Consider the following 72,089-nt stretch of genomic DNA (forward strand, 5'->3'; position numbering starts at 1 on the left):
GGTAGGCAATCCCCGGCTCCAAGCAATCTCCAGGTGTGTTTATTGGGTTATGTCCATCAGAACAATACTCATGCTAGAATGCTGCCTCGACCGGCTGTTACTAGCTATCAATGCATTCTGGTTGATCTCGAAGCCTTTTGCTTTGGACATGTTTCCAAATCTAATCCCATTTTGAGTATATTTTCCTTAAAAAGTAGGAATGTATAAGTTATATACTAATGTTCATCATGCATATTTTTTGAAGATCATAAAGGTTACTAGGTCTTGAAAATAACATCAACTCGTGAAGGACACTATCGTGTTCTCTTTGTCTGATGTTCAGTTTGATTTTGTTTTTATAAAATGCATTCGAATAGTACAACAATGTATTTAAATTCTTCTAATAAAACTACGTTACACAGTTTAAAAAAAAAAAAAATTGTGTTTCTGAACCCATCTTACGGAGTCTGTTCCACCTGCACTGCGAGTTGCCTTGGTATTTTCATTATTTAAAGCACGCAATATAAAAAAGACCTTATTATTATTTAATATTTCATTGAAGCTATGGCCCTTCGAAGTAGTCTGAAATGGTGCAGTACTAAAGCAATCCAAAGTCGAAGGGTTCAAACTTGTTAAGCTATAATAATGCCATCACTTTTAAAAAAAAAATGGCTGGTTTCTTAGCTCAAATGTTAAAAGAAATACAAAAAAAGAAACAGAGATCTAAAGACATCAGCCAGCTACACAGCCATTGTTATTCATACTACGCGAGTACTCTAAAAACACTTTGAAACCCGACATTCGGTATTTAAATAAAAAAAAAAAAAAGTTTCACCGTCTTGACTTTGTGTTTGTACCCTCATTACCAACACAGGCATTTACAGACGACTGCATTTGATCTTTTTCTAATTCTTCTAAGCGTGTTTGAAGGTACTGATCTCAAATAAAGCAAACGGGTTACACAGAATTTTCTTTACTGAATACCCTGCGTACATGAAGGAAAGTAGGTCTGTTGAATTCGGTTCACATGCTGAGTCATCGGGTTTTGTCGACTTTGCATTGATTAAAGAGGCCTCACTTGCTTAATTCCCAGTCTAGACAGCAAGTCTTGACGTAAACTGTCTGAACTTTTCTCCATGCTTAAATAGTTTGAAAATACGACGAATAAATTGGGATACTATGATAGTTAAGCTTATTTATATTATTCTGTTTTGTATTGTTGCGCTGAATTTTGTCAGTTGATCTAAGGCCATCGATATCCTGAGCTTATGACCATGAATGTCAGTGGTATAGCCTAAAGTTAATCTTAGTTTCGGTAGAAGAGCTTGAAAAATATAATATAAAAATAATGCAACTTATATTTTAGTTAGAATTTTTAATTTTTTAAAATTTAAATATTTCAAATACTTTCTAAAATTGAACAATTATTTTAAACACCTTTTAGTATAACTATTAGATAAAATACATCATCGATGAGAGATGCAAGTTTGGAAATCGAAGCTTGTAATCGTTTTTTTTTTCTCCTTTAGACTATCTCAAATCACGCGTAAGTTTTTTTCTTTTTTTTTTAAATCCTGATGAGTTAGCATGAAAATATAGGGTTTTCGGATCATAGAACTATTAATCACGTGCTAATAATTACTTTATGACAGGTTGGTGCGCCTGGAAATTTGCACACGTAAGTTACTTCGGCACTCTTTTCTCAAAAGAGATTTTGAGTGATTGATTAGCTCTTACAAAGCAACAATATTTGAATTATGAAGCCTGCGAATGAATAAACAAAATAATGACAGGGATAATAATTTTAAGATTTAAAAACATGCTCATTTCAATGTCAGGATAAAAGAAGTTGATAATTGTTAGCGAAATGTCGAGATCTTCTTGTAGTAATAATAATAATCGTATCGCGGGATGAAAAACATACGCGGCCGTGAGTCCCCTTTACTGGAAGGTACGGCACCATCTCAGTCCCCCCCCCCCCAAATTTTATCCGGGCTCCGGAACAGCTGACAAATCAATCAGACCTATGGCTGGGTCAGTATTCCTGACTGTAATCCGTATGTGTGTGTGTGTTCACCGGACCGGTTTGCCTGCTTGGGGGATGAAAAACCCCAGATAACTGCGGGAAAAAACCCTTATGTCCACGCCTAAGACCGACTGTGGCTGAGGAAGATCCTTAAACTCTTCGCGTCGTCGACGGGAATCGAACCTAGGACACTCCTTCCCCAGGCATATGATTGCGAAGAGCACAGCCACTAGACTAACCGCGCGGACCCTTCTTGTAGTATTCATTCGCAACACTAAGTACTACAAGAAAGTAGTACCGGTTTTACTGGCGCGACTATTTTTGAGCTGCTATTGATGCGAAAGTACCGAATAACAGTTAAAAATGCTGGTATAAGTGCTACTATTAAAATAAAAATCTAGTGCTGCTAGATTTTTATTTTAAATAACCGAACTACTAATTTAAAAATCTGTATGGAACAACAACAAAAATGAGCAACGACCATAGTTTTGTTTTGTTTTTATTATTATTTTATTTATTTATTTTTATTTTTATTATTTTTTTTTTTTCCGTAGACTGACACATAATTTCCTTATTCATTTACTAGTACCTCATGCGGACACTAGAGAGCGTCAATACCACCCATCATAGAAGAAATAGAATTGTGTGTGAAAGTGCCAGTGAAACGTAACTGTTTTAAACATTTCTAAGACCATTTAGTAAAGCAGGAATTCACTTAAGCAATATATTTAAATGACAGTGGGTCCCTATGAACTGGAATTCAAGGAGTGTATTTTCACCTTTTAATTAAGAAATATTTAAACGATATATATTTCTCAGAGAATGTATGTTCAGTCAGTTCTCCAATTCGAACTGTGTACAAAGTCTGACTGCGTTTAAACGTTCGTAGTAGCCAAATTATTGAACGCTGTTTGTTACGGTTGGTAGCCTAACAGCGCACACCCGCTGGGTGTACTTCATTACACTTATCCAAGGACTAACGCTTCGGTATCTTCCTGATTTCACGGTCTCCAGCTCCCCTTTTTTCCTTGCGGTGTGCCACGCAAGATGGAGAAAGCCTGGGAAATTAAAATCTTTTTTCTTTTTGGTTGCGTTCAAGCAAATGACGCTTGTTTTGTGAGTATTGCTCAGTCTACAGTGAGCAGAAAGACAGTTTTGTGCATTATAAACTCCGTAATTTAAACTTTTATATCATCACAACGGCGCTTCAATAAAGCGAATAAATACTGGTCGGATGGAGTGAATGAATGAGGTAAATAAACGTGAGGGGAAGCTAAACACAGTAATATTGATCTACATAAAGGTCGAGATTTTTTACTCGTTTCTTAACACATAATTTCCCTTATTCATTTACTAGTACCTCATATGGACACCAGAGGGCGCCAACACAACCTATCATGGAATCGTCCTCATGGCCTAACTTAACGTCCGTATCGTCTTAAACAGCCCATCATCTTCATACGTTCAGAAATATCTTGTGCGTTTACTGTACTACCAGCTTCCTGGCTTTCATCCCCTGCGGTCGATATCTTCCCCCCACCACCACCACTACCATCGGCAGGCCCGCTGCTTACAGATAGACGGAAGCTTATCGAGTAGCTCATTTTAGAAGTAAACTAGGGGCCTCGCGAGCTTCTTCGACTTAACGAATTTACTGCGGACCGACGATAAAATGCACGCGCTGTTTAACATTCCCATTATGATGGGTGGGTGGGTGCATGTCAGGAGGCGAACTTAGGGGCTGAATTACAAAATACTGCAGATAAACTAGCTGGAAACCAGACATGTGCATTACGCAGTGTTCAATTTATCATCGCCGAAGTTAAAGAATATTCTCTCATTTCAGTTTAAGTTTTCTCCACAATATAGTGTTATTCCCCCCCCTCCCCTATCATTCTAACTATTGTTCTCTGTACTATTTCGGTACCTTTTCTCTTATTACACCATCGTATGTTTGGGATTAAAAGTATTAATACCAAGATAAATAAGAAATCTTAATGTTTTAATGCAACCATATAATGCTATATTTACCGATATAACATATATGATTGCGTATGAAACGAAACGAATTCTATTTATTTTTAAAACTATCTTCTAATTATTAACTTTTTAAATAAAAAAAAATGGTATTAATTAGAAATATATCGAAATACTTTCGATTAATTAAATTACATTGAAATTTATTTTAATATTGGTGATTAGCTTCCGACATCTTTTTTTTTCTTCAAAATTATAAATATTTTATGCCATGAGGAAAAAATGAATAACTGTTTAGATCTATTTCTGACCGTTGAACATAATGTTCCAGCACGTTCGAGTACGACATGAAAAGTTACGTGATTATGAACTTTCTGCCGACATTTTTTCTCCCAAATTCTAAAGCACTTCTTACTGCATTAATCCACCTAGATCTTGTTTTTGCTATTCCTCTCCCCGTTTAAGTTGTCATACCAGCTGAGCTTTATTAGCACATTTCTGAATGCTAACAATATCAATTCTTTTCTAATATCCTAATTTTTAATACGATACCGCCATCAGAGCCTCCGATGGCGGTATCGTATTCTTCGTTAGTAGACGAAGCCCTTTGGTCGGAAAGAACTGGGTTCGATTCCTGTCAGTGACGTGAGCAACTTTTATCTGGTCTCTTTCGAGTTACCGGTCTCATACGAAATATTTTTTTTTTTTTTCCCACCCAGAAACTCGGGTTTTTCGTCCCCCAGCTCGTGAACACACGCTTCTGCAGACATAGGACACTTCCGGGAATAAGGAGTAACCAACCCATTCCGTAGAATTTCGGTTCTGAATGCCTACATGGTAAAATGTATATTTATTTACAGTAGCTATTCAATCTAGTCAGGAAATCCTGCATACCTCTACTGGATTTATTTAAGTGTTATCACATGATTTGCGTAAAAGTAAAGAGCCGAAATCAACTTCTCCAATTTTAATATCAGATTTAATGCCGCTTTCCTTCATATTATTATTAAGAGAGACCTCCAGGGAGGCCACATACTTGTTCTTGAATTCATTCACACTGCTTGCACACAGAACATCTAACTTGATTTAACATCAAACCATCTTCCTGCATCTCCTTCAATTCTAACTACTGACTTGCAGCTCAAATAAACTACGTACGTATTACTCGGTATAATGTCCAATTTACGACTTAAAGCTGTGGCGTTTATAAATGGCAATTCTCTTGACGCCTTGTCGTATGCCTTTTTTTTTCCAGATCTACAAAACTTAATTACAAATCTTAAGTGAAAATCTGATCCTGACAACCTCTATTTGGCCTGAATCCGGCTTGTTCTTCTCGAAGTTTCTCTACTACAATTTTTTAGTCGTTTCTCAAGTATACTTGCAAAAATCTTACCCCGACTCAGTAGGGAAATCCCTTTAATTCTCACATTCAGTTTTATTTCCCTTTTTATATATGGGTATTATGAGAGCTCTATTCCAATCATCTGGAATTCGTCCCTCTGTCCAGGCCTTCTGAACTATGCAGTGCAGCCACTGCAAAACTTTCTTACTTCTATATAAGAAGAGGTAAAAAAAAAAAAAGAGAATTCAAGAATGAGTAGATAAAACTATGATACTGTATAAGCGTCAACATGGCTTTGTGAAGGGTCGGTCATGCCTTAGAAATTTACTAACTTTTTATAATAATAGAGTAACAGCTAACTTGGATAAAGGAAATGGCTTCACAGTGATTTTGCAAAGGCATTTGACAGAATACCACATGGATCACTGTTACGCAAATTCGAACAAATGAGGATGGATACGACACTAGCTAAATGGACAAGAGGGTGGCTGCCGGACAAATATCAAAAAGTGGTATATGGAGGGGCTGAATCGATGTGAAAACAGTTGACTAGTGGTGTGCCGCAAGGTTCAGTGCAGGATCCATTGGTGTTTAATTTGTACATAAATGATATAGGAAATATTCAGTTGTTTGCTGATGATGCGAAATTAGGTAGAGTAATAGTTATAGAAATGAGTTTGCCGAATGATTTAAATAGGCTGTCAGTATGGGCAAAAGATAATGGGTTTCAGTTTAATGTGAGGTATGCATTTTGGGATAAACAGATTACAACTGTTTATCACATTGATGGCACTGTACTCCAAGAAATAGAAGAAGCCAGAGAATTAGGGGTGGTGGTAGACAGAGTTAAAGTGTAGAGGACATGTTGCTAAGATAGCCCATAAGATTACTTGGCTATTGAAGAATGCATTAACATATAGAGATGAAGAAGTTATTTGTTATTCCTGTTTACATCACCACCTGGATTACTGTGCTCAGATCTGGTCTCCTAAGTTTCATGGGGATGAGGATGCGGTGGATAAGATTCAGAGGCAAGCGACCTTATCCTTATAAGGACTGGCTTAAAGGGGCGAAGCAAGAATGCTTTTCATATTCCCCGTTATCTGTAGAGGACAGTGTAGGGGTGTTATTGAGCTATTAATTAAAGCTCTGATCATGGCAGGAGGGTAACAGCAATAGCCGAGCCTCAGTTAGAACTTCATTGGCTACAGCATTGCTCAGGCAAGCGACCAAGATAGTGAGTGGCCTGTAGAATGTGCCCTATGAGGATAGATTGAAGGTGTGTGGATTGCAGAAGTTGGTTGATAGGAGAAAAAGAGGGGATGTGATGGAAACATTTAAGTTGCTTTAAGGGTTTTTATAGGATTGATGCAGGGGAAATGTTTTAGCACCTGGTTAGAGGGACCAGAACAAGGGGTCATCTCTGGAAGTTGAATAAAGGTGTGATCAGTAGGGATGTGAGGACTAGATTTTTTGCTTATAGAGTGGTGAATGGGTTGCCAGAATCAGTTGAGTGTTTTTTCTGTTAATGGATTCAAAGAGAGGAATGATAGTTTGTGTGGATAGATTGGGTTCTCAGCGATGAGTCTTCGGACTCCATGGAGGTGCCCGTATAATAATAATAATATTTGAGCATTTCTGGTCGAATATCATCTAATTCAGTTCCCTTTTCACATTTAAGTTTTTTGATGGCCTTTTCTACTTCAAGTACTGATTCCTATTGAGTGTTTTTTTTTACCACTGTGCTATCACTGCTTGTTTCATTTAGCAATCTTTCAATGTAATCGTTCCAGACATCAAGAATATCTTTATCTTCACTTTTAAAGTCACCTTTATCATCCCTGATTCCTTTTACCGTATGATATTTCTTCCATTCCTGAGTTTTTGTTTTCAATAACCTCCAGAACATTTTGCCACCTTCTGATATTTGTTTTCTATGTTTTTACCAAAGTCTTTCCATGATTTTGTTTAGCTAGTTTTATAGAGTACTTTGCTTTCTTATATTATTTTTCTCTTTATTCTCTAAGAGCACAAACTATAGATTTAGGCCGTCCTTTCAAATTCTTTCATTTTTTTCTTGCATAATATTTGTGTGCTTGAGTCTGTAGCTCACCTCTCGATTCGTTTTTAAATCTTTCTTAGACATTTTTTTTTTCAATACGAAATTCAATTTTATCCTGCTCAAAACTAGTTAGTGATAATTTCCTATTTCAAATCTTCTGTACACTCCTGTGTCCTGCACCAGGGAGAAAACATCACTACCAACAATAACATAGTCAATAAGACTTTTCTTATTCCTTGCCTCCTCTCTCCATGTGAATTTGTGCACATTTTTATGTTAGAACATGGTGTTAGTAATAACTAATCCATGTCCCGAACAGAAATCCAGCAGGTACTTATCATTATTATTAACTTTGTAGTTTTCTCCAAATTTTGGCAACACGTTTCGATATGTCTAGTATCCATTTCCTACTCTGCTGTTTAGATCTCCAACAAGAACCAACTTTTCATTTTTGTTGTTGTTCTTGTGCCCGCTGCCTTCTTTAATTGCCTTGAAAAATTCCTCCACTTCTTCCTTCTATGGAACCATAGGCATAAATAAGTCTCATTGTCCAGTTCTCCATTCTGATATTTGCCCACATCACTGCCAATCGTGAGCTCTGCTGTTCAGTTGATATGCGTCTTCTGTTAAAAATGCTTTTATGCTTCTCATTCCTGTTTCATTGACTTCATTATAATTAGATACTCCTGGAGCATCAGTTGACAAAATTCTCAGAACCAAATTACATCAGCGAGAGTACATGATTGAAGTACAATAAATGTTAGAAGAAGACTACCATGCAGCTTAGCTTTCGGCTATTATTTTAATTATGAAGTAAAACATAACGCATTTGTTGAAAATTTATTGTTTAGTGATGAAACAGCTTACATTAGCAGCAAGATTAATCTTCATAATTGTCATCTATGGTGGAGAGAAAACTCTCAAAGTTTGGGAACATAAAACAGATTCCCCTAAAGAGAATGTCCGGTTTTCTCTACGAAAAATCTCACATAATGATCCATTCTTTTTTTTTTAATAGGCTTATTTGAATATACCGAAGAATTTAGGTCTTTCCAATTAATGAGTATCGCCATAATCGAATGCACTACGGAGGAACTGATTCGTGTGTGTGAAAAGGCAATAAAATATAATAAAATTTGTAATTTACAAGTTTATAACCTGTCGAAAATGAGAGCTAACATTGTGCGGATTGACAGGAACGAAAACCTCCAACTCAAACGAAGTACAACAGCTAAAAGGTGGAACTGTCATACTTCATCATTTTAGTGGTTCATTTCTAAAACAGACCCTTTCTTTTAAGCTTACACGGTGATCCGAATGCATTTTTGAAAATTATGGGGACAACTACCGTGTTTGAATAAAAACTTTAGTTTAATATAACTAAAATCTACATTCGACGTTTGGACCTTTATGTCAAGGTCATCTTCTGGAGCATAAACTATACACAGAAAACAAGCTACACTACAATCAAACTGGTTTGTTAAAGATACTGACCAACTGCTACAACAATTGTTGGCCTGACCTCTGGTGGGAAAAAAAAAACGGACCCTCCAGACATGACACACAAAAAAATTAAAATAACCTTCAAAAAAAAACCTCTAAATTTGTTTATATTTAACTGTTTTCATATTTGATTTATTGTATTACTCGATATTTTCTAGATTTTAAGATAGATGTTTAAATATATATATGTGTGTGTATTTTAATTCAAGTCTCTCCTCATTGGCCTTTTGAGCATAAAAGTGGCGTTTAGCTTCAGCAGAGAGAGAGAGAGGGAAAGATGGTGAAATAGTGATAGAGGAGAGGAAGAGACCTCAATTGACCAGTTTTAGCAACTGACCCACCGGGGTACTTCTAAAACGGTCGTTTGACTTTTTCTTTAATAAAGAAAAGTTCCAAAAGTTTTTATTAAAAATACTATTAAAACACCAGTATACAAAATATAAAAGCATGTAAAACCAAATAGACGGATAAAAACAAGTGAGCAAATTGGGAAGACCTGTTCTGGGAGATCCCGCACTAAAAGGGCACAGGACGCCTCGATGTTGGCCTTCGCAGCCCGGGTTTGTTCAGGCCAGCCCTCCTACATTGAAATAAAATTAGACTAAAATGACAGAGAATAAAATCTGAGTTTAAAAGATCATAAAAACAACGATGGTACAAATATATGCACACGTTGATTCTCCCCTGTATAATCTGACATGTGGTTGGTGGCCTATACCATCTCTCGAGGAACGTTCTTCGCCCAAGAGATATCTTTCTTTCTCCAAAAATAGAGGGAGATAAGCGGAGAAGCAGTTCGTTATTCGATGGTAGATTCTGTCTTCCTCAGGGAGGAGATTTTTTTTTACGTACTTTCCATATGTGATATTTTAGAACATTGATGAGAAAAGTTAAGTTTTATTTTTTTTTTTTTCTCACCAATGTGTGTGTGTGTTGGGGGTGGGGAGAACTGCAATAGTACCTCCTCCAGAGAAAGTGGGCAACGGGATCCTAATCACTTGAGCTAGCCTTTGCTAAATACGTTGCACTAGTAGAAGAGGTGCCCTAGTTTCAATTGCATGCATACTTCGCGAAAGGGGTCACAAGATTGGGGGCCATATTGGAATTTTTAGTAGTTTCACCACGAGTCGGCCGTAAGCGATTCTCCAAGACAAATCCAGGTTGTCCCCAGCTGTTTTTGATGTTCGTAAAGAGCACTTCTTCATTCATGGCCAAATCAGGCGTTTCAAAATCAAAGAAACTGAAACGTTTCCAGTACAGTTGCTTTGGGCTAAGCTGAAGCACCCGAATCCCATCTATAACAAACGTTTTTATTGTTTTACGTATTGTATAGTACTATTCTGGGACCATCTCCACGCGTGGCCAGTGGTCCCAAAATATGGTAGGAGATATCCAATAAAATACGTATTTAATTAGATTGCTAGATGGGTGATTTCATGCCAGTGATTCCGTATAGTTCGAACAGTGTTAGCGAAATTGGAATATTTCAAGACAAGCAGGACAAACCCTCCTTGCGTGGTGGGAGGATGGAGAAGAGGTACCCTGCGTACGTCGCGTTTCCTGTGGCTCCAGAAGAATATATATATATATTAGTCCATTTAAAATAGCTGTTTAAATATATTACACAATTGTGTATTTGTAAACCTAACAAATTCTAAAATTTTGCTTTTTCTACGTAATGTTTCAAATTAATTGCATTTATAAAATAAATTACTTTGATATTATATTAATAATTCTATATAACGTAAAAATTACTTTAAGATTATAATTCTAAAACAGATTATAGTGATGTTTTCTACTCTATTTTTTTAAGGGCTTAGCAACAGAGCTAAGATCTGTTGCTATGCCAACAGTATTATTTGTTCAATAAATGAAGTGTCCATATAATAAAGTTATGTAGTAAGAATAATAAGTAATCCTGGTAATTTTATATAATTAGGCAAACTATTTTTTCCTGTTAGATATAAAATAATGAGGTATATATATAATTCTTTCCATTAATATGTTCAATTTACAGCTCAATGTTTTTTAAATTCAATAATCTAGAGTTTTATAAATCAAGTTTTTTGTTAATAACATAATATATTAATAAGAGTTCTCGAGTGCTATAAATAAACGAAGAGGAAGGATTGATTCATTCAATCCAATACCCTTGGAGGGTAATGGATGGCAATGCTGTAGCTAATGAAGTTCTCACTGAGGCTCGGCTATTGCTGTTACCCTCCTGCCATGATCAGAGCTTTAATAGCTCAATAACCTTATCCCTACACTGTCCTCTACAGATAACGGGGAAGATGAAAAGCATTATTGCTTCGCCCCTTTAAGCCAGTCCTTATAAGGACTATAAATAAACGAAGAGAGAATATTCGAGAGAATACCCTTGGAGGGTAATGGATGGCAATGTTGTAGCCAATGAAGTTCTAACTGAGGCTTGGCTATTGCTGTTACCCTACTGCCATGATCAGAGCTTTAATAGCTCAATAACACCTTATCCCTACACTGTTCTCTACAGATAACGGGGAAGATGAAAAGCATTCTTGCTTCGCCCCTTTAAGCCAGTCCTTATAAGGACTGTAAGAAATAAATAAACGAAAGTTCCCTTATAGTTTGAGGAAAAAAAGATATTTGAGGATCCATATGTCTGTAGGAAATTGAAATCCTCTTAATTGACTACACTATTAACGCAGTGGGATGGATAATTAAGATGAACCTCATCCCACAAACTTCAATTCCTTGATTGAATTGTCGGCATAGCTCTAATGATACAACGCAGCTTTTGATCCGGTCATGTGGTACTCATCAATCAACCCTAAACTTTATATAACCTTTAAAACGACTTTTCTTTCCCTCCCCCCACCCCCGACGCACTGCAGCTCACATTCATCTCTGTAGATACACGCCAACTACACAGGCTTCACTGTCCGCTACCGTTGAATCGGACACGGATGTGACAGAGTTACGGCCCTCTGGTTATGTTCGACAGCTGTAGTGAAATTTGGTCTGGAACGTCCATCAATCTCTGTCAGTAATCCTTTCAGGTGTAGACAGCCGATGATCCATTAGAACTCACTCCTACAAGCTTTGGTGATAGATTTTAAAAGAACGAAGGGGCTATCGTCCTGCAGCAAATTATTCTCGATCTGTCTCCCACAAGTTATGAGACTATTAATTCCTTGACGGGAATGTACTGCTTTATTGACAGCAGGGAAAACGGGATCCATTTTTAGCGTGCACAGTAAACAATTTTTTTTTATTGTATGGTTTATTGAGGAAAAAATTTAGTATTAAGTTTTTAAGTATTAAATTTAGTATTAATTAGGTAATTTAAGTAACTTAAATAATTAAGTAAACTTAAGTAATTTTAAGTATTAAATTTAGTATTAAGAAAAAGATTTAATATTCGTATTCACCTATCGGTGAATACGAATACTAAATGCCTAATTTTTTTTTTGCTTAAAAGACTTTCTTTTTGGCCGCTTTGACGATAATTGCTACTTAAATGATTTTATCTTACTAGTTTCCATAGCTTTCGTTGCTAGCAGACGAAAAACAAAGTTCTTCTGCGTCATTTACTTGTTTTTCAGGCGTCATTAAACATTGTTGATTTCGTGGCTTTTTGAAGATAAGCGTGGTAAATAGAAGAAATAACTCTCGGATTCATTTTATATCGTTCACAATTTCCTTAAACTCATTTTTTTAAACACATTTTCTATTCTTGAACATAGTTGAAAGTTAAAATTCCTCACTAATTAATAAAATACAACAGATGGTTAATCATTATTAATAAATTGTCTTTCATCAAACGATGAATTAATAGGTTACAATTTCAGAATTGGAATCTTTTTTTTTTTTTTCGTGATTTTCAACTTTTGTCTTTCATATTAGTTATTTAGAATTCATAACTTCGTGATTAAAAAAAAAAATTTTCTTGTTAGGATTAATTTTATCTTTTCAGAGCTTGAAGACTGTCCGTATTCTCGTGATTAAAAAATAACATAAAATAAAAAATCCGCCCTCCAGAAGAACTAAATATAATAGCACCTAATTTCATACTTTTTACGCTTTCTTTTAGTGAATTTTCATTGTTAAGTTGAAGTAAATTTTTGCACTTTTCTCATATATTTATATGAATTTATATATATTATAATAAATAAAACATTTTATAAATGTTTTATTTATAAAAATGCATTAATCATAAAAAATAAAATGTTTATAAAATTAATAAAAGTTAAGTTAAATAAAGAATCTAGAGTAAATAATACATTATTTCGTACACCAATTAGTTTTAAATAACTAAAATTTTTATATAAAAAATGAACAGGTTAAGATTTTAACACCGTTGTATGATCCTGTTTTTTGAACATTTTAAAGAACAGATGGATGGTTGATGTAAACTCCGTTTGTTAAAGGAATCCTTACATACTTAATGATCACTATAAATTAACTATTTGTATTAATATTGAAAACTAAGTATAAGTTGTTATTCTCATTTGTCAAAATTACAATGTGTGAATTTATTCTGATTATCAGGATTATAATAAATATGAAGTTTTTGTCTAAAAGCCTATAAAGTAACGATCTCTATCAAGCCTTAATCGAAGTGCAATTCTGGGTTCCGAGGTTTCAATCCTCCTCAGCTTTCAGTAATAACGTGTTATGAGTTTAAAACTTTTCATGGCGTTTATCATAACAAAGTGGAAGTTTAGAACATCTTTAATTTCTATTATGATACGTTTTTATAATCTATCTTCGATTAATTCTTATTAAGCTTTCACTACCGTATCGCATTTGAAAGAAAAATTCATGCTCTTTAAGGGAAACATGATTTTTATCTCAGGATGTAATGCCACCACCTTTGTGTTTACTGGGAGACCTGAAGTGGCTTTAAAAAATTGCAGGCTCAACCGCGGTACCAATGTACAATAATTTCGCAATAATAGATGGGATTTATGTAATTCTACTTGTATATAATCGAATATTTTATTATATTTAAATATTTTTGGCTCAACTTTTAAACAAAGACCGGAAGGAAGAGCTGATGTCTTCTGTAAATGAATTGGAAGCAAGAGGTCGTCAGACATGCATTTAATTGGGGGGGGGGGAATTGTTAGAGGTGTTTTGAAACTGAGATGATGTACATTTCCCAACTCTTGCCTTCTATGGGTGTATCTTGGCGAAAAAAAACTCTAGTAGACTGTCCATCTGCTATCCAAGCCGTGTCAAATAACTATTTCTCATCGGAGATAAGAGGACACACAGCCACGACAATGTCTGTCTGGAGGCGAGACATTCAGCCACTCAGTCAAGCCAGTAACCTGTTTCCGAGGAGATTAAATTACTTTCAAGTCTCCAGGGAATCCACACAAGGACAAATCGGGTAATGAGCCAAACTTGGATGAGGTTAATCAAAAAAAAAAAAAAAAAAAAGAAAGAAATATTTTCAGATATGTTACACAGGATGCAAAAGGAATTAAATGTAAGCAACAGTTCGTTTCCCATGGTTAATGTAAATTTGTGTGTTCTACGGTAAGAAAAATCAATGCATTTTCATTTCAAAAATCTACAGTTCATTAATTGCAAAATTTGAGGCATGTAAAACAGGAAGTTTAGATTTTATATATCTGTGAAATGTCTTTTTAATTTTTTGTAGGACGTTTATTCTACACATATTTATGAATGAATTAAATACACGTACAAAAACAAGCATTTAAATATGTCTTTTAACTTTTAAATGTCAATACATTAAATGCAAAAATTTACGCAAGTACGGTGCATGCTATTAACCTTAATGACGCAGTAAATATTATTTATTACATCCCATAATAGTTATGACATTTGCCGCTAGGGTCAGAGATCGTAGAAAATTAATGTTAAGTCTATTTTGTATTTATCTCTTGAACAAAATTTATTAGAATATTTTCATGCAAGTAAAAATATTGTCGTTCTTTTTTTTCTGTTTGATTAAGTGGGATATTTTGAAGTGTAGTATTTATTATATTCATGAATATATTTTTCAAAGTCTAATTTGCTGAGATAGTATTGCAATTTATAATTCTTATCAAAAACTTGTATAATATTTTCACTTTTGAAATCTGAAAACGCAATAATGAACACAGATGCGCGCGCATACTGCTTCGTCTGTTGATAAATGGAAGTGTAGTATCTGGTTGAGTCGAAAATTTGGATTTCTTAGGGCAAAATTTCACTTGTAATTGATTTAAAAAAAAAAAAAAAAAGAGATGGATTTTTCTCCTCCGTTATTAAGATATTAATATTTCCCTAAATTTGTTCAGAATGGTCTTAAAAGTTTCATTCACCCGAAAGGCTTTTTAGTATCGAATGATATTAAAAGCGTTGAAAACCGTGGAAAGTTTTACTTGGAGTTTTAGCTTTGTCATTTAAATTGCAGCGGATGGATTACAGTGCAATTTAAACTGCACGAAGAGCTCTTTACTGACTTGCGCCCACCTGATCTTAGGGTTACTGTATTGGGAATCGACGCACAGAATTTCTAACGAAGAAGTGTCGTAAAGACGCCCCTTAAAATCTAAATGACGCAGGAAAGTGTGAATTAAAACCCATTAAGGTTGGAACTGAGTTGCCCTTTGATAACCTTCCTTAGACACGCAATGCAGACTCCACACTATCGCCGGTCACCCCCCCCCCTCCGCACTCCCTTATTAATTCTTCGTGTCGTTACGATGATAAATGATGCAAAGGGGAAGATTAGCCCTAACGACTACAAGATGAGCTTGTAACGCAACATATACACCCTAAACTCTTAGGGTGTGTAATTAACTCCTATCAGATAGCATTATTAGTCCATAAATTTAAGCAACAAACAGGAAAATTATTTTAAGTGGATTAATGCAGTCGAAAATAAAAACTGTCTTTAATTTAATGGAACCAGTTTTCAAAGAGGGACACTTGCAAGTAACAAAAAATATTTTTTTAAAAAATTATAAGCAAATAAATTAATTTTCAAAGAAATTTTATGAATTATAAGAATATTATTCCTGCACATTGGCTAATTACCATAAATAATTAAGTTCTTTCTTATAACTTAAAAAAAACCAGGAGAAATTCAGTAGAAAAATCAGTAGAAAACTGAATAATTCTTATAACTAATTAACAGTATTAATCCATAGAAGCATCCGTTTTTATAACAATACAACTGAATGTTTTAGAGAGCATATAATGAGTTACTAATATTAACAATATTTATTTGTACCTGCTACGATTGTGTAGCGTTCAAACAGAAACGCTATCTGCTGGGAGATTTTTGTTTAATGAGTCGTGTCGTTTGCCAGAGTAATAAATATTATCCAAGGCTTTAACGAATAAAGGGAATCTCTTTTGACTTATCACCAATTCATCTTCTGTACTGTGATAAAGTCTGACACAAACTACTGTGCTTTAAGACCGAAAACATAAAAAGAAACTGGCGATAAGAAGTGGTTTTATTAAGAATACCGAAATTCCTGTTTTCTCTGGTTATCCAAGATTGTTTCCACGCTCGTATATTTTGTGGTCCCATTACGAGATTAGACTTAACGTTAGAAGGCTTTTTAAGAGATGTTTGATAATACGAGATGATAGATGTAGCTTGCTTTACTCTTGCGTCTTTTCTTCCTAATCACCATGGCAATAACCGTCTTAGCTACTAGTTACTCGTTTCTTCGCTTGATTTATACGTGACCATAAATCACGGAAGGAAGGTCAATGGTCGGTTTGGACAACATTCATGAGATGTACTTATTAAATGTTTTGTGTCGTCTGCTTTTTTTTTTCTTGTTGATTACTAGCGGTTCATTTAGTAGTATAGGACGGAATCCAAATGTTCTTTCATGCGACAAAGACAATGGGGACTCTTGCTACCGATGGGTTTAATTTTTGGCGTCTACTAAATTTCCAGCTGAACAAAAGAATAGTTGGTGGAAGAAGAGAATATTTGGCTATTAATATAGCGTAACTTGGTCGCGGTTGATTCAATGATAATATCTACAAAAGATGTTATTTCAAATTACTATATTTAACTGTTCATTGACAAGGGCGCTATTGTCTTTGTCGCACAAAGATCATTTGGATTCCGTCCTATACTAATAAATTAACCTCTAGTAATCAACAACAAAAAAAATGTCAGTCATTTTTTTTTTTTTTTTTTTTTTTAATATCAGTGGAAACTTGATCTGCAACCGCAGCCTCCTCACTCATGTTGAGGTTGTGAAACGCATAGCAACTCTTACAGCGGTCGAACTATCCACAACGTCCAGCAAATGGTATCGGTGCTTTTCATCTTTCTTTAGATCTTCATACAAATCTTTCGTCTTTTCTAGTACGACTGCCCCCCACACAAAGGCTTATTCTGATGCTCCATCCATATAGCCATAATCCTTTCCATTTTGTTAATTTGTACGTCATCGAGATTTCGTTACTCTAGTCGCGCTGAGATTCGTGGGCGATTGAGCACTCTTGTCAGTAATATCACCGCAAAAATGTTGGTCTTTTGGAATGTCAGTGCTACGCTCACCTCTGTCTAACTGATTCAAAACTTCCGACTTCACCGCTGAAGGTCTTTCTGGACATTCTTCTTTTCACTTAGTTTCCTTTGCCATTTTCTCTTGTCAGACTCAAACGTGTAGAATTTTTTATTTTTTATTTATTTATTTATTTTTTTTTAAACAAGGCGCATGCGCAGAAGCTTCAACACTTGGATAGGAAACAGCGATAGTCCTATGTACCGTAATAATGAAATTGTGTATAATAGATTTACCTCTAATTATAATTAGAGGATATAATCATAACAGCAGTTAGAGCATTTCATTTGAATAACATTAAGACATACAAATGAAATTAAAAACAATACAACTAAAATAGTAATTGGATTAAATTTTTTTTTTTTTTCTCAGTTGGCCTCCTATATATGGTAGTCGATTTTGTCATCTAAGTTTTCATTTCGCATATAACAGCATCTTATTTTTAATAAATAAATACATGTTTATTTAACATGTATTTATTTAGCAATGTAACAGTACTGCACAAGACAAAGCATATTTTTGACATTTCCGTTTATCTTATTTCCTTACGCATATACTGGATTTAACACTCAAGAAATGAAAAAAAATCCTGCTTTATTTTCATTACATAGTCCTTATAAGGACTGGCTTACAGGGGCGAAGCAAGAATGCTTTTCATCTTCCCAGTTATCTGTAGAGGACAGTGTAGGGATAAGGTGTGTTATTGAGCTATTAAAGCTCTGACCATGGCAGGAGGGTAACAGCAATAGCCGAGCCTCAGTTAGAACTTCATTGGCTACAGCATTGCCAACCATTACCCTCCAAGGGTATTAATCATCGCATCTCACCACAACCTTTATACATTTATCTTTCTTTTTTTTTTAAAAAAAGAGTAAAAGTATGTAGTAAAATGGTGTATTTTTATAGTATAAAATTTTCTTCAAAATGAACAATATTTAAATAAATATTTTAATTAATTACAAATGTTATATAAGTTTATTTTATATTCTATATTAAAATGTTAAATATTTTGGAAACACTTTTATTTTGCAATATTTGCAAATCGATCATGAAGCCATTTTACTCCAGATTTGTGAATGTTCCCGTTTTCAAATTTCAGATTGTAACTACCCATGCAAAGATTTGCCACTGAAAAAAAAATAAAAATAAAATAATATCCATTAATGTTTTAAAGCAAATGAAAAAAAAATGCTCAGATGAGAAACAGCTGTCAAGCCAGTGAAATCCATTAAAAAAAAATAAGAAAATGCTTCTGGGAAGAATTAGCTGTTTTTTAAGTAATGACATACTTGCAGACGCTGTCTTCCGGTGAATTTCGTCGCATTCCACATATTTTAATTTTCAGAGAAATAATGTTTTGCTATGTGACTCTAAAACAATAATGAATATTTATTATCCTTTAAGTGGTTTAGATCACGTGTGTAGCAATTTAATTCGAAATATCGTAACCGTAAATATAATATGCGTTTTTCTGAAGCTGAAGATGTGCATCTCCCTCGAGTGTATTTAGAACTTCATGAAGATGCAAAATCGAAATAACCGAAGACGTCACGGATTCTTTGAATCTAAGTAAATTTATTTTACGCTAATATATTTAATGGAAAAGTCAGCTAGCAGTGGGTGTGCATTCAACTAATCCAGTCACTACTCTCAAATACTTAAATCCAGAATTTGTTTACGAAAAAAAAGTTACAAAACGAAAAAAAAAAGTGAGGGTGCTTGTAGATTATAAGGAGACTTCTTTAATCCGAATTTGCATTTCTGTAAAGATGCTAAATATTTAATTTCATTAAATCCATTCCTTGGGGGATATTAAAACTTGACATTCTATGGAAACTCTGTAAATGATTGATGGAAGGCAAAACTTATTCGTTTATGTAATGATATAAATATAATTTTATTTTTGGCTAGATAGGTGAAGCAAGAATGCTTTCATATTCCACGTTGTCTGTAGAAGAAAATATATGGATGGAGTAATATAGAGCTACATAAGCTCTGATCATGAAGGGAGGGTAACAGCAATAGCCTAGCCTCAGTTATAACTTCATTGGCTACAGCATTGCCTTCCATCACTCTTTCTTTATTTCCTCTCCTACTATCTGCTGACTCTCAGCCTATCTTACTCTACAGGCCGATGATGAAGATTTGTTGAACTCACAAATTAGTTTTATATATAGCTCAGTAACACATCCTTACACTGTCCTCTTCAGATAACGGGGAATATGAAAAGCATTCTTGCTTCGCCCATCTAGCCAGTCCTTTTAAGGACTAAGGATTTAACCCCGTGTGCTGGCCGAGATAAGAATAGCCCATGCATGCATGTAGTACGAGGCGACTAAAATGGGTACTCAGGAAGGCCAGCACACGGGGTTAAATCCTTAGTCCTTAAAAGGACTGGCTAGATGGGCGAAGCAAGAATACTTTTCATATTCCCCGTTATCTGAAGAGGACAGTGTAAGGATGTGTTACTGAGCTATATATATATATATATATATATATATAACTAATTTGTGAGTTCAACAAATCTTCATCATCGGCCTGTAGAGCAAGATAGGCTGAGAGTCAGCATATCAGTATGAGAGGAAATAAAGATAGAGTGCATAGTGGTAGAGTAGATAAAAGAGGCCTCAGTTGACCTGTTTTAGCTGTTTGCCCCCCCCCCCCCAGGGACGATTCTAAAACGGTCGTTCATTTTTCACTTTAGAAAAAAGGGAAAATCCTAAAAAGGAAACATATAACAAAAACATGAAGTACAGAGAAAACAAAACTATAGATAGGACTGGAAACCGAAATAGAAAGGTGGGGGAAAGGATCTGGCCTGAGTGATGCGGTTCTCAAGGAGCTGCACCGCCTCGCTGTAAGCCTTCGCTGCTCAGGCCCTCCCCCACCTGTGGGAACTAGAGAACAGTATAGCTATAGACGGGAAACCATGGGATGGGTATTGTAAATGTCGTTTGTTATGGGCAGTCATTATTCTTTTAGCCATGTCTAATTTGGAGAGAGCTATGAAGAACGCCGATGGCGCCGCCTCGTCTATGTCCAGGGCTACCTGTACTTACTCAGGGATGATTTTGCTGATGTCTTCAACAAATAGGTCACCCCATTTTGCACTAACTACGTTGGGACCATATTTCCCTGTGAGGAGCAGCTCAGGTTCCCCTATTCTCACCATTGCATTTTAAAATTTTTCTGCCACCCCAGGGATACCTTTAACTAGATGCTTTAGTCTCCCCTGCTTTTGCATGAGGAGTGGTCTCTAATTCTTCTGTTTCTGCTGGTTTTATTTTTTTCATCTCCTTTTCCTCTGGACTGAGTGGTCTTTTGAAGGGGGCGCTGTTTGCCTCCATACTTTGTTTCATTTTCTTTCTCTTCTGCAGTGATTTCATCATGTGTGGAAGCTTGTTTTTTGGCTGTTTCTTCTTCTTCATGGATTTCTCGCTTCTTCTCTTTCTTGGGTTTGGATGCTATGGTTTCTGTGGTGGCTGCCTTTTCTTCTACGGCCGTTATTTTGCCGTATGCCTCTTTTAGAGTTGGAAAATCCGGGGTTTCCGACTCTTGTTCTGTCGTAGCTGTTGGCTTTTCGTGCCTTCCATCCTTCTCCATGGGTTCTGGACGGGCAGGTGTCCACTTTGTGGTTCAGGGTACCACATTTGAGGCAAGCTGCCTTGCATTTATCTATTGTATAGGCAGTTTTCAGACAATTTTTGTATTTTATTCGAGGGCAGCCTGCCCCAAGATGACTGAAGGCACCACATCTAAAGCATTGTTTTTTTCACGCTAGGGCAATTGACCATTACCCAGGATAATTAGTTAATTATCCTGGCGAATCCAGTGAAATACAAGTAATTAAAAAACCAAGTTTTTTTTTTAATAATATAATATAATTATATGAAATTTATTATGGTGTATAAAATTTACAAAGAAATAAAACAAATATAATAAGCATACTCTTTTCTTGAATAAAATGATTTTCAATTATTTCTTCAGATTTTATTGTGAGCAGTCACTTTTCTTTATTTCCCCTAAATACAGTATCCTGTTATTCATGAAACGTGTTAATAATCTTTTCTTCAGCTACTTGCCCACAACATGGGGGTAAAAACCCGCTCACTTTTTCACATAATTTTATTGCTTTCTTGTGGGCATAAACTACAAATGCATTAAAGACACGTCTTAGGCAAGCAAAGCAGTTAAATCTAAGACACAAAAATAGTCTGCATAGAGAGTGTTGAAGCATAAAGATAACAGATAGCAAATGTCCGTGTTATCTTCACCGAGACTGCTAATGACGCTAGTTCTAATTAGTGTTAATTACGTGTCTGTACATTAATGTGGATAGTTTTTTTAATCCATTGAACTACTGATCGATGTGGGCGAAAAGCCTCATCATAAAAGTTACTTTCTAGATGCATCCTCGACTCGGGGTCTTTTTTTTTTGCAAGCTTTGCAAAAGAAAATAATGTTCATTTATATACAGAGATTATTAAATAGCATTTAATTATAAACTATAATATGAAACATTTACAAAGTATTGACATAGTTTTTCAAATTTTCTTAGATTACTTAAAGAAAAAAATTTTGATTTTTTTAGTTAAACACCATTTTCTTTTTTAGAGTTAAAATAACTATTCAAGTACAGATTGGAGGGTAATGGTTGGCAATGCTGTAGCCAATGAAGTTCTGAGGCTCGGCTATTGCTGTTACCCTCCAGCCATGATCAGAGCTTTAATAACTCAACAACACCTTATTCCTACACTGTCCTCTACAGATAACGGGGAAGATGAAAAGCATTCTTGCTTCGCCCCTTTAAGCCAGTCCTTATATAAATCATACCAACATCAACAGATGGCAATGCGCTAGCCAGTGAAGTTCTATTGCTATTATGAGGTGCGCTCTCTTAGGTTTCTTCTGAAGTTTTGCTCCTGCTGAGGGGGGTGGGGTTGCCCTGAGAGAGCAATTTGAGTCTCCGGGGAAGGTGTTCTCCGGCATGGTCTGGTGAGGGGCTGTCTCGATGGATGCTTTTCCCTGGAATATGAGCGGTTCTGCTCGGTGGTGGGAGAGCCTGTCACTGAGTGGAGCCAATGATGAGTTGGACGGTCTTTCGGCCAATATGGAGTGGCCTAGGGATCGTCCGAATGTTTAGAGACGGCTTTATTTAGATATAAGGCTTGGCTATTGCCGTTATCCTTCCTTCCGTGTGATGGTGAAAGTCCGTGAATCCCCCCCCCCTTTACTGGGAGGAACGGCACCATTAAGCCCCCCCAAATTTTATCCGGAACCGGCATAGCTGACGAATCAGACCTATGGCTAGGTCAGTATTCCTGACTGTAATCCGTGTGTTTGAGGGATGAAATACCCCAGATAAACTAGTGGAAAAACCTCGCTGTCCACGCCCAAGACCGTCCAACTTGGTGGCTGAGGAAGATCCTTAAGCTCCTCGCGTCGTCGACGAGAATCGAATCTAGGACACGCCTTCCCCAGGCATAGGGTTGCGAAGCGCACAGCCACTAGGCTAACCGTGCGGACGCCGTTAACAATGACTTTTAGCTCAATAACACCCTATCCACACAAATTTTCTTCAATCAGATGAAGGGATAGAGCCAAGGACTCGGTCCGTCTCCCAATAATAATAATAAAATTAAATCATATGAGATGTTATGGAGATTCATGATTGAATCGTTTTTGGAGATCGGACGTGTTATCTTAGACTGTGCCTGATTGAATTTTATACAAGATTTTTCTGGAAACTGACATTGTACTGGCGCTAACACAGTTTGATTCGTACTGTCTTCCCCCTGCATGAAAAATGCACGAGGCCTGAAGGCCGTGTAGGCCCCACCTGCTATGAAGACCAGTGGTGGATGTATGGTATTTTAGGGAGGGAGGTTTTCACTCTGTGACAAAGTGAATTCTTGACACTCCTTTTCCCATTTAGTAGGGAATTACAAATTTAAATATTGCTAGTAGACCACCTCAGTCTACAGGATTTTCTGCTGGCAGGTCCATAGCCTTGCGGGATTATATTTGTAGGCCAACAGGCTTACTTCACTGTAAAGACTCTCGCATACTTTACTGCTTTCAAACAGTTCCAGCTGGCAGGAGACGCCACCTCGATATGGAAAACATCAAGGAGCAGATCCCGATCCTTAATAAGGAGCAGTCACTAGAGGTCCTGCAGTTCGTAATGGACAAGCTTGAATCCGACTGGCCGTGTTTTATAAAGCAGTACACTCAAACTAATGATCAGGATGGCGAGGAGGAGGAGGAGGAGGTAACACAAAGAGAATTAATTACTGTTCTGCCATCAAAATCCCTCCGCCAAAACAACTCGCAGGTGGAGCATTCAAACAAAAGACGCAGAACTACAGATGACTAGATTGTTAGCCTGTTTATTTATAACAATAACGACATATCTTAAATTGATTTGATGGGTGAAGCATAAATGCTTTTCATATTCCCCTTCATCTGAAAAAGAAAGTTCTTTGGGTGGAGAATTATTGAGCTTTAAGCTCGCCCTGAAAGGGCAGCGAGATTAACTGTTTTCAGCCGAGCATAGAATTGACTTGGGTCTCTTGTATTTGTAGAAATCTGCTTCGTTGTAGTCTGATGCTTGTTTGATCAGTGGGTTCGGATGATTAATCGTCTTATTGAAGAACTTTTCAGCTAGGTCATAAAGAAGAGTTGTGATATAGGGAATGTTGACGTCTCTGTGAATTTGGGAGTTTCTGATAAACCATGGAGCATCTAAACTCATTCTCAGACATTTGTTTTGCAATCTCTGCAGCTTCTGAATATTTGCCTTCGAAGTGTGACTCCACGCAGGAGATGCATAAGTTATGACTGGGCGTATTACCATCTTGTATATGAGCAGTTTGTTATGAGTATCGAATTTACTTTTTCTGTTGATCATAGGGTAGAGCTGCGCTATTGCTTTAGACGTCTTTGAACTTGTGTTCTATATGGTTGGTGAATTGTAGTTTTTTATCCAGAATTACTCCAAGATATTTAACTGTATTCTGCCATGGGACTTTAACACCTAGTAAATGTATATCTTCCTTGATTTGAGGCTTTTTTCTGGTGAACAGTATGGCTGAGCGCTTCTGTGGATTGGCTTGAATTCTCCAGTCCATTAGCCATCTTTCCAGTGTGTGAATGCTGCTTTGGAGTCTCTTAATAGCCAGTTTTGGGCTGAGAGATCTGGCTAATAATGCAGTGTCATCAGCATATAATGCAGTGATTGTTGAGCCTGGGTTTTGAGGGATATCAGCAATATAGATAGAAAACAGCAAAGGGGCCAAGAGGGAGCCCTGCGGTACTCCTGCCAGAACCTTGCTTCTGGTTGATACAGTTTCATTTATTTTGACTTGCATGTATCTGTCTCTGAGGTAAGAGTGAATTATTTTAACTAGCTGAATAGGTATATTGAATGCGATAAGCTTGTAGAGAAGACCTTGGTGCCACACCTTATCAAAAGCCTTTGCAGCGTCTAAAAAGACTGCAGCTGTATGAAGATTCCGATTGAAGCCTTCGGAAATGTACTCGATTGAACGGTGGAATGGTTTTTTCTGAATCCAAATTGCTCATTTGAGATTATATGTAGTTGGTCCGTTTGTGATTGAAGTCTAGTAAGGACTACTTTTTCTGCTATCTTTCCAAGGTTAGACAAAAGACTGATGGGTCTGTAGTTTTCAGGGAGTTGAGTGTTTTTTCCACTCTTTTTAATTGGTGTGACATCTGCTATTTTCCATGTTAAAGGGAAATACTGGAGTCTGAGGATGGCATTAATGATGTTGACTAGATGTACAATGGCTTTTCTGGGGAGTAGTTTGATTATTCTGTTCGTAATTCCATCTGGCCCTGGAGCTTTATTGTTGTTCAGGTGGGTTATAATATTTATAACTTCTGTTGGAGAAGTGGGTGTGAGAGATTCTAGATCATCTTTTTGTTCTGTTATGGCCTGCCTGACTCGGCGGTGAATCTTGTAGATGAGATTGATGTTCAAATTTTCATATGAGGGGTTGCATTGACTTTCCAAGCTGTCGGCTAGAGCCTCTGCTTTTCCCCCATCATTGTGAGCTATTCCTTTCGAGGTTTGAATTGGGGGTAAAAGTTGCCTTTTGGTGCGGAAGGTTCTCATAAACTTCCATATGGAGTTGTCCTCAGGGTTTAAATTTGTTAGCTTAGATTCCCACTGTTGGTTTCGATGTGTCTGGAGGGCTTCCCGTACTTGTCTGTTTAATTTGTTCAAGTTTGCTTTATCTTGAGGGGTTCTTGTGTTATGATACCGCTTTCTGGCTTTGTTTTTCAGTCTAATTAAATCCATAATTTCTTCGGGGATCCGTCCACTAGGGTGAGAAACTGTGGTTTGGGTAACTGCCTTTATTGCATTTTTGATTTGGATGGTAAAGTTGTTTACAGCCATTTCTATCTCCTCTTTAGTGTGAATAGTAGGAACTGGGCCAATGTGATCAGGTAAGATTCTGGTGAGTTTGTCCCAAGATATGAAAGAGTGGGGAGGGGAGAATTGTTCTTGTGTGCCAAGTTTAAGCAGAATAGGGTTGTGATCTGATGAAAGTTCATTTATTGCTTCCAGCTGGTATTGGTATCTGATGTTTTTGAGGACAACTATGTCAAGTACATCTGAACTTCCAGTTGGGCTATTATGGGTGGGCTCTGTAGGTCCGGTTACAACAATAGAATTTTGTGTTGCATAATGGTTTAGAATTCGACCTTTATCATTAATTATGGAGCTATGACAGGCTGTATGTTTGGCATTAAAGTCACGAGCCATGATGATGGAATCGGAGAAGCCGAGAATGGGGTCCAAATCGGATACCAGCAATGGAATGCTGGGTGGATTATATACAGCGTAGATTTTGATATTTCCAGCGTTGTTGGTATTAACTTCTATGCCAGTTATCTCTAGGTTCTTGGTTTGGGGATTGGTCAGAACATTGTAGCTTAGATAGTTTTTAATGTATATAGCAGTTCCTCCTCCACTTCCAGTTAGTCTATCTGTTTTATACATGGTATAGTTCCGTAATTGGGGATTGTTAGCTGGCCTGAGATGTGTTTCGTTTACCAGTATTATGTCAGGATTATGCCTGTGAGAGAACTCTTGTAGTTCTAGGATTTTATTGCTGAGTCCGTTGGCATTCCATGCCGTGATCATGAGAGAGTTGGGATGGAATTTTCTTCTATTCATTGCTGAGGGCTGTCAGAATTGAATGGGTACCTTGTAGGAATCTTTTCGTGGAGGAAGGTGAAGGATTCGTCAAACTGAATTCTTGTAACATGGTAGCTAGTGAGGCAGTTAGTACTGAAGTAAGATTTGAGCCTACATGGTCATGAGTTGGAGTAGTCTTTGTTCGTGCTGCCTCTGCATAAGTTTTAGGCATTTGTTTCCTTTCTTGAGTTGTTGGGTTACTGATAGTTTGAGCTGGGGTATAACTAGCACGGCTGGCTTGAGCATCGCTGAATTGTGTTGAGGGGGTAGTTTTTTGTAACCCTCGGTTCCCCTGTCAAAACATCTCTCAAGGGGAGCACACTTACAAAAGAAGAAGAATCGCAGAAGACCAGATGGATGAAGACTCAAGTACATTAGAAGTCCCAAAGAACACCGAAAAGGTACCACCAGTAATACTTCGGGACAAGGACAAATGGACCACTGTCACCACAGCCCTTAGAGAACACAAAATTGCATATTCCTGGGCCAAAAATCAAGATGAAGGTGTCAAAATCCAACCAGCCTCAGTCACTGACTACAGACAGCTAACAAGACTAATGGATAACAAAAGTCTCCCATATCATTCTTTTGCTTTACCCAGCGAGAAAAATCTCAAGGTTGTGCTTTGCGGAGTGACCGAGGGGGGTCACCTGTGAAGAAGTCACCACTGATCTCATGAGTCGGAACCTAACACCAGTGAAAGTGAGCAGGATGCTCAGGGCAGATAAAAGACCAATGCCACTAATACTCGTAGAAATTGATAAGACACAGAAAGAGATATATGAATTAACAACGATATGTGGCCTCAGAATTTCTACTGAGCCACTGAGGAGGAAGTCGATGGCTGGGTAGTGCCATAGGTGTCAAAGATTTTGGCCATGCCCAAAAACTCTGCAAAGCAAATTACAGATGTTTAAAATGTGGCGAGGGCCACCAGACAGTCATGTGCACAAAACCAAGATGCGCTCCAGCTAAATGCGTAAATTGCGGAGGACCTCACCCTGCAAACTACAAGGGATGCATTACACATCCAAATTCACGCAGCAAATACTTAGAAATATAAGCGATAAAATATGTATTTATTATGTGGTGTGTATACAAAGAAATATAGAATAAAATTATTTCTTAAATTAGTGAGAATTATCACTCTTTTTTGTCTTTAGTTATTTATGTACAGAATTATTTTATTTAAAATAATTATTTTAATTGAAATTTATATTATTTTTATAGAAGCAAATACTGAATACATAACTATAAAATAATTGTTCTCGCAATGCTTACTATTTTCATGATAAATATTATTTTAGTAAACTGAGATATTAAGAAAGGGATAAGGGTTTTTACTGTTGTCAGGTATATTGGTACTGTACTTCCATTGAACAACACATATTCATTTTAAACTGACCTGACGTTTCTACATCATTTTGTGGCAGCTTCGCCATTTTTCGTCTTTTTCTATGACGTCACGCCTTGCGCAATCTCCAGAAAGCATAGTCACCAATAAAAATGCATCAAAGCACGTTCATTGTCTAATTCTATTCTAAGGCTCTAAATAGAAGGTACGCTTACACGCGTCATCTTGGATCCAGAGTCGCCCACAGCATTTGTTCGAACTCTTGATTTTTTTTTTTTAAGAATTATTTAATCGATTGGATAATTATTAAACTATTTCATTTTATCACTAGGTTTATAATTCTCGTTATATGCTCAATTCAATACTCACTTCAAAAAGTCTAGAACAATCTGTTGGCTTTTATTCATCCAGCACGACGACAATTCTGTAGCCATATTGCCCTGCTATCCTGATATCTTGGAAATCGATAGACACTGAATCCATTATAATGCATGTTTGTACAATTTGGAGCAGAACACCCCCCCCCCCCCATTTCGCTATAAATGAAGAGCTCGACTGTGGGCGACTCTCGATCCAATATGGCGGCAAGTTGGCGTACCTTCTATTTGGAGCCTTAATCTATTCTAATGAAATTAACCTGTCATATATAAAAACAGAGGACAATAATTTCATAAGAATTAAGACGTGCGAGCAGTTACGATCCAGGTGGCGCTTGTGTACTTTTATTCCATATTACAGAATAAATCAACAGTTCTCAACATGGGACATTTCAAGAAATTTGTCGGTACATTTTGATTTATTCCGATTACGGTACGATTCTTCGTTTACTCTTCTTTGTTTTTGGTACGTAAATTACCAAGTTGATTTCTTTTCACATTTCGGTAAATGATTAATAATATATACATTTATTCTCTTTTGTTCATTTAGAAATGCGATTAAAAAAAAATAAATACTGCAGTTGGTGATGATGGACGATGGATGGCGATAGTGATAGTTGTGTGTAGTGAGAGAATTAAATAGTAGCGCGTAGCGTGCCCTCTCGCGATTAATCCTTGGACTCATTATAGTAATAATAATTATCATATTTTAATATATAAAATTTAATTTAATGGCTATATTTGTATATTTTGATGGCGTGTGTTTTTGACACAATAAAATAATCCTTGGGAGGAAAAAAAAAAGATGGCTTAGGACCGAAAAAATTATTTATATTCTTTATTACACTGTTCTGATTTATTTTATTTTATTATTTTTTTTTAAAGGAAGGTACAATACACGCAATCTATCATCGAGTAACTCCGTGTTACGGAAACATTAGCCTTAACACAACACGAAATACAAAGATCGATTTTGCAGCCTGAAAGACCGTTCAGAAGTTTTCGCCTCGTTGGTTCGCACTGCTATTTACGAACTATTGGGTATTGTCCTTTCTTTCCACCTAAGATCACATGCTACGAAGAAAGAACTCAATTTCAACTGCAAACAGTTGCGTTTCTGTTGGCCAGACTTATACCGCTAGTAATTAAGGTTCTTGGATGGAAAACTCCTTAGGAGAAAGTTGTCTTTGTTATTCTTCCGCGGGGAATTGGTTGGTGACAGTGTTTTTGTACAAACCCCCATTGGCGGATTGTTTGCTAAAAGGAGGTGTAAATTGCCGCCATCATACTAGTCCGACTTCCCAAGGAGATCTTCATTTGTGTGATGACTGCACATATATTCGCATTATTCCCTCGAGATACTCTTTTATTGACAGAAGAATAGAAATCAGCTAAACAACACAACGAATCTACAAATCACATTTTTAGCATTGAAAAATAGTTTAATTTTATGTGACTGGTCATTAATCAATGAGATGAGTGAGAAAATGAAGTTTAAATCTTGGGAGAGATGAAATTATTCTTTTTTTATGGTAATACGTTACAACTATGCGGTGAGGGTCAGATAATTCAGAAACCTTGCTCTATAAACCATATAGTTTAATTGCATCCCTATCCACTATCCCAAAACACGGAAGTAATAATGAAATCATAATCATATAAAGAACCTGTTGTCGAATAACAATCATAATCATTTTCTGGTGTGTATCTCCAAGCGATACTGTGATAACTCAACACAGTTAATATTCCATGACAACCTTTCTATCAATAGTTTTCTTTCAAATTTCTTTACTAATTGCCAGGCCTCTTATTTGATAAATTCCCCACCCTCTTCACATTTCGATCTTCTGAAGCACTCCTAAAATGCATCAATCCATCTATTCCGGTTTTCCCCTGTAATTATTGCTTCAAACTCTTGTTTTGCTAATATTTTTTCTTTAAGTAGCCATACCATCTTAGATTAGCTTTCCTGGCATATTTCTGAATTACGAATGCCCTTTCTGATAACTTTTTTTTAAGATGGATTTGTCCTTAATGTCACCTATTCACTTATTAAATTTCCCCAGACTTTGCCATCGATCTACTACTGCCGATCTTTGATCAACGCGTTGATTTCTAACTCAACATAGATTAAAAGTGGCTGGAACATTGTGTACTATTAAGTGGGTGTTCCTTCACATTTCTGTCTTGTTTCGTATGAATTTATTCAGCTGGTTCCTTATACTAGCTTCGCTTACCCTATTATCCATTCCTATATCGAGTCTAAATGGCTAAAATAGGAAATCTATTTGTATGGTCATTACTGGGAATGCAATTGTCTTTTTTTTTGATGAAATTCATGCCAAATTTGTCACAATTTAATTTGGTTTAAAGACTTGTAGGTGATTTATTTAAGAAGATACTTGCTGCATAGAGTAAAGAAATAAGCTTAATATATCCTATTTGAATATAAGATTTAACATCATTGCCGTTAGCGATGTGATCCATATGGATTACAAATTACATTAAAAATAATACAGCATAAAACTGCTTTGCATCTAATTTATATCAAACCATCTTTTTGTGTATCCTTCTTTTGAATATGAAATGAATAAGGATATGAATAAATACCAATTTGAATTTTACATTTAATTTAGTTTAAAGTTGGTTTTATCCACACGTAGAATGCTGCTCCAAACAGGAGCAGTACAAACGCGAAAATGCGTGCATTGAGCATTAATACCCTATACTTAACCGCCTTAACTGCAATTTCAAACAACCAATCCATTTGAACGTGTTACGGAGCTGCATATGTGGAATGATAAAGAGCAGTGAAAATACTCGCTAATTAGTTAAGGAGAAAAACTCCATTTTTAAATGAAAAATTAATTTACAAAACATTTTTAAAGTATCGTAATTAATGAGGAGAAGGAACAAGAATATTTTGGAGTCTGTTCGGTGTTGAAAAATGTAATGGAAAACTATAAGGTTCCGAAGGGAATTAAAAACATCTTTAAATAGAATGGAGAAAAGAAAAGATGATGGCAAAAGAAAAGTCATTAATATTAAGTGAGTCTTAAGATTCTTAAAACAATTTAGTTTGGGAAGAGAAGAGAAAAATAAAAATAATGAAGAGAGAAGTTCAGTCTGTTTTATTTCCGTTTATAAAGCGAGATTGAATCTGGACTGCCTGTGATGCTTACCACTTAGCTACCGAAGCTTCTGTAGCTTAGTTGGTTTCCACAGAGCTCTTTGGTTGGTAAAGACCCGAGTTAGAATCGGGTCTATAAGGCTAAGAAACCTTTATCAGGCCTTTTCAAAGAAAAGTGAGTTAGCCAGTCCCATATGGAATTTATTATTTTTTTTTCACCCGGAAACTCGGGTTTTTCGTCCCTCAAACCAGCCTGTTCTATAATAACTCCTTAGTAAAAGTAGCATTGTTACCCTCGCCAATCACTAGGTTGAGAGAAAACACACACACATGCCCAGCCGTTTGATTATAAACATTTTTCAGGACAGTGGACACATCAGATTAGTGCAAAAATGATAAAGGGACATCTAAAGTAGCGGCACAAACTAAATGTGAACTTCCACTTTATCAGTAATCATTCTGACTGAATATGTGAACAATGTGGGATTTTTAAGGAAAATTGTAGTAATAGTGTTCTGTAGTAGAACGGATTTTTTTAAAAAAAGGCGAAAGTTTTTCTGGGAGAAAATTAGCTCCTGAATTGAAAACTGGGATTTTTCAATTTTTCAAAATCTTTGTTTTGAGAATATTAACAAAAATAAGATCTGGGGGAGGGTTTTTCACAGGAATATGGCGAAACTGAATTCATGGAAAAAAATTTTTTTTTTTTGGGGGGGGGTGGATTGATAATTAGAATAATTTCCTATTTTATTGTTATCTCTTTTTTTAACGTTTATCGTAAAATATGAATATGTATTATACTTTAAAACTAACATGGGATTTCTTGGGAAAGAGGGGGTAGGAGAATGATAGTACGATTTTGATGGGATTTCGAAATCGACTGCATTATCTTCTGCCGGAGTGGAAATAGGGATTCAAAGCGTAATAAATCAGGAAAACAAATTATAGACCAAATGGATTAATAACATTAAACGCATACAGTACAACTGAATACACTCTCGTGTATTTCTCTTAAGAAAAAAAAAATCTTTTACAGACGTGCATCTATCCACTTCCAGATATTTTATTTAATACAACCTTCCTCTTTCCGTAGCGATCATCCGTCACGGCTGACGATCGAGTTGAATGTGATGTGCATTAGCTTTCAAGCAAATTAATGTGGAGTTAATTTGAAGATGGGACTTGAAGAGGATGCAGTTTCGTCCATGGGGACGAAACTGCGTCTTCATGCTTTGAACTAGGTTCAAAGGAAGAACGGATAAATATCTTTCCTTAATAGTTTTTTTTTTCTTTCTAGAGTGGAAAATCAAGTTAATCGTAGCCTGTATAATATGAAAAGACTAACTTTTTACTTGTTTTTACTTAATAATTATGAGTTATTTTTTATACGACTGAAATCCTTTAAACTGGAGGAAAACCTGGCTTCATATAGTACAAACGAGTATTGGACCTCGCCAAGAAAGACCCCAAGAAGCTTTAAAAACGAATTCAGTTGCAAAGAATAAATACATAAGTCAATGCGATCGTCCGATTGTTCTTGAATTCTTTTTAATCAAGAATTATTGCAAAAAAAAACGCATAGATTCTGGTTATTTTTAAGCAGGCATTACATACAGTATTTACTGTCCAAACTACGCACCTGATTGAGTCATTCCTTAGCAAACTCTTTCAATTCAGTGTCACTCAACCCATTTATTTCTGACCGGGGATAAAGAAGAGTGATTTCTCTGCTGTAATTAGAGAACGGAAAAGGCGTTTGGGATGAGAGAAATATCTTCCTGACTAGGCTTCGTAATTTATCAGAGGAAGCCTCTGCAGGCAGTAGATGACGAAAGAGAAATGGCGAAAGGAAAGGCTGCGGCATCCACGTGGGTTAACAGAACCCTAAGTAAGATAGATTTGCCAAACACCTATACTTTGCTGACAAATAGGCAGCATTTATCCTGATAGCTTTACCCTTTTCGTTACACTTCTTTCGTCATTCTCTCTCTCGCTTCACGGAACTAAAACTGAACCAAATAGTTCAGTAAAATTTTATTAGAAATTGTAATAAAATTTGCGCAGCGTTTAAATTAAAAATAACGAAATAGGCGAAAAACAAATCACTTTAATTGTTAACGAACATTTCGAAATTTAGTCGCGAGTTTTACTATTCGGCTGCAGACGGGCATGTTTCATTCTTGGTTACGTAACCATAACTACTGTTACCATAGAAACGTCATATAAGTCTTGTAAAGCAATTGTCCATTTCTCTATAGCGGAAAAAACATATGAATATAGAGGCGCCTGCTTTGCAAACTTGTGGAGTTTGAGATTTAAAAACTATCAAATTTTATGCATTACTATTTAGGTAGAGAGCTCTTTCATAACAACATACGTCAGCGTTCTTTTTATACTTGGGTCTCTCTCTCTCTCTCTCTCCCGCACACATGTGGATAAATATAAAACCACAGCCTTCTCATTTTGAGAAGTTTGTCATCTCTTCCAACCAAAGTAATTCCAAGTTTTCTCCCTCAAACAACTGACTTTCTCACTTTCCTACACAAACACTGAACTTGGAAACCAGTGGAAAGGCGAACAAGATGTTATAGTCAGGTGCACTGAACATGACGGTTGTCATGGAGACGTAGTGGTTTCAACGTGCAAGGTGAAAGTTAAAGTAGTGTTTGTGTCCCGCTTTGCTATGACAAGCTCAAGACGTGAAATGTTGATTATTTGATTCAACGGAGAAGTTAGGAAGTCATTACTTTCTTCAAAATTACGTTTTTTTTTTTTTTTTCATTTTCGTTCTTTGTTTGCAGTTAGATTTTTTCAGTAAAAATCATTTTAACTTCATAACTTAAAAATAAAGAGAAATGTCGAACTGAATTTAATAACATATTGAGAGAATTAATCATATTTTGGCATTATTAGTAATATAACTAATAAAAAAACATAAAAACAATAAATGCCACTTGATAAAACATATATTTTTGCTTAAATGTCTTTCATTTTCTTAAAAGCAAAAAAATACACCTTTTTTTTTTTTCTTTCCAAAAAAAGTATATTTATACTCCAGGAAAAAACATTACTTATTTATGGGAATTTAGTATTGATATTCTTGTTTATGGGAATTTATTATTGATATTCTTGTTCAGGAAAACAATTGTTAGTTTTCATAAATGATTGCAGGGTATATTTAGGTTAATCTTTAGAAGCGACAAGTTTATTTAAGTGTCGAGTTAAATATAAATGAATATAATGTGGGATGTACGTTCTTTTTAGTTGAAACTCGTTTATTTGAATGAAAGAACCGATTTGGAAAAAGTTATAACTAAAAGAGTTTCGTCATTTTTTCAAAATATTAATTATATTTAGATTGAATATTGTTGTATTTTCAAAGTTTGGTTCAATCTTTACGCATTTTGCTTGTATCTATGATAAACTACAGTATTTCAGTTTGTTTTCAAATAACACCTTGTTTAACACTGCTTCTATCAATTAAAATAGTCGTGTAGACGAAAGAAAATACACAAAAGTTATTATAGATATAAATGAAAACATATTATAAATACCAAAATCCGAATAAGGCACTTATAAATGCAGTTACTCTTTTTTCATTGTGGCTCTCATCAGGTTGTTTTGCGAGCACTTGCATATTCGCAGCGAGTTTCCAAATGCTTCATAAAATTCAGTTTATTATGAGTTGAATCAGTTACGCTTCTCTATAGTTGCATGCCAAGTGAATTAAAAAAAAAAATCGTCTTTCCTAGTCGACTTAACGCTTTTTATTTTATTTTCAGTTCGTTAAGGTACTCCTGTTTTAGTAAAATAAAATAAACTGTATAGAGATATTTTTTTAATAAAAAAAACTCTGCTTTTATTTTCATCGAACGATTTAATATCGATAATGCTAGTTGGTTCAATAAAAATAATTGAGCGTGCACACACACACATTGTGTAGCTCTGTGTAAATGTCGTTCACGTCCATAGCGCCAGGACTTCTGAAGAAACTTGTAGGTTCAATTCCAGTCGCCAGTTAGGCGAACTATTATCTGTCTTCTTTCGGCCGGTTTCTTAGATAATCGATCTTTGCCACTTACCAGTAAAATACACTCGGATATTTTACTTGAATTTACTCTCACATCAGGCTTGAAGGAGAAGAAGATTGGCTTTCAATCGGGCTTCAAAACGTTATTGCTATAAAGGAGTTTATCTCCTTTGGGAAATAAAAGGCGCCACAGAATATACAGTTTTCGTATAATTAATCCATTCACAGTATGTTTAAAAGAAAATTATTTATTAAATTTCAAATAAAATTACATGATCTTTGTGTTTTTAAAACTGATAGATGCATCTGAGCTATTGATTCTTTTATTGCAAAAGGTCATGAGGGTTTTGAATGGAAAACGCAGTTAAAGAACGGTAAAATGACTAATATGGTAATATATACTTAAAGTATTGAAAGAGAGAGAGTAAATCAAACAGCTGTAATGAATCGAATTCATTTCTGCCATTTGATTTGCCATAACACAGTGGCGTCAGAACGCTCCCAATGGCGAGACAATCCACTTGTGCGGAGCCATTTACTTTTTCGTTCAGCAGTGACATGTAGAAATCTCGTGATGATTAAGGAAATTAAATGTGATTGTATTTTATCCGAAGAAATTTACTTCGGTACTTATTTGAATTGATTTTCTTTCCCTCTTTTGTAATATCCGAGAATGTAATTATGACATTTAAATCTTCGGGACCGTACTTTGAATTCTAAGTACTGAACAGTTAATGAAGGTTGTTGTCTGAAAGAAGCAACACGGGTCATGGGATCTGTATATTACGTCCATTAAATGCATGTGTTCCCTGGCTGGTTTGCCTATTTTGAATAAGGGAAAAGCCCTTATAAAGGTTATTCGCGTACGAGACGGTTCTCACTCAGCATTTAAAAACGAAAAGACAATTTTTTCCTCGCGATCTTGCTACTTGTTAGATTTGCGAATAACAAAGCTTTATTGATGAATTCAGGAAATTAATGATAATTTCTGTTAACCAGGTGAATTTATACCCGAAATAAGACTAAATAAATCAGACTTGAAAAAAAAGTTATCAAGTCTGATAAAAGTACAAGAAAAGACTTAACTAATAATTGACGTGTGTGTATATTTAAAATTAGATAGCACATTAAACTAAATGCATCATCTGACTGAATTATAACACAGGTATTGAAGCTGATCGTAATGTAATTCTCATAAAAAAAACAAAAATTTCAGAAAGGTGATCCACGTACTGAGAAAAAAAAAGTTGGATAATATTTAATAGTAGTTACCTGACTTATTTTATTTTATTCTACTAGTGCCGAAATTTCTGAATATTGAAGATTTTAAATTTAAAGATAGCATGGTACGAATTTTTACAATATTGCACGTAAAATGCAAAGAATGGAAATTAAACAAGTTCTTATAAGAAGAACTGGGCGATGGACTGAGTCCTTGACTCTTTATCCCGTCATCTGAATGAAGTAAATCTGTGTGGATGGAGTGTTGTTGAGCTAAAAAGCTCTAGTCATGGCTGGGTAACGGCAATAGCCTAGCCTCAGTTAAAACTTCATTGGCTACAGCATTGCCATTTGTTACTCTGGAACTGTTTAGGTAAAGGGTAAAATCTCAAAAAATCAGACGATCTCTAGGCCACTCATTCGTGGGCGAAAGACCGTCTAAATCTCCGCGTTGGTTCTACTCAGTGAAACTCGACCACCGAGCAGAACCGCTCATTCCGAAGAAAATAATTCACCGACAAGAACCCCTCAGCGGGCCGTGCCAGAGAACACTTTCCCCGGTGACTCAAATTGCTCCCTTAAGGAAAAAACCCTAAGAGAGCGAACTCTCGAAACTCGGCAGGATAACAGCAACAGCCGAACCTCAGTTTACTTCCTTGGTTCAGCATTGCCATTTGTTACCCTGGTTAGTAAGTAAAGGGTAAAATCTCAAAAAATCGGACGATCTCTAGGCCACTCCATAGTGGGCGAAAGACCGTCCATATCTCAGCGTTGGTTCCACTCAGTGACGGGCTCCCCGAGCAGAACCGCTCAAATTCCGAGGAAAATAATTCACCGGCAAGAACCCCTCAGCGGGTCGTGCCGGAGAACACCTTCCCCGGAGACTCAAAGTGCTCCCTTAAGGCAAAAACCTTAAGAGAGCGAACTCAAAAACTCATCACCCAGGATAACAGCAACAGCCGAACCTCAGTTAACTTCCTTGGTTCAGCATTGCCATTTGTTACCCTGGAAGTCCTAAAAAGGACCATAACCCTCTCACGAAATTAAACAATTGACATTTATTCTTTAAGGGTGAAGCAAAATGCTTTTCATATTCCCCGCTATCTGTCGTGGTTACAGTGAGGGTAAAATTTACGAGCAGTTTGCTCGCCCTGAATGGGCATGGAGATTATGTATCGCTATAGGAGGCTAATATAGTTTTTGGTCTTCTATATTTAAATATGTCCGTTGGCTCGTATGCTGCAGCTTGTTGAACCAAATCGTTGGGATGTGTGGACGTCTTTAGAAAAAATTCGGAAGCTAAGGATTGTAGATAAGAGAGAATATAGGGAATATTTGCGTCTCTGTGGAGTTGGCTGTTTCTAACATACCACGGGGCGTTCAAAATCATTCTCAAGCACTTGTTCTGCACTCGCTGTATCTTAATAATGTTAGTATTAGAGGTGTGGCTCCAGGCTGGAGAGGCATAGGTGATTATAGGACGAATCGTCATCTGGTATAGCTGCAATTTGATTCTGTTGCTGAGTTTGCTATTTCTATTAATTAGCGGGTAGATCTGAGCTATGGCTTTAGATGCTTTTGCACAAACGAATGTCGCTCATTTAATGAGATGATATTATTATGTTTAAGAGGTGTTGAAAGTTATTTTGTTTTTATTTTTTTAATTTTAGCTAGTTATTTTTGTTAAAATATTTGATATTAATTCGATAAGTGCATTGTTTTATTATAGAATAAAATAATGAATTTTTCTATTTGTTTACTGGATGAATGGTATCTCTGTCACACAAATTGTAAGAATTTTTACGGTTTGAAAATAATACAAATTTCTAATTTTAAAAAAGTAGTTTTTTTTTTGTTGTTGTTCATACAGTATCGTGTATCAATTTGTGAGAGGGCGCTCTGAGACTGAAATGCCATGGAACAATTCTAAAATGATCTAGGATTAAATGCCATGTTCTGTGCGTTTATGGGGCGAAATGCTTTTGACATTTATCTCTGGAAAATTGTTGTCATTCGATAGGTCCAGACGAATAAAACAAGAAAAGAAAATTACTTGCTAGCAATAAACACTGGTCATAGTTAAAGAATACCGGTCATAAAATACTCCAGTCGTCTGCAGACTGAATTATATTTTTTATCGTCACTGTCCGAAAGCAAGAATGTCTCTTGTTGTTCTTTAACATGGTAAAGATAGTTTTCCTGAATAAGACTTCTGAGAGAAAAGTTGATTGGAAATCCGTTTATCATTCGTCGAGTTTCAATCTGCTACCTTTCCACTTAAAGGTTGATTTAGAACCTGAGTAACAGATTATTCTGTTAATTGTTTTCAATTATATATCATTCCCTCTCTTTCTCTCTCATATAGTTTTTTTTTGTGTGTGTGTGTGGATGATTCACAGCATTTTTATTAACGTCTACCAAAACGTTTGTTTCTGTAATGTTTTATCTGGCACAAAAAAGATGCTTCATATGTCTTAAACATGAACTCCTCGCACATATTAGTGAAATGGATCAAACAAGAATCATCTACGAATGCTCTAATTTTTTGCATCAGAAAGAAAACATGAAACAGATTTTATTCGGTCATCTGCATAAAATTTTGCTTTTATTAGTCTTGAGATAATGAATTTGTGAGAGGGCGCTATAGTCAATACTGTTAGTATCCCAGGTATCAAAGCGGTCTCGTTAGTGTATAAATTGAATTTGTGTCTAAATTGAACTTATACACTAATTAAATAACTAATTAAGTGAATTAGTTATTTGGTAAAAAAAAAACTTCGCTAGTTTCATAATGCATATTCATAGTATCTCCGTGAAAGTTTATCGAATTGTTTCAGTCGAAAAATTTCCTAGTGAAATATATGACAGAAAAATTGTATCATTTGATTATGATTCACTTAATCATTGACATTGATTTGATTCACCTGTCAGATATTTATATAAGGTATTAATACTAACTTCAATATGGTGTAGCTACTCTAATAGATAATAATTTTCATTTTGAAACCAATCTTCCAATCAAAACTATATAACAAAAGTTTTTTTTAATACTTTTTATAGGCAAAATAATTTGCGTATAAAAATTATTTTTATTATTTTTTTATGTAACCAGATTATTTGAATAGCTTCATTATAATTGTAAAATAAAACTGTGTATACATTATGTAATGTGCTAAAAATGGCTGTTAGGTTTAACTGCTATTATGATTATACAAAAATACGATTATGAAATGCATTTTTTATGATGGTCTCGAATCATTTACTATTTACAATGAAAAAATATCGGAAGTATCAGTGAATTTACATTTATCGTTAAAATACTGGTAGTGTACGAAATTTTAATTCTCTTTCTAAAAAATAATTTTTCGCCTCACTTACGTTGCTACAGTCGTAGGATTGATTTAAATTCGTCACTCTTGATCATTACGAATTAATGATATTCATATTGTCCGACGGGCATATTCAAAACAGTCTTCCATGTCTATATATTTTATTTATACTAGTTTGTAATGCATTGCATTTGTAATTCAGAGTACTTGTCGAAAAACCGCATTAACAACATTTTTTTGGTTGGTTTGTTTTTTCGAGAAGTATTCTGAATTACAAATGTGATTTAATCAAGGCTGGGAGAAAAATTTAAGTTTCTGAAACATTTGGTTGATACGGAGAAAGAAGGGGAAGAGCTATTTGAGTTAAAAAAAGAGGGGAAGGGTTAGCTGGGTTATAACCTGAGTTTGTAGAAATAAATTATGTTAGTGCTTAACTCTATACATGTCCTACCACAAATGAGTGCTATATAACTACGAAGTGATTTCTTAGAATGTTAGAGAACAACAGCCCCCCCCCCCCTTCTTATTAACGAAATAGCGCCTTCAATGACTTCTTAGTTGAATTAGTAGTCTTGTTTCATTTTTGTTAGATAACAAATTAAAAATTATTGGGTTCCGTTTTTTTTTATTTATTTTTTATTTTATTTATTTATTTTTTTAAATCTCAGAAGCCTGGATGGCGCATTCAAACTTCTAAATTAATATAACTCGTTTTGTGGGTGCATGAAATGTCTGTTGTCAAAAAAAAAAAAAAAACACGTTCTACATTGATGAAGTACATACTTTTCTCGCCATTTTTTTCTCTCTAATTTCCGGAGATTATGTTCACAGTTTTTTGAAAACAAACACTTTTTTTTAGCAAGGGATATATTTATTCATTACACTTCCCTCTCCTACCTCTCTATATGATAAACAGCTAACTTTGTCTACTTGATATTCATTCCAGTTTTGCATTCACTTACTTTTTATATTCCTACCATGGGACAGTTTTCGTCATTTTTCTTTAGGCATAAAAAAAGGAAAAATAATAATAAATGAAATAAGAAACGTATAAATTGTATAATCCTTAAACTGCCGATAAATTCAACTACTGTTTTGCAAAAAGGACTATAGATGGCAGTATCATAAAACAGAAAATTTAATACAACGAATTTGAGAACAAATACATTTCAATTCTCAACAGAGATGTACATTTTAAACCCAATAACTACACAAATAAAATTTGCTTGCCTATTTTGTTGGCTTAACATTTACGCTTCGGGAATGCCGATGTTTTCAAGTGCTCTTTTCTCCAAAACCTTACTATAATCACCTAAGTATTTAACAATGTTTACAGGTAAATTTAGTAGTTTTATACGTGTGTAAAAAGAAAAATTTCTAGTATACAGTTAACAGACAATTACGCGATACTGTAAAGAAAGGAAACAGTTTGTTCTCTAGTTATATTGCCACCAAAAATTAACTGAGCAGAAAAAGATTTACGTTTAAAAAAGGACAGCCAACTGTAATTAACCCTATTCATACTGGCTAATTTAATTAACAAACCCATTAAGAGTGTCATTGATAAGTACTAAGAAAGGTAACACGCTGAAATATATATTTTTTTAACATCACTAACTTTTTATTTTTATAAGCGAGGGTTTCTTGTGTTACTCGCTTCTCCGTAACAATAGACGGCAATTTTGCGGTTCACTGAACTAGAGAAACTGCACTACTTGAGAAAACGTTAGAGTTAGTGAAGAGCAACGAATTGAGTTACTTCTATTTTCGGTTTTAAGAAACGTTTTGTCGGAGACATTTAGAGTCAGTAGAAACTAAAAAAATGTTTTCGTATTGATTCGAAGTGTGTTAGAGAAATACGCGCAACTAGTTCTTTATTTAAGAGTCGAATTTCATAATTACTCTGCTTTTAACTGTTGTATGAATTGTTTATCAGATTATTGCCGAATCCGTATTGTCTTGTAGATGGGATTTCTACTGCACTAAGCATCCTTGGTCATCTTGTACTAAGTTGTAGCACCCGGAGAAAGAACAGATAGGAGCAATTACTGTGATGTCTTTTTGGATTAACTTAATCCCTTAGACGGAAGGTCATGTTAGTATTACTTGTACTGATGTGAAGGGAGGAGCTCTGCGGACTGGTTGAGTGGTGACTTGTATTAGGTAGGCTATAGTAGGTCGTGATAAAAACCAATCTAGCCAAGACGGTTGAGCTAGAACCAGCCATATAAAATATACTCCTATTTTAAAACGTATAAAGTATTGTGATATATGTAAGGTAATCCCCCCCCCCAAAAAAAAAAACCCAATTGGTTAGTATTTTATGGTTACGTTACATGGCCTTCACGACAATACCTCATCTCATTTATGTTTTTTTTTTTTTTTTTTTTGGCTAGAAGCTTGAAAAATCCTGTACCCCACCCCACCCCGGTCAACTCACCATCAGCCGAAAATCTCTTATTAAAAATTCTTTGTTTCCTAAATGAGATTTGAAATTAGAGCTTTGTCGCAACTAAAGGACATGTCGCTATCGACTAAGTTACGAAGGCACACTGGCTCTTTCAAAGGATAAATATGCAAAACGTCGTCTGTCAACTAATATTAAATAAAATTTTTAACATCGAGGGAGGCCCTAAACATCTCATCAAGAACTATCCAGCATTTGTGCAATATTTATCATACTTTGCTTTGAACTCATTCACAGTCATGGCACTCACAACAGCTCTGGTGACCTATTCCACTCATTCACCACTCTCCAAGCAAAAAACCTACTTCTAATACCCTTGCTAACTACACTCTTATTCAGTTTCCAAGGATAACCCCTAGCTTTCCCACCACAAGACCAGTTCTGAAAAATTTACTCTGAATTAATCTTGTAAAAACCCTCAAAAATTTTTGTCTCAATCATATCACTCCTTTTCTGTAACCCACAAATCTTCAACCTGTCTTCATAACGTTCATTCCATAGACCTGCTGCCACCTCGATCACTTGCCTCTGGATTCTCTCCACCTCTTCCTCATTGTCAAGAAACCCTGGTGACCAGATATGCATGCAGTAGTCAAGATGGGGCCTTATCAAGGCTCGATAAAGAGGAAAAATAACCTGCTTGTCTCTGCTCGTCAAAGTATTCTTCAGTAACCAAGTGATCTGATGAGCTGATTTAGCCACCTTGCTATGTGCCCCTAAACTTCATCTCCCTATCCACAAACACTCCAAAGTCTCTGGCTTCATCAATTTCCTGGAGTACGGTTCCACCAATGTGACATACTGCTGATAATATTTTTACCCTATAGCCTTACACTTTGCCACATTAAACTGACATCCATTCTCCTTAGCCGAGACTGCCAGCCTATCCCAACCATCCTGCAAAAATATGACATCTGTATTAAATATTGCTCTGCCCCACTTTGCATCATCGGCAAATAACTGAACAGTTCCTCTCAGATCCTTTCCTATATTTCCACCACTAATCACAGGCCTTTGAAAAGTCCAACAGTATCACTGTAAACCCATTACCTTTATCCAACCCAGCTGTTACTGTATTATAAAACGTGAGTAAATTACTGAGGCACGACCTACTCTTCACAAAACCCATGTTTCCCTCATACAGTATCCCATTTCCGTCTACCTAGTCCTGTATTTTTCCTCTTGACCAACTACTCCAGCAACTTGACAACAATCCCTGATATGCTGATCGATCGGTAATTTGCTACATTATTCTTGGAGCCTTCTTTATGCAATGGAACTATATTCCCTTCTTTTCACCCACTTGGGACTAACCAAGAGCTGAGACTTAGATTAAACAATATGGTCAAGGGCACTGACAATTCCTTTGCTGCTTAACGTAGACTCGAGCTGGTATACCATCCAATCCCACAGATGTATTTACATTAAGGTTCTGTAATATAATATTCACCTCAATTCCCATATAAGCCATTGGTTCCCTCATTCCTGCAACATCTATAATTCTACTATTTCGACTGATTCAGTTACCTCACTACCATCGGCATTCCTTAAAATCATTCTACCATATACGTTCTTTCTTTTACTTGAAGCATATCAAAAGAACTATTTGGGATTCTCTTTAGCCTGCATTGCTAGCTTCCTTTCATAATCTGCTTTAGCCTTTCTTACCACGCTGTTTACCCTTCTGGTTTGTGCCTTGTACTGTTCGTGTGCCTGCAGGTCATCTTTCTCCTTAAATTTTATCCACAACTGTTTCTTTTTTTTTTTTTTGGCAGCTCAAGCTTAATGGTGTTATTCATCCATTTAACCCTCACTTGATTAACTCTCCGGACTCTGGGTATGCAGTCAGCCGACCTCCCTCAAACCCTCCTTTACCACTTTCCATGCACTATCAACATCCAGCCCTTGCCGTTTAACATGAGATGGCACTGATCCAAGCAATCTCCAAAGCTTGCATGTGCTTACCAGCCTGATAATTCCACATATACCTTCTTAATTGAAAATTCCACATATTTAGCCACCTCCGAGGTCAATAATTTATGATTACTCTCGCCAACTGGTGGCAATGTGCTCATTCTCGTTTTAGATAAGTGCTCAGATGCGGTTACCAGATCGAGCACTCTCGAACCCCTAGTATATTACATTACATAAAATCCATTTACTTCCATGTGTCCTCTCCTCCTCCTAATGTTCCCATACTTGAAATCCCCCATAATAATTACCTGTCCTCTATTCATCCATACTATTTCCATCATCTTTTCCATCTCCTGGTGTCTATAGCAGCATCCAACTGTATATTTTGTTCTGCTGACCACAATCTCACACCAGATGGCCTCAAATGTGCTATTTTCACTGGTCTGCAGTTGAACGTCTACTCTCCTTGGTTGCAGTTCATCGGCTATCATCAATAACACTCCTCCCTGAACACATTTACCCTTCACATTCTGTTCCACTAACTATATCATCTTCTGTTAGCTATGTTTCACTAATGCCAATAACCTTTGGCCAGGATGAGCCAACCAATGCTAAAGATTCCTCCTGCTTGTTCCTGGCATTAGTGTAAATAAAGCGCAAAAGCCCCTTTAGGCCCACCGCTAACCTGACGCTTTATACTAACTGTTCCATTCTGGTTTGTTATGAGTGGTACTAACTCAGGCAAATTTAAACACATTATTACACTCAACTGCCTCACTGATGTCTGCAGATGCACTCAACAGCTTATCCCCCCCCTCCAAAAAAAAGCTCTAGGTTCCCTGATTTTGCACTTCCACTTTTGCTTCATTCAACAACAATTTTTCCATTTTCCGAACCTCAAATCCATTCAGATGCAAACCATCCATCTTATATAAATCCTTTCTCCCATCAAACTCACCCCACACATCCACAAACTCCACTTTATTCCTCCTGCATAACCTACGCATCGAGTCATTCGACTGTTTTAATCCTCCTTCTCAGCTCTATTCTGTCATACTGCGGCAACAAACTCACTATCTTAACTCTCTTACCCTTTTCGTTTGCTACTGTCTGTAATTCTTTCATGTCCTCTCTCTCATGCCTACTTTTCTCCTTTTAAATCATTCGTTCCAGCCACTGCGATCATTTTTTTTTTTATCCTCCTACCCTTTTGCGCTCTACTCTTATAGTCTTACCGTGGGCATGGATTGTTTTGTGTGTTTTTAGCTGGTTAGATGAGGAATGTTTGGATGTTTTAAATTTGTTTATAATCACCTCATACGTGTTTTAAATGGCCGTTAACAAATGTTTTAAAAATGCGCATTCCCAGTTAAAAAATAACTGCTTCTCCCCCCCCCCCCTTTCCAGTTATGTTCACTTTTACCTCCATTTACAGGCAGACTTGATTGAAGCGCCCTCATTCTTTTCTTCTCTATTAGGAAGAACGACTATTGTTTATTTGGAAATAAATTACTACATTATTATCCGAACTCATTTTACGAAGGAATTTTCAATAGGAATGTTCCGACTCCTTTCCGAGCAAGATTTTTTTTTTGTTGACAGTCTGTGATCTCGAAAGCCTAACAAGAAACAATTTACTGAGCTGTTCTAATAATTTACTTCTAAATTTTCTCTCTGAAAAGTTCAAATTTCTCCTTACTTGAAGCAGAACACGCGATCTGAAACATCTCCTGAATCTCCTTTTTATTTCAAAGAAGATTTAAATTGACAGACATAACAATCTTGTAAAAGTGCAATTTTTTTTTTATACTCTGGTAACAACGACCAACGTCAATCACTAAAATTAAAAAAAAAAAATACATCTTGGGGCAGGAGAGCAGCTCTTAGTGGAAAGTGAAATGAGTGGTGTATAATTAAAATTTATATTGCACGATTATTTTAAAAATTATTGAATTATAAATTCCATCTGCAAGCTTTATATTATTTTTGAAATTAACAGATTATTTTAAATATTTTGAAAATAAAGGAAAATAGAGCGCTTTGGCTAAATACACCTTTTATGTAATTACATTGATCATGAAGAAGAGAACAAATGGCTTTGTTGTTAGGAAGGGGGGGATCAATCGACCGTGAGATGCGGTGATTGATTCATTCAATCCAATACCCTTGGAGGGTAATGGATGGCAATGCTGTAGCTAATGAAGTTCTAACTGAGGCTCGGCTATTGCTGTTACCCTCCTGCCATGATCAGAGCTTTAATAATTTAATAAGGATAAGGCATTTGTTCTCTTCTTCATGAGTTCATATAGTTCTTTCTCTTTTTTTCTCTCATCTTTCTCTTAAAGTTCATATAGTCCTTATAAGGACTATAAGAACTTATTTCCACAATATTCGTCAATATTGAATATTTATGATATTGAATATTTATGATTTATTATGTGAATAGTTAGTGATTCGATATTTTCAATAGTTGAGTCAGTAACAGGAGATGTTAAAGTGATTTAAATGGGGTATTAAAATTAAAATCAGATCATACTTCTGTTACTGTTAGGGATGCTGAGGATCAACGTAAAAATAGAGAGGGAAGTAAGAAGATAATGGTAAATATAATATAATAATCTGAATTTATCAATTACGCTAATTAATATTATCACTGAATTGAAAGAGATGACAATACACGCAGAAATGTATCAGGCAAACAGGTTCTGCTTTCTGATTATTCCAAACCAACTCGATTCTATCAGGGTATATTCACCCAAACATGGTGTTGTGTTATAGGCTTTGCAACCTCTCGCGCGTGGGTTTGATATGCACTTTTCTCTCTTTCCAAGAACTCAACAGTTGTCATTGAGAGTGATCTTCTTTTTGTTCTTTTCTCTAAGATTTGACCAACTCCCGACCAAAGAAAACAATTCTTGACTTCTTATTATCATTGACATTTTTAATAAATTATTTTTATCATTCAAATTTATTCTTAAGCTTCAGTTTGCTATTTTTCATTATTCTTTTTATATTTATATTGTTTAAACATATATTTTGAACTCGTTGACATAAATAAATCATTATTTCTTTCTCTTAAAATATTCAAAATAAAAAAATAAGAAGAAAGAGGAAAAGTCTAGGGGAAAAAAAATCTACGAAAGGGAGAAGGGTATGTAGGAAAATTGATTTGCTCTTGGACAGTCAGCGAGTTTAGGTTTGCAAAATACCCCCCCCCCCCGCCCCACCCATTTAAAATGCGTCTTAAAGGAGGAGAACTCCGAAAATCGGCCCTGTAGTCCATCCAAGAAATAGTTGGAGTTTATATGCGCGTGCATAATGTCAGTGGTTTTCATCTTAAGATGTTCTCCATTTCCTTAAAAAAGTGAATAGGAAAGCACAAAATCCTTTGAGAACAAAATACCCACATTGAAATATAATTCAAGCAATTCCAAGATGGAGAAGAATATTTGTTCATCTTTCTACATATACCCATCTTTGTAAAGATAATGAGAAGAAGAAGAAGAACGGGTGCTAGCAGAGAAAGTGATTTTGATATAAATACAGCTGTTTCGACATACCCTGTGAACTTCGATGTGGTTGCTTTTCCTAATTGTAGATAATATAATAAACTTTAAAAAAAAAAACTATATTACTCTGCTAAGTGATATAAAAAAATTTTTTTTCTTAAAGTTTTCTAAAAAAATATTTAAGTAATTGTTAATTGCTTCGTTTAATATCAATTTTTATAAATACTTTTACAGAATTAATCATTGCAGGAGTAGACTTCTGTAGCTAATTGGTTCAAAAGATATATTTCGGTGATTACACCACATTTTTTATTATTCAGTTATACAAAATACTGAAATAATAGTTCCCGACAAGTTTCGTAAATCGTAGGATTTACATCTTCAGGGGGTAAATAGTATAACTTAAAGTTTAAACAAGAGAATTAATAAATACAAATCATAACCGTCTGGCTATTCATAAAACTCAAATAACAGAATGCAGATATATAACGTTACTGACGTTGAACAATACTGGACGATGTCACGTGTTCTTGTTCTCGTTCATACAGTCCGAGCTCAGATTGAGGTAGATTTTTTATTAGAGCTGATCACATTTGATGGAGAATTAAACCTTGATTTTTATTGCATTGGGTTGGTTTTTAGCATATTAGCAGCTTCTTTAAATTTTCTTATACTGTTGTTTCCTATGTATGACATCGTCGTTTTTTGCCAGAGTACATCGTGTCCAGTGGAAGTGGTATGGAAAGCAAGACCCGTTTTTTGTTCTCTACGTCTTTTTGGTGTTCAGCCATACGTATTTCTCCAGATCTTCCTGTCTGTCCTACGTAGCAAATCCCGCAAGAGCAATGGATTTTGTCGACTCCTGGTTTTTTAAGAGGACGATGAGGTGGTTTTTGTGGATGTAGGAATCTTGAGATTTTTTCCATAGGAAGGAAGGCTACTTTTATGTTGTGTTTGTTCATTAATTTGGCTAGCTTATCTGTAACATTTTTGATATAAGGAAGCGAGATTGCGTTTTTGTAATCCTGTTTTATTGTGTTGTTAGTTGGAGGCATTTTAAGGATTCTCTTGATGGTTTTTGTTTCATATCCATTCTGTTGGAGGATTTGTGTTAAGTATTTTAGTTCTTCATTACATCTTTCTTGTGTGCTGGAGATATTGTATGCTCTGTCTCGAAGAGTTTTAATTAAGCTTATTTTTTGTGAAGGATAGTGGTGTGAGGTTGCATTTAGAAATCTTCCAGTGTTTGTCGGCTTCCTATATACTGAGAAGGAGAGTTTACTTTCTTCATTAACTTCTAATAGAATATCCAGAAAAGGAAGTTTTTTTATTTTCTTCTTGTTCTAAAGTGAATTTTATGGTGTTGTGCAAATTGTTGAGATAATCTTTGAAATTGATAAGTTCATCTGTTGTTACATTGAATATGATGAAAATATCGTCCACATAGCGTAGCCATATTTTTGGTTTTTAGGAAGCCGACAAACACTGGAAGATTTCTAAATGCAACCTCACACCACCATCCTTCACAGAAAATAAGCTTAATTAAAACTCTTCGAGACAGAGCATACAATATCTCCAGCACACAAGAAAGATGTAACGAAGAACTAAAATACTTAACACAAATCCTCCAACAGAATGGATATGAAACAAAAACCATCAAGAGAATCCTTAAAATGCCTCCAACTAACAACACAATAAAACAGGATTACAAAAACGCAATCTCGCTTCCTTATATCAAAAATGTTACGGATATGCTAGCCAAATTAATGAACAAACACAACATAAAAGTAGCCTTCCTTCCTATGGAAAAAATCTCAAGATTCCTACATCCACAAAAACCACCTCATCGTCCTCTTAAAAAAACCAGGAGTCGACAAAATCCATTGCTCTTGCGGGATTTGCTACGTAGGACAGACAGGAAGATCTGGAGAAATACGTATGGCTGAACACCAAAAAGACGTAGAGAACAAAAAACGGGTCTTGCTTTCCATACCACTTCCACTGGACACGATGTACTCTGGCAAAAAACGACGATGTCATACATAGGAAACAACAGTATAAGAAAATTTAAAGAAGCTGCTAATATGCTAAAAACCAACCCAATGCAATAAAAATCAAGGTTTAATTCTCCATCAAATGTGATCAGCTCTAATAAAAAATCTACCTCAATCTGAGCTCGGACTGTATGAACGAGAACAAGAACACGTGACATCGTCCAGTATTGTTCAACGTCAATAACGTTATATATCTGCATTCTGTTATTTGCGTTTATGAATAGCCAGACGGTTATGATTTGTATTTATTAATTCTCTTGTTTAAACTTTAAGTTATACTATTTACCCTCTGAAGATGTAAATCCTACGATTTCAAAACTTGTCGGGAACTATTATTTCAGTATTTTGTATAACTGAATAATAAAAAATGTGGTGTAATCACCGAAATATATCTTGTTAGAATTAATCATATTATAAATGAATTTTAAAAGTTAGAAACGTATTATCAGTCTTTATTTCAAATTCAGCATTTAGTTGAACTTCTCCAGGTTAATCAAAGCTAGTAAATGTGCCAGCTCTACATAAAAAAAGAAAGTCACTGTAGCTCCGATGGCAAACAAGTCCATAAGTAACGTTAGCTTCCTCTTATTGGACTGTAACCACAGCGCCGTACCTCGCTAGTCGTTGCAGGAAGTTCCTAGCAGGCGGAACTCATAACTTATCTATAAAGTGGTAGCAACGGCAAAGAAGTAAGCGCTTTATTTGACACTGTGTGAAGTAAAGCTGAAATATGTCTCCATTCCTTAAGGTACCAAAAAACAAGATAAAATATTTAATTAATAAAGTTCAAACAAAATATGACTCTCAATTTTTGACTTCTTTTCCAGGTTTTCAGAAATTTAGTAAATTTATTTTGAAAAATGTTCCCCCACCCTTTCCAGATGCTAATCTTCTTTATTTATTATAAATAATGTATTTTAACACTAGGGGACAGTCGGCGAATAACAAGATTCGCTCGTTAGGTGTACAAAGTTTGTTATCTTTCACTGGTACCGGCAAATTCCGTGGAGAAAAGTGTTGTTTCGTGAAACATAAGTTAACTCATCTTGTCGCTAGAGGGCATTAAGGAATCTCTTTTGTTTGTTCGTTGGGTTTCCCGAGGGAGCGAGCAGGCAGCAAGAACATAGCCTGCTGTCTTCTTTTATCAGGTAACTGATACAACATCTTTCACAGGAACACCAATCCGCACTAAGTCTTCATCAATACCTTGTGTCAATCCGTGTTGTTTTTTTTTTGCCGTCTGCGACTTCTGTCATAGTGACATTCACGCCAGAGACTTCAGCCGACCATGTGTTCAGTAATATCCGTCGGTGGGAATCCTCTTTTCCTTCTTTCTTGTTGATCCTCTGATGGAAGTTGAATTCTCATAGGAATATCCAGGTAATATTTGATGTTTCTATCAACATTTTGCTAAAAATGCAATAAGAGGAAACACTACTTTTGTACCATTTAACTGCAAGATAATGACGAGCTTTATTGCTTATTAAATCTCCACTGACAAATCGGATTTTGTGATTTCTCCTTCGAATATATGATTTCTATTTAGTCAGATATTTGGAAAGAGTTACTTAAACCAAGTGGCGACAAATAGGTTTTGTTGTGTTGGGAATTATGATTTTGTTGCGGCAGTGTTAAACCGATTGATACGAATTTTGAATTTTAATTGCTACCTTTTGTAAGTATTATTTTTAACGCATTCACAATCAGTAAAACAACAACGATCTTTACATTGAAAGGACACGGCTTTACAACGCTGACACTTGCAAACCATATCCAGTAGCGCAAATAATGATTTAGTTTACTTACAGTTAGAAAACATTAAATGTGATTCACTTTTCCAGTGAAAAACAAAATATTAAATCAGTTATTAAAAAAATTTTTTTTTCGAGGAGCACATCCACACACAAAAAAAAATTCCATCTTTAATTACCTATTATGTGGTAATGGATAAGGATACTAATAGAATGCACACAGTTGCTAAAATATCCACGATTTTCACAATCAGATTGAAACCCATCAGTAACACGTGACTAATGGCGCATGACAGGCTTCGTCTATTAAATAAGCTGCACATCGGGAGATGCCATCTGCATTTTGCCGATAATGGATAAAAAAAAGTTTTGATACGATTGACTTGGAATGGGGATGATAGTAGGAAGAGTATCTCGTAAACTGCTGTTCTGGTAGGATGATCATCTGCAACAGTGTCTGGTATACTGAAAACGGTGTGAGATGTGGGTACCATGCCTGTCCAAGCAACTTCGTCTGAGGTGGATAAAAGATCCTCCCATTGGACATCATTAGGACTAGAGAAAAGTCGCATGTGGAATGATGAATCTAGGTTCCTGTTATTTCGCGCAGACAATATGGCGATAAGAATATTAAGTGAACCCTTAACCCTATTATACTTGACCATAGTAGTGTAGGATGGTAGCGATGAAATGATGATGGTATTAGTCATTTTCCTAGCATCCCTCAATACCAGTAGAATAAGGACTGAATGGTGCAGACTACTTGCGTCAACTTTTCTACATTTCATTAGAAATATATACACGTTAGCACAAGAATAATGTTTAATTTGGCAAATATTTCGGTCTGAATATTACAGACCATCTTCAGTGGCTACATAGGAATAGTTTTAAAAAACAAAGTGGAATACGAACAATTGATCATTCACACATAGAACGAGCCGCGTGACGTCATATCGCTAAGTATTAGAAGAGTAAACATTTTGTAAAAAACATAAAGATATTAATTCAGAAATTCATATAATGATCTTAAATAGCATTATACTGATAAAGATTTAAGATTATTATCTTAAATCTTTAATTGTTAAATGTCTTCAATTATGTTTTTTATAAAATGTTTTACTCTTCTAATACTTAGAACGCGCCGCGTGATGTCATATCGCTATGTGTGAATGATCAATTGTTCGTATTCCACTTTGTTTTTTAAAACTATTCCTATGTAGCCACTGAAGATGGTCTGTAATATTCAGACCGAAATATTTGCCAAATTAAACATTATTCTTGTGCTAACGTGTATATATTTGTAATCATTACGTCACAAGTATCGTTAAAAAAAATCAAATTTTCTACATTTCATTGTACTTAAAACATGATGCTACATGCTTGGATGGAATATTGACCTTTTTTTTTTTTCATGCGACTTCTATTTATTTAAAAATGGAAAAAGAAGTCTCGTATCTTCATAATAGAAGTCAAGATGGTGCGATAGTACTATTCGAGAGATTGCAAGGAGTGATACAAAATATTTTCAGTTAGAGAGAATGAAAAAAAAAACTTGAAAGCTAAGCAAATACCAAAAAAAAAAAAAAAACGATAGGAAATAGGGGGAAAAAAAGGGAGGAGAGAAAGAAGAGTAGAGCGATTAATGAGAGGAAAATTCGCCCTCAAGTTTTACATTACTGAAAGAAAGAGAACGAAAGAGGAAAATCACAGGAAAAAGATTTCTGCTTCTGACAGACGTTCTGATCACTGCAAAGGCGCTTTGTTTAGCGTCCTGCTACGGGGTGTAAAGTATCATTGGTTGATTCTCCGCAGGAGGTGACGGATGACATTGCTGCTTCCTACGGCAACTGTAGAGGAAACGCCGAGCAGGTTAAACTATGATGGATATTCGGAGTCGGATTATCCCGGGGGTAACCTGACCTTCCGGTAACGACCTGATACTTAAAACAAACGCGTGTATGTTTCCGCCTTTTGACATGCGTATTAATACGAGTTAGAATGCGCAGAATTCACTTTGACGATGCTAGTATGGCGGCTGACCTTCTTTGGGGGGTTTTAACAGAAAGGCATTGCTTGAGAGAAGGGAAAAAGAAAATTAAGAACTCTTCACTTGGCCATCGTTTCTTAGTTTCGCCATAGTGGTAATTAAGCTGTGTGTGTGAGAGAAAGAAAGAGAGAAGGAGAGTGCTTTTGCGATGAACCTTTCTTGCCTGAGTGCACGATTCACTTGACATTGATTTATGACTGCTGAGTCTGTCTGTGAGATGCAAACCAGACAGATTGCAGGAAAAAGCAAAAAGAATCCCTTTAGTTTCCTTGAAATGCAGATGCACGGCATGAAAGAGAGTAGTAGATAGCGTCTGTTTATGGTTACTCTTGAGAGATGATCGCATGAGCTTCGCTTTTTTTTTTTTTCTCTTTCGCACAATCGTACTTTTCTTTTTTGGAAGCTGACACACGTACAGAGCTCTTAAAGCAAGACTTTAACACTCTTCCCACCCATATTGACATATGTGTTATTTATTACACGAACTTGAGTGTTATCAATCTTTATCTACGAATTTTTTCGGTGTAAATTATGAAATCTGGATTATTTTTATATTATTTATAAAGAAATATTTTATTTGCTTTAAAAGTTTAACTCATATTTCATAGTAATTTAAGTCTTATTTGAATAATTTAAAATTACTTCAAAATTTCTTAAAATATAGCATACACCTTTTTATTACTTCTATATCTAAAAAATAAACATTATGACAAACAAAATCTAACAATGATTTTGGAATTCTGCCTTGCGTATGTTATACGTTTAGTGTTAAATAAAACTATTAGAAGTTGTTTTTATTTATTTATTCATATGGAGTTTCCTCCCTTTTCTCATTACACTTTAAGTTTAGCTTGCATTCATTATTATTGGAGTTTGTAATTTTTATTTTACTTGATATGGGGGTAGGAAATCTAAAAAGAAAACGGAGGCAGTCAATCCTCGTTACTTTACAGGCTTTTAAGGCCCACGTCTATCTCCGATTGGCTTTCTTAGTTAAACTGCTTCTGTTCTAATTACTGATTTGCCTAGTTGCTGGATGAAACACTCTTCAACTTCCGTAGAAGATTAGCATACTCTCCCTTTAATTGAAAAAGTCCTAATAAAGGTCGCATTCTAGACGGGGTTCAAATCCAGCGTTTGTCCATCCAAAGACTTTCTTCGAAACTGCGACTGAGTTATGAAGCCGTTGCTAATAGATATTCTTATAAGCCGAATCCCTTTACTACACTTTAAGTGGAGACATTAAAATCCACGGTAATTCTATAGAAACGGAGGTAAGAAATATCATTGTAACTGTGAGATACTCGAGTATGTTTATCTGTAGCCAGAGTACTTGATATTAAGCAAATGTGTAAGAAAAAGGACAGAAATTCAAGGGTGTTTGCTAGTCTAAACGAATGATTTAAAATGTTTTAAGAGTGCAAAAGAACTCTATGAGACATATTATTTGCTAAATATATATTAATTAATAAAATGCGCAGATTTGAAACGATGAATATGTTCCAAAGAATGGCAGTTTGAAGCATGAGATCAGTTGGGTAAAAAGAGACGATTTAATGCTAATAACTGGGGGATCTGTTGATTTGAGTAAAGCTTTAAAATCCGTAACATTTTTAAAAGGAGACTTATATAAAGAAAATGTATGACATTTGATTGTAAGAGTAGGAGATGGAGAGTATTCCAATAGTTATATGGTAGGTGGAGAGAGAGAGAGGGGGGGGGGGGTAGTCTGATTAGCGGAAAAGGAATCTCGACATTAATGTATTCTTAAAGGCATCTCATTAATCTTATGTACTAACGAACGAAGCTTAAAGAATACAATCACTTGGATTAAATTATTAAGTAGAGAAATTCAATTGCCATATTGTAAGGATTTCTTAGTTGTAAATTAATGATAGCGAAGTGGCCATGTTCTTAGAAGAGAACCGAAAAGGGGTTGAGGGGGTTATTGTTTATCAGGAAAAGTTTAGATTATTAAATTGATAATATATTGAATTTCTATTGGGGACAGGTTCAAGAAGCAACGCATACGTTAACCTACTAGAGGTTAACGTATGTGTTAGCCGAACCTCTAGTAGGTTCGCAACATCAGAATTACCAATGGTAAAAGAATTAAGATGTATTAACTGAAAGATATTATTTAATAGAAACGATATCATCAATGCGAAATGGATAAAACTGAGGAAGTGTTCAAGCTCAGCAGATTATAGGTTCAGTTAAAATAAGCCTAATTTGTAAGAGTGAGCTCGGTCTCACTATTAAAGCACACTAGAGATTATATGTTGAAAAGAAGTTGTTGCTGCACAGGGCTCGAACTCTGCAGCCCTTGTTACATCTAAGTATAAATACTGAAACGATAATTCGTTTCATTATACCTTGCCACCGTAGATAAATCTGTCTCCTAACGAGAGACGATTTTTTTCCCTTCCTTCATAAATAATCGATGCATTTCATTTGCGGCGATACTCGCATAGCTCGAATGTCTCAATTCGCAAGAATTCCAAATATCTCATTTTTTTAAACGTATTTATGTTTATTTCTAAATTTAAAAGGAACAGAAAGGCATTTACAAAAGAAATTACATAACGATATATGTTACAATAAGACATTACTGGAAAAACAAACAACAGTGTAAGAAGGCGACACGATTAACAGCTGTCTTTTATCTCGCTAACAACGTTCTTATTTGTATGCATGTTCACCTCTTCGGGTTAGATCGTAAGTCAGGCCTAACGCGATACGTACCGTAACCCAAACGTGGTAAAGTCTGAAGTATGGAATCAATAGAAATGAACGACTTCACAACTCAGAGGATAATATGGCCTTTACTGACACTATCTTTAATCTAGAAAAGTTTTTTTTTTTTTTTTTTTACACTTACCCAACAACTAAGTTGTAGTACGGGTAGCGAGATTCATCAATTTAAAATATCCTGCGCTCTGTGTCCTCTGCAAACTGCCCAGAGTCATTTTGGATAGCAGTAAAGAGAAACATTTTAAAAGATAATTTTCCGATGTGTCAACGTAGATTACTGTTTCGCTATAATCATCAAACTAATGCGATCTTTACCAGATTAATGAAAACAGCAGGCTGGCATTGTTGTTACATTTTAGCCTGTTTTATGTTTAGCATTTTCGCTTACTTTTTTACCATACCGGAAACACGTAATAGAAACCGGAAGGCGCCATGTGTTTCCTCTTTTATTTCTCGACTATACAAAAAATAAGTTACTGGCTTTGTCTTTATGTACTTTTTCCCCTTCAATTCTATTTTGTATCATTTCTTTTAATCCATTATCCTCTTTTCTTTTTACTTTGCTAATTTTTTTTAATTGTTTTTCTTTTACTTCAAGCACTTAACAAAATTCGCTGAAGACAAACTTGTGTCATTAATAAAAAATCGACTGTCCATTTGTAGCGTCGTTAATCCAGTCTTTGCGACTTCCTACTGTCTATGTGGGTGCTTCTATTTGCACTGTTTGATGCTACAGTGTGATAAAACAAAAGAATCTGGCGAGCCGTATTATCTCTCTTTTGTCATTAGGGACAAGTCCTGCGTTTAATCATGTCTGCCAGTGATCAATAGTATGCCAACTAAAACATCAGAGTCTGGCAGAATTAGGCTTATTGCATTAATCTCGTCATCCTATCCTTCGTGGCATAATGTGTGGACACTGCCGTCCCTTCAATGCTTAGTAAGCCGACGTTACTTCCGATCTCTAAACTGCTTTTTAAGACCACCGCGTTGTTAGGAAGGAAGAATACAAACTCGCTCGCAACGTCGAGAATTTGTTGCTGCTAATAGCTGATCGCGAGAATAACGAAAAGGCAGATTATCCTCCAATTACTTCACGCTGCCAAGCATTATTCACATGCCATGTTGGCTTTGTAAATATTCCAAGCTTCGGAGCTCATTAGCGGTAGTCGCAGACTTTAATGGTTTTGTCACAAGTTTCTGGTTTGGTTAACTTCTGGGCTAGACTATACCATTGGCACAACTATCGTAATGAATTAATAAATGCAAAATACTTTAAAACGATATTGTAATTTTTCTTATATTTAGCCGCGTGTTACATATGTATTATTGTATGCACAGTTGTTAAAAAAAAATTAAACGATTGTGAGATGCCCAACATTTAAAAACTAAAAAAAAATCTTTAGTCCACCCACGGTGCAAAATGTACTATAGATTTATAATAATATAAGTGAAAACCACACATTAAAAAACAAACAAAAATCTAACTCAAATAAGCATGCGCAGTCGACTAACCAATAAGCAAGCACCTGTTAGATCATGTTATTTTAGTTCATTCTTATGTAAGATTAAAAATATATATACTGTATATAATTTCAAACATTTATGTAATTTAGATTTGCCCGTCAGTGCATTAAATAAATACTGTATTTATTTTTTAGTAACACATTATTTTAGAATGCTTTGGAATACTGCCTAGACTACGAATTTATTGTTTGACGATTTTTGGTCGACATTTTATGAAGATTTAAAACTGCCTATGCTATTTCCGAGAGAGTTTCTAACGATCTTAGTATGGAGGATGAAACTAAACGGAAGAAAATTTCTTAAAATTGAGAGGGGGTGGGGGAATAGATGAATGCCTAGTAAGAACATGACAATTACATATTAGTAGCGTAGTTGGAGTAAGGTTTCGATAGATTGGAAATCCTGCTTGAGAGGGGCCCATTGCAAAATGTTATGTTTTTAAAGGCCAGAGAAAAGTGATATTACTTTCACACTTGGCAGCGTACTCTTCAGTAGAGATATGCTGTTTTTACCGGTCTCATACGGAGGTGGCAAGATCTTTCTTCAGGGATCTCCTTTTTTCATTCCGTAAAACAGGCAAATTGGCTAAAAGGATACATGCAGTCCAAAGACATAATTTCTTCATCGCTTTAGTTGCCTTAGACGTAATTTCAAAACAATCCCTTAATATTTCTGTTTTTAATTACAACTCTGAAAGTCACATGATGTTAAAGTTGCATTTTATTTATGGATTTGACAATTTCGATTTTCAGTTTTAACTCGTGACATTGTAATAATAATTTGTGAGTTCAACAAATCTTCATCATCGGCCTGTAGAGTAAGATAGGCTGAGAGTCAGCAGATAGTAGGAGAGGAAATAAAGATAGAGTGCATAGTGGTAGAGTAGGTTAAAGAGGCCTCAGTTGATCTGTTTTGCCCCCCAGTGGCGTTTCTAAAACAGTCGTTGATTTTTCACTTTACAAAAAAGGAAAAATCCTAAAAAGGAAACATGTAACAAAACAAACAAAAAAAAAAGTACACAGAAAAGCAAAAATTGAAAGTTAAACTTAGAGGTGGAGGAAGGATCTGGCCCGAGTGATGCAGCTCACAAGGAACTGCACCGCCTCGCTGTAAGCCTTCGCCGCTCGGGTTCTCAGGTCCTCCCCCACCTGTGATAGCTGAAACCGGTGAAGCTGTGTACAGAAACCCCACAAGGTGGTTACTGTGTCTTTCTTTTGTTGTGGGCAGTTATTATTCTTTTGGCCACCTCACTTCCCTTGGCCATGTCTAGTTTGCAGAGAGCTATGAAGAACGCCGAAGCTGCCTCCTCGTCTAAATCCTGGGCTACCTCTACCTGCTCAGGGGTGACTTTGCTGATGTCATCAACGAAAATGTCACCCCATTTTGCGCTGACGATGTCAGATCCATGTTCCCCTCTGAGGAGGAGTTCAGGTTCTCCTATTTTTTTCATCGCTTCTTTGAATTTTTCCGCCACCTCTGATGAGATGGCTGAGAGTCTCCCCTGTTTTCGCGTGAGGGACTTCTGGGTGGGCGGTCTCAGATACTTTTGCTGTTGTGGGCGTTACCAACTCTTCTTCCTGTGGGCTTAATGGCCGTTTGGAGGTGTTGGTGTTCACCTCCATCTTTCCTTCTTCCCTTTAGTATCTATATTGGTATTGACGGTTTCAATAACGACTGTTTCTTCTTGTCGGATTTTACTGCTTGTGGAAGTTTTTTTCCCCTTACGGTTTTTCTTAGACGTGGAGGTATGGATTTCTGTTATATCAGGAGGCGCCTCGAAAGGAGGAGAAGCTTTCTGTGCTGTGTCATTTCCATTGCTTGGTGGAGTTGCTGGCGTGATTGCACCACCCATCCTCCCAGCAAGGGTTCTGGATGGGCATGTGTCCAATGACCCCACATTTCAGGCAAGCTGGCTCACAGTTTTCTTGGTTGTGGCCTGCTTTGAGGCAGTTTTTACATTTCACTCTAGGACAGTCCGCCCCAAGGTGAGTGAAGGCACCAAAACTAAAGCATTGTTTTTTTACACCAGGGTAGTTTATCATTACTCTGTCGGATCCAATAATAATGAAGTTGGGAACGGGCGTTTTCATCTCGAGGGAAATGTGGACTTCACCCGACTTCCATTTGGGGTTTTCTGCGTCATTTAGGACTTCCACCTTGTGTACAACGCCCCATTTCCCGAATATTTCGTGGATGATCTTTACATCGGTTTCAATATATTCTAAAGGGAATCTGGGGATTCTAAGTAGTTTGGTAATGCTCCCTACCAAAAATGGAACTATTGTTTTTCCATTACACTCGAATCCTGCAAGTAGTTTGTCTCGTGTTTGTTCACTCCTTACTACTACTTGGAAGCGGCCACCACCACCAAAGGGAGTAAAACCAAAAATCTGCTCAGCGCCGACGCTTTCGATGAGGGCTTTGGCCAAACATCGAGGTCGTAGGTCGGCTTCAACTTCGATTCCAAGGGTCCGCGTGGGAATAGCTTAACCCCCCCTCCCACCAGCCATGGCTGGTGGGGCTAAGCTATTCCCACCACCGAGTGTGTTATTCTTGCCCCAGTCCGGGGTTTATTCTGTATCTGTAGTTTATTATCAAGTGCCTCTATGAGACGCTTTGTCGATAATAACTGAGCTAACATATACTATACTACAATTTGCGCTTAGCTAAACAATTTGCTAATCACCTATGAGAAAAGTTCACAAAAATGAACGCTTTGGGGATTCAACTTACAGAAATCATACTTTCAAAGAAAAATACAAAATTTTCTTGACTGCTAAAATTATGTATGAATAGTTTTGAAAACTAAATAAGGTATACCTATAAAAAGTTTTATTTTTTAGATAATTTAAATTATTTTTAATTATTTTAAATAATTTTGAGGATTTTATTTTATTTACGATTTTTAATCATAATAAAACTACTAATTCCCCAGAAAATAGTTAAATTTCACTAGACATTGAATAGTTTTAATGAACTGGATTGCTTTACACTATTTGCTAGTTTTATGAATTTATTCACGAAACAGTTAAATGTTAATATATTTTACAAATTCAGTACATATATCAAAACATTAGTTGTTAGCACAAGAGTTATCTGAATAAAATGTTGGTCGTTGGGCACTTACGTGGCTCTGAGTTATGGTTCCATAATTTCCCCATCCGAATTAAATATAGCGATAAGCTACAACAAATCAAGTCATATGAAATGCCGATAGCAATCTCCATGAGACACATTCCTAATCTGAAATTGTTGATAATCTGTTCAAAAATCCTAATTTCTGCTAAGACTGAGAATAGATTATTCCATTGAGGAAAAATCTCATCAACAAAGGAATCAGATAAGCAAATAGATATGATCGTTATTTTCAAACCAATTATTTTTCTCAACACAGAACATTTCCGAACAACAATTACTCAAGTTTTCGCTGTTTGCATTCGTTGCGCCACCTATTGTTTCATTATTTGTTACGTTTTATAAGAAATAATATTTTATCAGAATAGAAGGGATGTTTTTCTGACGAAATTTTATCAGTAGCATTACCAAATAAAATATGGTTATCTTTAATGAGGTGTAATAATATAGATACATTTGCAAAATATTGCACAGAACATGCAGAGATGTCTACTTACGCAGAAGACTTTCAACAACACCATTTCGATTAATGTATACTTTTTTATAAAATGAATAATACCTTATTCTTTTTCTATATGTTGCAAATATTGCAAAAATAAATTCCTTTATGGTCAAATAGCTATTTTCTCCATCATGACTAAAAGCCATTACACTTACAATCTTACGTATGATGGGACAATTATTGATATTGATAGAAAAGAATGCACTATTCTAGCCAACCTATTCGATGTTAGTGGTAACATATACAAGCGGTATAACACGTGATTAATTTTACCGACACCATAAGTGCTCATTCTGTGGAAAAGAGACGATGATAACTTCGAAAGGGTACATCGATTTTATGTATCCAGTCATGTGTCAGTATGGTTACTGCTGACTGCTATTGTATCCCAAATTAATCCATCGATAAATCTTAATCCGTAGCTTTTGTTAGCCGGAACAATGGCTGACAGTGTGACGGATGACAATGACTTTTAAGACCGACCCGGTTTGCTCCATCCTCCACTGTGCACTGCTTTCTTAATAAAATATACGGCAGCTCATCCGGAATGAAATCCAAAATGTTCTTATTTATTCTCCGTTATCTCAAACGAAGCCATCTTCCCATGGTCTATAAGAAAAATTGATCATTTCAATTATTAATTTTTACTGCTTCCGTAACATTCTTGTAGCTTTGGCAGAGTTCCATATATAATTTAATATAAAATAAAATTTTCACCCCCAGGATAAATTATTACATATTTTATTTTTCTTTCCCCTTGCATCATGATTTTCATGTATTAATCTTTAAAAAAAAAATAATGTTCTCCTTCAACAGCAGAAAATTAAGCAAGAAAACTCATATTTGTTCGGATATTTATTTTAGATTTTATACCATTCAGAATATATATTTATATTCATTCATTTATCTTATTAATTTAATCTATCAATTAGGAATCACTTAGAATATTTTCACATATTAAACAAGTTCTTAAAAGAACTGGGCGATGGACTGAGTCCTTGACTCTTTATCCCGCCATCTGAATGAAGATAATCTGTGTGGATGGAGTGTTATTGAGCTAAAAAGCTCTAGTCATGGCTGGGTAACGGCAATAGCCGAGCCTCAGTTAAAACTTCATTGGCTACAGCATTGCTATTTACATATTAAATATTAAACAAAATATTTACGTTTTCATTACATATTGCATTTATATGCGATATTTATAACTGTATTTAATTCCTACAAACATAACTTAAAATTTATTTTTTTAATATAATTTTTTAAAGTAAATTCATTAATTAATTAAATGTGACAAGTTTTTCATATTAAATTATTCGAAAATATTTCTTTTTATGCTATGTAAACTCATGATATATGCGATCTGCAGTATCATGACAATAAGAAAGTTGCATGCCGGGATTTGCATGCGTTAGTCAGATATAGTTGTTTATCTGAAATGTGAATGTAATATTCATAGCAATAATTATAAAAGTTAGCTACTTTCTTGGTGATTGCGACATGAAACTGTTTTGTAATTTATCCCCCCACACACAATATTATAATAATGTATGCGAGGTAAGGTGTTTAAAATAAAAAATATATATATTCAATTAAATAATTATTTAAAAAACTGATTAAAATTTTGAGTGTTTGATCCTGTGATGACTTCTAAATGAAATTCCTCGATGTGCTGGATGAGGAACGCCAGAGAGGAGCCGAAGAAGTTCAATATATTTAATTGGAATTAGACGCCTATAAAAAGCAGATTTATTGCTCATAATATTGGTGTGGCGCTGCTGAAGTGCAAACTGTATGTGTGAGTGCGATCACGCGTGAGGAAAGAGGGGATTATTTGTCCTCCTCCTCTACAAATTGAGTAGGGGATTTTTAAAATTTTAATTTATTTTTGTTTTACTATACTATTTCCCATCCTTTCCTTCCCTTCATTACATTTTTCTGGCATGGAGATCTGGTACGAATTTTTCTGATCTGAATTTCTCTATTTTTCAGTAGAGGGCGCTGTGTTCGTTATAGTTAGTCTTGTGCGCATAATTAAAGAAATATTTTGCTTCCAATAGAAAAGTGTTTGCCTTTCAAAACTTTATAGTTATTATTATTATTGATTTCTGATGATTCAAAGGGTTTTATTTGTTTTTCTAAAGGAAAGAGGTTTTTTTTTCTTCTTCCAAGGCAGCTAAAGACAGACAATTTTAATTGTTAAGTGTTTGTCTGGCAAAAGAATTCTTAAAGTACGATCACGTGCTATCTCGAGAATGGTGTATTTTCTTTTATTCCTAACAAAATTTGCACACTTACTGGCGAGATGCATAACCACAAGTTTTAATTAGGATGTGATGGAACAATATTTATTTTTTGTATACACAAATTAAAATTTTAAAAAAAGTTTTTTTTCCCGGTATAATAATGTTTCCTTGCTTACTTTAATGGCAGCGTTTCCCGGTTGTTGTAGAACTTGTTATTCAGTGTTAACAGATATTTCTTGAAATGACCACTTTGACAATGTCGCAAATTCTGATTATCTCACATAATGTGGTACGTAGATAAAAGACTGATACTTTCATTCTTTGTTCACACGAAATGATACTCTTAGGTAGAGTGACTTCATTTCTGTTTAAAAAAGGAACCCCTTAGCAGTTAAATTTTTAAATCAAATATCTAAAAATGAATAATAAATTTAATTTAATTTTTAAATAAATATTTTAAAATGAAATTAAATAATTTCAGATCCTCTTATTTTTAGAGATTTTAAACTAAATGATTATTGGTGATATATTGATTAAGTTACATTATAAGTTAAATATCGCTTCTAAGATAGGCGCGTGAAGCTAAACATCTCTGGAGGCAGGTTTCCCGGGCTCGCAGAGGTTAAAGGGTATCCCCATGTGGGAACTAGGGAGTAAGTTTTTTTTTTTTTTCTGTACAAAACAGAGCAAACAGTTTAGAAGAATACGAAGTTAACAACATGTAATACCCAGGCTTCCCTAATTCCAAAACAACGGCAATATTTCGCGCGCGCGCGCGTGTGTGTGTGTGTGTGTGTGTGATGTTGTATCATGATTTCTCTTTAGTTTATTATTTTGTTTTAATAAAAAAGACAATACTGTGTTAATGAAGCATGCTTTGTTGTGCTTTTTTGTGTCAGTCAAAAACAAAGAAAAAAAAAAACAATTTTCGCTTTTATTTCGTGAAATGGTGGAGAATTAAGTGTTTAAGCATCATTTCAGCCTAAATCGTTTTATTGTTTTTCTTATTTGTTTGGAAAATTGCACCAATAATATATGCTACAAATTCTTTGGAGATAAATTATTTCCTACAAACATAATTAAGCAATAGATGAATACACGTTGTAACCCCCCCTCCAAAAAAAAAATAAATAAAAATAAAAAAATAAATCAAAACAATGCTTATCTTAATGTACGTGAGAATATTTGAAAAAAGAAAAATTCATTGTAAGCCTCAAAGACGTGTTCTGGCAGATGATGCTAACAACGAATCTATTAAGAAGTAAGTCATAATTTTCCTCTTACTAAGAACATTAGCTGCAAAGTAGATGGAATTTCATTTCTTACAACAACTCTGAAGTAAGTTCAAGATGTGCATATGCGAGGGTGGTTTGAAAAGTTCTAGGCCTAACAATGAAAAAACGATATTTTTCAACATAATTTCCCTTAACACTAATACATTTATTCCAGAGATGCTCCAGTGCCATCATCCAGTCCTTGTAGTGGTTCTCAGTAAGATCTGCAAAACACCCCTTTACAGCTGCAATCACCTCTTGATGGAAGAGTTTTAGTTTTGGGAAGAGATAGAAGTCAGAGGGAGCCAAATCTTGAGAATAGGGTGGATGTTCCAACAATTCGTAGTGCAGATCCCTTAATTTTCCCATTGCCAAAACACCTTTGTGGGCAGGTGCATTGTCCTGATGAAAGATGATTTTTTTCTTCTGCAAACCGGGTCTTTTCTCACGAATGTTTTCTTCTAGTCTGGTTAAACGATCGGAATAATATTCCCCGGTTATTGTTTTACCCTTTTCAAGATGATTAATAAACAAAATGCCTTTAGCATCCCAAAACATCGATGCCATGACCTTTCCTGCTGATGGAACCGACTTTGTCTTCTTTGGCGGCTTCTATCCACTGTTTTGACTAGTGTTTGGATTCTGGTGTGTAATGGTGAATCCAAGTCTCATCCATAGTAAAATATCGACGCACAAAATCAGTTTGATTCTTGTTAAAACGCTCCAAGTACTGTTCAGAGATTTTTTTTTTTTTTTTTTTTTGCGAGTGCATTTTTGATCTGCTGTGAACAAGCGTGGCACCCATCTTGCGCAAAGCTTTTTCATTTGCAATTCTTCATGCAAAATATATCCTACACGTTCTTTTAAAATGCAAATAGTGTCAGCAATTTCACGCACTTTGACTCGCGGTCATCCAATACCATATTGTGCACTCAATCAATGATTTCTGGTGTTGTTACACTTTTTTGGACGTCCTTCATGTGGATCATCTTCAAAGCTGGTACGGCCACGTTCAAACTCGGCAGCCCATTTCTTAATTGTCGAAAACGAAGAGAAGAGTGTCCATAAACGTTTATGAACTTAGAATGAATTGCTTTTGCCGTTAAACCTTGTTTAATAAAATAAAAATAAAATTCTTTACAAAGAATTTTGTAACCGCACGATACTCAATTTTATCCATTTCAAGGGATACAGACAACGCTTTTGCTTCAGACAGCTTTAAAACCAACTACTTGATAGAATGACTTGCAATTTCACATGGATGCTTATGACAGATGTACCAACTTAGAAAAAATTTTTTACCGATAGTGTTGCCATCTGTGGTCGAGGCCAAGAACTTTTAAGACCACCCTCGTAGTTTTAAGTCTCAACATCATAAAAACCAACAAGGTGGTGTGTTGTTAATGCGTATGCAGTAGTCGTGAGAACTCATCTACCTTATTCAGAAAGGGGAAAAAAATCAAACTGTGGATTTATTAAAAAAAAAAAAAAAATGAAGGGCTATTCTACCTTTCAGCAGTGTTGGATATCATAACACTTGTTATGTACTGCATCAGATAGTAAGAGAAATCATTCACTCTGAGATTACGGTTCGGATTCATTTTCTTCCCCCCCCCCAATAATCTCACATCTCGGTGTGTCGCCTATCATACCGATTATCTTAATATAAACTCATTGAAAACATTCAATACAGAAACTACTCTGCATAACACTTAATTAAAATTTTAATTTTTATTGTTTCAAAGTAACATTTAAGAAACCCTTACTGACAGCTTATATATGTACTTCTTATTTGTGATTAATCTCATTAATTTCTCTTATATTTATGTGGCATGTAAAATATTTTGCGTAAAACGCCAAATCCTTGACTTTTATATAAGAGTAAATAATGTGATTGTTATCTGTAAAGAGAATTTCATTTCTATCATTGCAATCTGCACCGAGTCGCATATTAAAATCACATATGAAAAAAAAAAAATCTAAACGTCAAGCTTAAAACACCTCGAAATAGACGAATTTAGGATAAAGATTCGTTTAAATTTTTTTTTCTATGAAAGTAAAAAATAACAATATTCTAAACTAAATGAGATTTAAAAAATGTATCATCATCATACGTATCAAGGATTTAGGCCTAGCATGACCTGTTCCGGCCTTAGAAGTCGTCGTTGAATCGTTTAAGAGGACGTCCTTTTCTTTTTCCTATTGGCTTGTACTTTAAGGCTTGTTTTGGTAATCTTTCTGTTTTCATTCTTTGAACGTGTTCCATCCATTTATGTTTATATTTTTTAATTTTTTCTATTACTGGTTCTTGGTTTAATTCTTTCATAATATCTTCGTTTCTTTTGTGATCAAATAGGGTATACTTTGCAGTTTTTCTCATAAACTTCATTTCTGCTGTTGTTAATCTTTGTTTGTCTTTTTGTTTTATTGTCCCGATTTCGCTTCCATACATTAAGACTGGTAGAGCTAATGTATTGTATACTTTTAGTCTGGTTTGTTTTTGAACTAGGTTTGGTTTAAATATAGAGTTAATTACTCCTGTTATTTTTAAATATTTTGCAATTTTTACGTTTATGTCTTTTTCATTTTCATAAGTGATCATACATCCTAGGTAGTTAAATGAATTCACCTGTTCTAATATCTTGTTATCTATTACTATTTTAGTTGTTGCTGGATCTTGTCCTTTAAAGGCCATAGTTTTTGATTTTTCTGTTGATATTATCATACCATAATCTTTGGATATCTCATTTAGATTTAAAATAGCTTTCTGTAAGTTATCTTCAGAATTTGTAATTATTATTTGGTCGTCGGCAAAAAGGAGAGTGTTTAAGTTAACTGTAGGAGAAAGTTTAATTCCTTGATGTAAATTTTTACTCCATTTTATTATTATTTCATTTAAGTCGATATTAAAAAGAGTTGCTGAGAGGGGACATCCCTGTCGGACCCCTTGGATTATATCTCTCGTATATGATAGCTCATGATTTAATCTTATTTGTATTTGATTATTTTCATATATACTTGTGACAGCTTTTAGGATATTATTTGGTATTTGTCTTTCTTTTAATATGTTAAATAATATGTTTCTTTTAACTTTGTCAAATGCTTTTTCAAAGTCAATAAATGCAATATGTGTTTCTAAGTTATATTCTCTTCTTTTCTCTATTATTAATTTTAGGCAAAAGGCTGGGTCTATACATGATCGTCCTTTTCTAAATCCATTCTTACTTCTAAAATAAAGTTTTCGGAATATTTCATTAGTTTGTTATTTAAGATTTTGCTATATATTTTGTAACAGGAATTTAGTATACTGATACCTCTATAGTTTTTAGGGTCATCTCTATTACCTTTCTTAAAGATAGGAATCACAATTGCTTTTTTCCATTCTATTGGGGGGGGGGGGGTTACCAGAATTATTTTACCATTCATACTTTTTACCATTTTTTACCATACTTTTTACCATTCATCCAATATTTTAAAATAAAATCGAGTAGATTTTATTTAAAAATAATGAATGAATGGTAAAAAGATAGAGGCTATTTAACAATAATTGGTTTATATGCCCCAGAAGAAGGAAGAGAACAGGATAATATTGATTTTTATAATCAGCTACAAAACATATATAATAAAATAAATAAAAATGATTACATAATTTTAGCAGGAGACTTAAATGCAAGAATTGGAAACACGAAAATTAATAATAATATAGGAATACATGGAGAACACACTCTAAACAGGAATGGTAAAAAATTGATTGACTTCGTAGTTTATAATAACCTAAAAATAATGAATTCCTTCTATAAACATAAAGACATACATAAATATACTTGGGCCGCAAGAGGATGGAAATCAATATTAGATTACTTCATATTAAATGAAAAGAGATCAAAATTTTCACTAGATGTTAGAGTTCACAGAGGATATGAAATAAGCAGTGACCACTTCCTTGTTAAAATAAAATTAAGATTACCGCCTAAATGGCTACAAGTAACAAGAACAGAAAGAAAAATTGAAACATTTGTTTATAAAACTAGACTATTGAATGACACAAATGTACAATGACTATATGAACAAAGAATTAACCAATATCTAGATAAAATAAAACAAAATGAAGAAATAGAATGGCTTAATATAAAAATGATACTAAATGCAGCAGCAAATGAAAGCTTAGGAAAGACCAAAAAAATCAATAAAAGAAAAAAACTGAAGATTTGGGATGATACAATCAAAGAAATAAAAAGAAAAAAAAAGCCTATCACAAATGGTTAAGCAGTAAAAGATTAGAAGATGAAATAGAATATAAAAGAATAAGAGCCATAGCTAAAAGAGAAGTCAGAAAAAGACATAGAGAATCATGGAATAAATTTGTTTCTAATTTAGAACATGATTTATATAAAATAAGACCCAATGTATATAAGATTTTGAAACACTTAAATGCAGATACCAAAGAAAACATAAAATTAAAAAAATGTATAAACCAAAAAATAAATAATGTAAAAAAAAAGTAAAATATGAACTTCAAGACATGTGCATGCAAGCATTAAAAGAGTAATGCGAAATATGGTTTTGATGACTACACATTAAACTAAAAGAGAAGAATTAATAAAATTTGTCTGTAACAAAACTAAGATTTTTCTAAACATTCATTTGAATGATCTCAGTGATATCACTAATAAATGCATTTGAAGTAGATTATATTATAAAATGATATAATAAAACAATTATTAGGAAGATGTTTTAAACCACATGAAATATATCATAACGTATAACGGTACTGATTCCAAGGGTGAAGCTAATGCTTTTTTATATTCCCCGCTATCTGATAGGGATACAGTGAGGGAAAATTTTGAGCTGTTTGCTCGCCCTGAAGGGGCATGGAAATTATGCATCGTTACAGGCAATTAAGATGGTTTTTGGTCTTTTGTGTTTAAATAGATCCATTTCGTCATCGTTTACAGCTTGCTGAACCAGTTCATTGGGATGTGTACACATGTTTAGGAAGAACGTTGTAGCTTTCCACTCGATAATCTGCAGCGAGTCTGGAGTGAATTTAATTCTGTTCATCGATGAGTACAGTGAGGATGGACTGAGTTTCGTGTAGGAATCTTTTTGTGGAGGTCAATGAAGGGTTGGATTTGCTGAAATCTTGTAGCATATTTGACAGAGAGGCAGTGATGATAGGTATTAGATTTGAATGTGCTGACTGGCTGATTCTGCTCCTGTGTTGCGTTGTGTTCTTTGAGCGGGCCACGTCAGCACATGTCCTTGACTGTGATAGATGAACATTTGCAGCTCTATACTGAATAATGGAGAACTGTGGAGTCGGATCTTCTGGAGATCTCGTTCTAGATAAAGGGGTAGATAGTTTGTTTGGCTCAGCATGTCTATTCTTTGGGTGATGAGTGCATCCTCTATAGTTCGCAGGGTGAGGGGCACCGCAGTTAGCACACCTAGCCGGGGTGGTTTTTGGCTTGGTGAAGGTGTTAGTGGGATGGCTCTCACCACATTTCAGGCACCTGTACTCCGCCCTACATAACTTCTGTCGTGACCAACCCTCTGACACCTGTGGCATTGCCCAGTTGAGGCCCTTTTTCTCAGACGTTCTGGGGTAATCCGGAGCCTACAGACTGATCTTAACTCATAATAGTGGAGATCCATAATGCTTATAAAGCATTATGGATCTCCACTAGGACTTGTGGCACCGGAATCTTAGCTCTGTTCATTCTGCTGACCTTAACAGGTTGCAGGTCCTGATAGCAGAGATCATCAGTTATTTCATCTGTAGTTATATCCTCTGAAACACCTCGGAGGACTATTTTCAGATTCTTCTCCGAGCCGAGGGAGAAGGTGAAGGTGTGGTATTGCGTACTGGAGTCGAATGCTTTTGTCAATTTTCTGTAATCCATAACGTTGGCGGGCTGGATCTTAACGTAATCGTCCACATTCTTTGCTGAAGTGTATTGCAATTGCATTTGAAGTTTAGTCATGGTGAACCTTAAAGATGTCCATCTTTGTTTATCTCGGAGAACAATCGGGGACATCTTCTCTTTAGGGGGGGGGAGGCAGAGGAATCGGAGATGGGACCGTCTTCATCTATTCCAATGTCTTTGGTGGGTGGCTCTCATAAGTTGATGTGGGGAGCGGAGACCACCAAATCTAGTTTCTCCTCTATTTGACAAAGGGACTATTTAGAATTAAAGTAACGCCTCGAGCGAAAGAGAAAAACTTTAAAAATGTGCTTTAGTTTTCATCTCACAAATCTAAAACTGAACTTGAACATATTTTGGTTTTACATCCGGTTTTATATCTGGTTTTATATAAATTTGGTTTTATATCTGGCCTCCAGAATTCTTGCTCTCTTTTTAACCAGGAATTCTTCTTGCTTTTGGGATAGGATATGGGAAGTACAATTCGGTGGTAATATTTACTGACAAACTTACAATTTATCCTTTACAATTTATAAAGATTTTTTTCACCATAAGTGTTCATTATTTGGGTGAGCTAGACTGTTGTATAGAAAAAGAAAAATTTTGCAATCTACCAGTAGGACAACAGATATGCAGTAGAAACAAGCTCCAGACACAATACGAAACCCTTCTCAAACCATTATCGATGGTATTATCTTTTGTTTTGCAAATTTTACTGCCTTTGAAGGACACAAGGTATTTAGATTTTCCTAATCAACTGTGGCTGACTTTTGATCGTGCCTTCTGTATTGAAATAACGCTATTGGAGAGTAAATATATCCTTAGACTAGCTGAACCCTGTTGAACGTTCTTGGTCCTCCGCTTCCATTGCATCCTCGGTCAATATCATGCA

This window comes from Typopeltis vanoorti, chromosome 15, assembly GCF_054136105.1.
Source record: "Typopeltis vanoorti isolate ZY-2024b chromosome 15, IOZ_Tvanoo_1.0, whole genome shotgun sequence".
NCBI classification, from domain to species: Eukaryota; Metazoa; Arthropoda; class Arachnida; order Uropygi; family Thelyphonidae; genus Typopeltis; species Typopeltis vanoorti.